Source organism: Pyrus communis, chromosome 10 (genome assembly GCF_963583255.1).
Source record: "Pyrus communis chromosome 10, drPyrComm1.1, whole genome shotgun sequence".
Lineage (NCBI taxonomy): Eukaryota > Viridiplantae > Streptophyta > Magnoliopsida > Rosales > Rosaceae > Pyrus > Pyrus communis.
Window position 1 is genome coordinate 13,779,976 of NC_084812.1, and position 71,315 is coordinate 13,851,290.

General features: G+C 36.6%; 4 protein-coding genes and 3 long non-coding RNA genes across 10 annotated transcripts; 3 read left to right on the forward strand and 4 right to left on the reverse strand.

Moving 5' to 3' along the window:
• The first annotated feature begins 10,193 nt into the window (after positions 1–10,193).
• Positions 10,194–17,293, forward strand: LOC137747554 (lysophospholipid acyltransferase LPEAT2-like). Its single transcript, XM_068487684.1, has 14 exons — positions 10,194–10,737; positions 11,266–11,446; positions 11,560–11,619; positions 12,479–12,642; positions 12,756–12,819; positions 12,920–12,988; positions 13,122–13,223; positions 13,434–13,478; positions 14,323–14,393; positions 15,118–15,184; positions 15,896–15,946; positions 16,238–16,348; positions 16,465–16,512; positions 16,633–17,293. The coding sequence occupies exons 1-14, from the start codon at positions 10,277–10,279 to the stop codon at positions 16,801–16,803; spliced, it is 1,665 nt and encodes a 554-aa protein (XP_068343785.1). The 5' UTR covers positions 10,194–10,276; the 3' UTR covers positions 16,804–17,293.
• A 994-nt stretch (positions 17,294–18,287) lies between these two features.
• LOC137746713 (uncharacterized) lies at positions 18,288–19,225 on the forward strand. The gene is made up of 3 exons (XR_011069900.1): positions 18,288–18,601; positions 18,691–18,751; positions 18,865–19,225. It is a non-coding gene; the product is annotated as an uncharacterized lncRNA (long non-coding RNA).
• A 5,212-nt stretch (positions 19,226–24,437) lies between these two features.
• Positions 24,438–32,496, forward strand: LOC137746463 (MADS-box protein SOC1-like). Of its 4 annotated transcripts, none has more exons than XM_068486479.1 (9): positions 24,438–24,810; positions 24,990–25,072; positions 25,249–25,467; positions 30,776–30,863; positions 30,992–31,074; positions 31,182–31,281; positions 31,402–31,443; positions 31,641–31,682; positions 32,042–32,496. In XM_068486479.1, the coding sequence occupies exons 3-9, from the start codon at positions 25,286–25,288 to the stop codon at positions 32,165–32,167; spliced, it is 663 nt and encodes a 220-aa protein (XP_068342580.1). In that variant the 5' UTR covers positions 24,438–24,810; positions 24,990–25,072; positions 25,249–25,285; the 3' UTR covers positions 32,168–32,496. The 4 variants fall into 4 exon arrangements, with proteins under 4 accessions (XP_068342580.1, XP_068342581.1, XP_068342582.1 ...); XM_068486480.1 differs by having other exon boundaries at positions 31,001–31,074; positions 32,042–32,495; XM_068486481.1 differs by having other exon boundaries at positions 30,992–31,062; positions 32,042–32,491.
• Positions 32,497–32,665: 169 nt separating this feature from the next.
• On the reverse strand, positions 32,666–35,694 carry LOC137748817 (probable fructokinase-7). Its single transcript, XM_068489007.1, has 7 exons — positions 35,482–35,694; positions 34,706–34,926; positions 34,187–34,399; positions 33,901–34,098; positions 33,674–33,814; positions 33,468–33,584; positions 32,666–33,219 (listed from the first exon to the last, which is right to left on the reverse strand). Exons 1-7 carry the CDS (start codon positions 35,573–35,575, stop codon positions 33,085–33,087), a joined length of 1,119 nt encoding a protein of 372 aa, XP_068345108.1. The 5' UTR covers positions 35,576–35,694; the 3' UTR covers positions 32,666–33,084.
• Positions 35,695–36,107: 413 nt separating this feature from the next.
• Positions 36,108–37,117, reverse strand: LOC137748796 (uncharacterized). The gene is made up of 3 exons (XR_011070120.1): positions 37,017–37,117; positions 36,611–36,777; positions 36,108–36,501 (listed from the first exon to the last, which is right to left on the reverse strand). It is a non-coding gene; the product is annotated as an uncharacterized lncRNA (long non-coding RNA).
• Positions 37,118–37,227: 110 nt separating this feature from the next.
• Positions 37,228–38,886, reverse strand: LOC137748795 (uncharacterized). The gene is made up of 4 exons (XR_011070119.1): positions 38,601–38,886; positions 38,198–38,389; positions 37,758–37,807; positions 37,228–37,667 (listed from the first exon to the last, which is right to left on the reverse strand). It is a non-coding gene; the product is annotated as an uncharacterized lncRNA (long non-coding RNA).
• Positions 38,887–40,711: 1,825 nt separating this feature from the next.
• On the reverse strand, positions 40,712–46,102 carry LOC137746945 (agamous-like MADS-box protein MADS3). The gene is made up of 8 exons (XM_068486951.1): positions 45,786–46,102; positions 43,375–43,450; positions 43,139–43,200; positions 42,938–43,037; positions 42,417–42,458; positions 41,682–41,723; positions 41,424–41,563; positions 40,712–40,994 (listed from the first exon to the last, which is right to left on the reverse strand). The coding sequence occupies exons 1-8, from the start codon at positions 45,965–45,967 to the stop codon at positions 40,907–40,909; spliced, it is 732 nt and encodes a 243-aa protein (XP_068343052.1). The 5' UTR covers positions 45,968–46,102; the 3' UTR covers positions 40,712–40,906.
• Positions 46,103–71,315: the final 25,213 nt, after the last annotated feature.

Here is a 71,315-nt window from a genome sequence, read left to right on the forward strand (position 1 = left end):
TAGAATAGCTAAGGGGTTCATCTTCATATATGTTACACTTGCATAATAAAATGATTTCCAATTGCATTTCAATAAACCATGACTTCTCAACGCTCCAAGTTAATTAGGTCCGCTTAAATTAACTTTCAGATTTCCCTAGATTCATTGGATTGAATGGAATACGCATTACAACCAAATTATTCCTAATCAAAGTCCCTAACTATGGAATATGCATGATAGAGACATTCAACAAAGATCATTAAGTTCAACGGAAATCATAAACATTGACGAGGCATTCGTTACTATGGAATACGCATGAAACTTATGCCAAGAATTCATTTAACGCGATTGTTTATAAGCAACCTCCACTACTTGTGAATATAAGTTCGTAACTATTAGGTGAAACTCACTTATATTCTAGCGTCATATTCATGCATGAAAATTAAGTGCGCATTCTCAATAAACATACATAAATAAGTTATCAATCAAACGGTTAAACAAATTGAATCCACAACTTATGAAACGCAATTAGAAGTAATCAAATCAAAATGCAAGCATAAACATATATTTCGAATTCCCCCCTAGCCAAGGGGGGTTTAGTTGAATTTAAACATTGGAATCAAAGAAACACCTAAACATTCCAACAACTCAAACTTGAATTGTATGAACGTTTAGGCCCTCTTCTCTTCCATTCCTCATTCGTACAAAACAAAGAGTATTGAAATTAAACATTGAAATCAAAGAAACACCTAAACATTCCAACAACTCAAACTTGAACTGTATGAACGTTTAGGCCCTCTTATCTTCCTCTTCGTTGTAGCACAAGGTCTAAGGATAGTTTGATGGTGTGAATGGTTTGGGGAGTGGTTGGAGTGGCTGCAATGGAGGAGAAAAGTGTTTTGGTGGCTGCTGCAAGGGTGTGGAGAGGTTTTGACGAATTTCTAGAATATGGAAGAGTGTATGAATGGGTGAATTTCTGGCACAAGGGCCTTATTTCTGTGGTGAATGGATCCCCCCTTGTGGCTGCAATGAAGGGTTATTTATAGGTGAAATGGGGGGAACATGACAGCTAGGAGGGTGGTGGAAATCTGGAATGGTGATGGGAGATGCATGTGGCTGATTTATGCATGTGATTAAAGGGTGGAAATGCATGTGTTTTGAATAAGTGGCTGCATGTGCAAGGGGACAATCTGGAAATGCATGTGAAAATGATGGAAATCTGATGGGAACTCATGGCAAGGATGATTTCTGGTGGTGAATGGGTGTATGTTTGAATGATTAAAGGGACATGTGGGTTGGAAATGATGAAGGAAATGCATGTGAGTGACAACTAGATATGTTGATGAATGCATGTGGAATGTTTGTGGTGAGTGAATGATTATGGAATGCAATCTGAAATGGGAGATGGAATGGGATGTTTTGCATGTGAATTAAAGAGTAAATGCATGTGAATTAAAGAGTGAATGCATGTGCAATGACAGCTAAGTTGAATATGCATGTGGAATGGCTGATTTATTTGAAGATGCATGTGCAATGAAGTGGAATGACAGCTAGGTTATGATGATGAATGCATGTGGCTGATTTAATTGAATAGGAAAGCATGTGGATTTAATGGTTTAAAGGGTGAATGCATGTGGATGCATGTGTTGATGAATGGGATTAGGACAGGTTTAAATGTCCTAAAACTAAAGGGAACAAGGTTCCAACACTTTGGTCTTCAATTAGGTCTTCAATTTCGTCCAACACTTTGGCTCCAAGCATAAGCTATCCATCCTTAGCCCAAAAGTGCTCCAAAAGTCTCCAAAATACATCTTTTTGCTCCTTTAGCCCTTTGGACCTACAAACACACGAAAATAGCTTAAAATACTAAAATAACTAAAGAAACATAACGTAAATGCACGAGAACAAGCCATTTAAGTCGCATGAATATGCTCCTATCAAATACCCCCACACTTATCTTTTGCTAGTCCTCGAGCAAAACAAAACAACAAAAGAACACGAAACTAGACAAAACGAACAAAACACAACCTACACCTTCCAACAATCGTCTCAGGGATTTCCAATGCACATGACAAGTTAAAAAAATCATCATTCCCATAGATTTTAGCCATCTTTACACTTAAGTACATTCTTAATCATAGTCACCACATACTAGTTCACAATTAAGCATTTAAAACACATTTCGAATGTAGTAACATGCCTTGGAGAATTTCCTCAATTCCTTACTAGAATGCACTCTATTTTCACATAGATTTTCTGACTACACACCCTACACTAGTTATATGTGAGAGATTGATGTAAACATGAAAGACTAGTATCTCACATATGTTATAACAAAGAAAGCATTTTCTGGATTTACGATAATGACATGAATATGATCTCATGAATGGAATGCTACTACTTAGAATGAGAACCAGTGATTCCATAAGCTCATATCAATTCCAAACTCCACATATTGAACACATAACGATCAAGATAGAAGCATAAGGGTTGAAACGGGGCTAAAGGTGTTTGGCTAACAAAGAAAGGATAGGGAAAACAAACGTTCTTTAAGCAATAGTGAGCAAAGTATTGAATTAGGCACTTAGAATTCCCTTTAGAACGCAGAAGTCAACTTTGAACACCCAAGGGGAAGTCACACAAAACTTAGGGCCATATTCAAACTTTTTGGGCCCTTTCTTCAATAATCACACTTGTGAGTCCATTCTCACTTATTTTCACTCTTTTTCTTTCTTTTCTTCTTCTTTTTCTCACATTTTTTTTTTCTTTTTCCCGTGCCTCCTTTAAGACTTAGGCACATACATACACACAAAAATCCCTTCCCCCACACTTATTTTCTGCAACATATTAATCAAAAGGAATTCATTATCCGTCATGCTTACTATGCTTCAAGAACAAGGGTACAAATGGTCCTAATCTAGGCTAGGTAAGGGGTGATGTGGTTAGCAAAGAAAATAGGCTAAACGAGGCTCAACGGGGTTAAAACTAATATATACGAAATATGGGAAGTAAGGCTATTTGGCTATGGTGGCAACTACACAACTTCATCTTGATATATGTTATGCAATTCAATGTCATGCTTTGAATGAAACGGATATAAGTTCTAGCATTTAATTCTATCATGATACAATTGCATTCTAAGTAGCAACCAAGCAAGGAATAATGAGATCATGCAACAACTTTAGAAAACAAAGAATCACAGAAAATAACTCTCCAAAGAAAGTAATGGCTCGAGTCTCACAGGGATGTAGCGTTATTATGAGTTTCTTCCTTCAAGCATGTTACAAAAACGAATTTTTCTTTTATGATTGCATGTGAAGTCATATATTATAACCATATCCAAGCATATACCAAGAGTAAATCAAACTTTTCTCTATGTTTATAACTCTTTTTAACAGTCATGCAATTACAAACCAAATCCTTATCATTGTGTTAGAAGGTACCCTAAGACACAAACACACAAAAACGACTCAAAACACTCTTTTTAGGCTTTTTAAAACATGTTTTTCAAATTTTTATGTGATTTTCGGAGTTATAAAAAAAAACATACTAAAACACTCTAAAACAACTTAAAAACACCTTAAAACAGCAAGGAACAACATTTGAAGTTATGGGTGATAAAATCCCACGAATTTGCATCAAATATACTTAGTTACCCCCCCACACTTAAATCAAACATTGTCCTCAATGTTTTAAGCATAGATTCACACAAAACATTAGTAAACACACAAAAAGCATTTAAACATACTAAACATGGCAGAATGTAATTAACAAAGAGAAGAGTTTAGGGACGCAAATCTGGTTATGGAGTGTAAATTCCCTCTTCTCCTTGGTGATTGCATTGAGGCTTTGATCTTTGTGATTCCACAGGCTTACTCTTGAACTGGTTTCCGCCCATCGTTGATTTTCCTTTGTGCTACTCTTGAACTGGGCAGCAGGATTCTTTTGGTCTCCCCCGAAGGTCTGAGCTTACTTCTTTGGTCTGTTTCTTTGTTCAATCTTTCCAATTCGTATTGAAAAGGGTTGGAGGATAACTCAGCCTATGTTTGTCTCCACATGCTTCAATGTATCATTTTCACTTGCCTTACTCGCTCCCCTTTGCAGAAGTGGTCCCTTCTCCGGAAGTGTATCAACCGTTGAAGATGACTACTCGAGAGCAACGCTAGGTAAGCAATCAGGAATAGATTCCAGGCAGTTGGCTCCAGATCGGAAGACTGACTCCAAGTGCCGGCTGATTGCTTCTTTTACTTTGCCATGCGAGTAAGAACAAGGACAAAGAAAAAGACAGGGAAAGAGCATGATATGAGATACTTTTGCTTTTGACCTTGATGATATGAGATACCTTTGCTTTTGAAGAAGCGGTGAATGAATCAGCATACTTCAATCCGCCGTTTCCTCCTGGGTCATCTATACTCCAGGCATCTGGTATCATCTTTGGGGGAGAAGAGAGAATTGAGTATTTCGAAAGGCTTTGCTGGGAGTGCGCCCTCAGAGCTGAGGGAGAGTTGGGCATTTTCTTCAGGTTTGCCTTGCCATAAAAGACGAAGGTCGACATATATAGAGATAATATCAAGTGGTGGTACTGTTCTTTTACCCTTGTCGACAAATGTTTCTTCGATATCTGAACGACGCCTCTTCGATTTCTGAGTAGGCGCCCCTTCGATTTCTGAACGACGCCCCTTTGCTTTCTGAACGACACGTAGTAGTGCGGATGCGGCTCCTTTTGACAAAGCTGCACGCGTTTTCTGAAAAGCAGAGAAAGCGTCGCCGAACTTTGCGCTTGTCGGCTAAAGATGTGTAGTTACGGTGATGGCCTCCACGTGTTGTCTGAAAAGAAGAAATCTTTTGACAAAGTTGAACGCGTCTTCTGAAAAGCCGAGAAAGCGTTGCCTAAATTACGCCGGAAATTCCGGCTTTTTGAATCGGTGGACGCGTCGCCTTGGCTTTTTATAGAGGTATCGATCACCGCCAACAAACACACTCTGAAGATTTCCCATTCTTGAAAATCGACTCCGGCCCTTTGAAATTTAACTCCATCCCTTCTCTTTGAACACTTTTGAAAAATGGCAAACTCATCGAACCTTAGCTTAGAATTGAGTCTCAGCAGTGATACGGGCGCGCCGCGTCAAGGTAACGTATGGCGCCCTTCTTTCTTATCTTCTAACGGTCCTCTCACAGGTGAAGACTCCGTGATGCAGGACGCCACAACAGCTACAATAGTAGCTAGGAACCTCCTCACTCCAAAAGATAGTAGGCTGCTGTCAGGACGGTCCGATGAGTTGGCCGTTCAAGAGTCCCTCGCACTTAGTGTTCAGTGTGCGAGTTCTGTGTCCAACATAGGCCAACGCCTGCTTGCCCGCTCCCGTCAGGTGGAATCATTGATGGCAGAGGTGGAAAGTCTTAAGCAAGAGATCCAGCAGCTTAAGTACGAGAATAGAAGTTTGCATGTGCTTGCAAATAACTATTCGTCGGGCATGAAGAGGAAGCTTGATGAACTGCAAGAGTCTGAAGGTCGGATTCAAAGTGACCGTCAAAGGTTTTCGTCTTTCCTCCAGAGGCACCTTTTTCCTGGGTCATCGAGCGCTTGGCCAAGTATTGAGGCCTGGAATGCTCCCGCTCCGATGCCTTCCGCTCCGATGCCTCCCGCTTCTATGCCTTCTGCTTCGACGCCTCGTAGTGGGGCTTCACGCAAACATCCTTTGTGAATGCTCCATCTTTCTCCATGTTTAGTATCTTTTTTTTTTTTTTTTTTTTTTTTTTTTTTTTTCAACATGCTTTGTTTTATTCAGTGCATTGGGTTGCCTCCCAAGTAGCGCTTTCTTTTACGTCTTGCAGCCGGACGAAGAACCCAATCACTCGAGGATATGTTCACGAATTGGATGAGAACTCCGAGTCATAAACTAGTACCTAAAACAAGAAACAAAACAAGATTAAGAATCTGGAATAAAAAAAACAAAAATAAAACAATCCAAGGGATTAGCAAATTTTCTAATCCCCGGCAACGGCGCCAAAATTTGATGCGAAAATAATTAAGCACACAAATTAAACCCTCTTTTCGTCAAATTGTAGTATATGTATAAGTAGGGATCGTTCTGGACCGGGGATTAGGAGGGATTGTTAATCACTTGGATTTGACTCAAAAACGTAAAAACACAATATAAAACACTATACTAGACTCAAAGAATGCAAAACTAAACTTTAAAACACTAAAACAAACCAAAAGACTCAAACATCACCCAAAACACTCAAAACTGCCTTAAAAACACTTTCTGGGCAGTTTTGAGCACTTTGGTGAATTTGGACGAATTTGTGCAACAAATTGAATCAAAACACTTATAAACACAAACTAAGACACTTTCTAACTAATTTGGACAATAAAGTAAAGGGGGATTGAATTTTGGACGAAATTAAAACTAAAACAGAAACTTGGAATTAAAACAGATTGTAAATATGAAATTGATGAAATGGAATGAATGGATGATAGAATAGCTAAGGGGTTCATCTCCATATATGTTACACTTGCATAATAAAATGATTTCCAATTGCATTTCAATAAACCATGACTTCTCAACGCTCCAAGTTAATTAGGTCCGCTTAAATTAACTTTCAGATTTCCCTAGATTCATTGGATTGAATGGAATACGCATTACAACCAAATTATTCCTAATCAAAGTCCCTAACTATGGAATACGCATGATAGAGACATTCAACAAAGATCATTAAGTTCAACGGAAATCATAAACATTGACGAGGCATTCGTTACTATGGAATACGCATGAAACTTATGCCAAGAATTCATTTAACGCGATTGTTTATAAGCAACCTCCACTACTTGTGAATATAAGTTCGTAACTATTAGGTGAAACTCACTTATATTCTAGCGTCATATTCATGCATGAAAATTAAGCGCGCATTCTCAATAAACATACATAAATAAGTTATCAATCAAACGGTTAAACAAATTGAATCCACAACTTATGAAACGCAATTAGAAGTAATCAAATCAAAATGCAAGCATAAACATATATTTCGAATTCCCCCCTAGCCAAGGGGGGTTTAGTTGAATTTAAACATTGGAATCAAAGAAACACCTAAACATTCCAACAACTCAAACTTGAATTGTATGAACGTTTAGGCCCTCTTCTCTTCCATTCCTCATTCGTACAAAACAAAGAGTATTGAAATTAAACATTGAAATCAAAGAAACACCTAAACATTCCAACAACTCAAACTTGAATTGTATGAACGTTTAGGCCCTCTTATCTTCCTCTTCGTTGTAGCACAAGGTCTAAGGATAGTTTGATGGTGTGAATGGTTTGGGGAGTGGTTGGAGTGGCTGCAATGGAGGAGAAAAGTGTTTTGGTGGCTGCTGCAAGGGTGTGGAGAGGTTTTGACGAATTTCTGGAATATGGAAGAGTGTATGAATGGGTGAATTTCTGGCACAAGGGCCTTATTTCTGTGGTGAATGGATCCCCCCCCCTTGTGGCTGCAATGAAGGGTTATTTATAGGTGAAATGGAGGGAACATGACAGCTAGGAGGGTGGTGGAAATCTGGAATGGTGATGGGAGATGCATGTGGCTGATTTATGCATGTGATTAAAGGGTGGAAATGCATGTGTTTTGAATAAGTGGCTGCATGTGCAAGGGGACAATCTGGAAATGCATGTGAAAATGATGGAAATCTGATGGGAACTCATGGCAAGGATGATTTCTGGTGGTGAATGGGTGTATGTTTGAATGATTAAAGGGACATGTGGGTTGGAAATGATGAAGGAAATGCATGTGAGTGACAACTAGATATGTTGATGAATGCATGTGGAATGTTTGTGGTGAGTGAATGATTATGGAATGCAATCTGAAATGGGAGATGGAATGGGATGTTTTGCATGTGAATTAAAGAGTAAATGCATGTGAATTAAATAGTGAATGCATGTGCAATGACAGCTAAGTTGAATATGCATGTGGAATGGCTGATTTATTTGAAGATGCATGTGCAATGAAGTGGAATGACAGCTAGGTTATGATGATGAATGCATGTGGCTGATTTAATTGAATAGGAAAGCATGTGGATTTAATGGTTTAAAGGGTGAATGCATGTGGATGCATGTGTTGATGAATGGGATTAGGAAAGGTTTAAATGTCCTAAAACTAAAGGGAACAAGGTTCCAACACTTTGGTCTTCAATTAGGTCTTCAATTTCGTCCAACACTTTGGCTCCAAGCATAAGCTATCCATCCTTAGCCCAAAAGTGCTCCAAAAGTCTCCAAAATACATCTTTTTGCTCCTTTAGCCCTTTGGACCTACAAACACACGAAAATAGCTTAAAGTACTAAAATAACTAAAGAAACATAACGTAAATGCACGAGAACAAGCCATTTAAGTCGCATGAATATGCTCCTATCAGCCCCCGGTGCTGACTTGCTAGTCTAAGTTGCTTTTAAGCATGTCCTACTCATCTGTGTCACGGTCGAGGTGCACGTGGTTCGTTCTGTGCTGCTCGCCATCGCGCTTGGCAGGGGCTGCCAGTTGAACTTGAGCTGGAATGCTCTTGTGCTCTCCTTTGTCCGTCATGCAGCTGCCTACTCCGGTGCCTTAAATGAGGATCTCCTTGTGGGCCTAGCCTCCTGTGGACGCTTCACATAGAATGTCCTGAGTGCTCGCTGGAGTGTAGACCCATCCTCGAATTCACATTGACTCGTGAGCCAAGTCAGGAATGAACGTTTCTCTGCGCATTTAGGCGGGAATAGATGTTTCCCCGAGGCCCAAACAAGAGTGCACACTACCAGAACGTACGGTTCGTGGCAGGCTGAGCGACTCTTTGTCGGGATGCCGTTGGAATGAGTCACGTTATTCCGCCCTTGTCCTGTTTCTAGAAACCTCGTCGGGGGCGTGCTGCATCTCGATGCGCTCAATGAGTTAGTTCACCAAGGTGGTCTGCTACACGAGGGCGTTTGTCAAATTGGTGACCTGCTGGGGCAGGTGGTGCTCGCCATTTAGATTGGAAGAGTCTGGATAATGGGCGTCTCCATATGTGGTGGAAGTATAATGAACTGCAGGTACAAAACTTGAGCCCAAAGCGAGCATTCCTGCAGAAAAGTGGATCGCTGGAGATGGCCTCATATTGGATAGGGATAGGGGCGACCATAGTGTTAGGGTTTTACCCGACACGTGGCGGCATCCTATTGGGCAAGTGTTTTATGGAGAAATATTCTCAAGATATTAAATAAGAAACATTATCTTGAGATAATGGAGTAATTATCCCTAATTTATTTAAATTGGGATTACTTACTTGATTAGAGTCAATCTTTAATTAGGAATGTATTAAAGATAGGATTTGGGTAATTAATCTTTATCTTTAATGCTTTGACTTTTCCTTGCCAAGGGCAGGTAAGCTATAAGCAATCGTATTTAGCTGTTAGGACATTCAGGGTGTAAGCTGCGCATAGGAGCATCTGAAAGGTCTGCCCATTTGTTGAGGGCAATCTTGTCTTTCTTGAGGAAAAGTCCACATATTGCCTCTAGAATTTTTGGAATTATTTTAGGCTCCACAGTAATTTGCTATCAACTGTTCTTATTTTTAAAAGAGAAATAAAAAAATAAAAAAAAGTCACACCATATGATGTAACAAATCACATTAGCTCACATTATCATCTCATTTTTTCAAATCAACTCATTTAATCAAATTATTCCAGACTAATCCAATTTATTAAACCTTGTCGTGTTTAATTTGAAAATAAATTGAAATAGTATAAACAATGAAAAATAAATATCATTTTGTAGTTGGATATGAAAAACGAGTTTCAAACAGTTTTTCATTTGCTTTTTCTTTTTGTCGAAATAAAAAAAATGCATGCACATATGTTTAATCTACTTGTTCACTTACTTATGATCAATGTATATTTACCATACAAATATTATAATAGAAACCCTCCGTTCTCTCTACTATTAACTAAAAATAATCTCTACAAAAAATTATTTAATTTAAAAAATATTTATTATGTGTCAAATAAATTGATAATTTTGAAAACAAGTAACATAGGAGTATTAAAAAATTGATTTTGTCCTCTCTCATCTTATCTCTTCTTTTTAATTTAGACGGTTTAAAATTATTTTGAAGGTTTAAAGTTATCCCACATATTTTATGAGCTTATTTTATTAAATAAACAAATAAATAAAACTTACAAACAACTCCAACCCACCAGATCTCACTCTCTCTCTCTCACATACACAGAAGCTTAGCGTGTAGCTTCATCTGCCGTACTGCTACTGTGCTCCCCCCAAGAAAACATAGAGAGTAATGGCAGACCACGGTATCACCTCCCCCCTCCTCTCTCCTCCACCTTCCGATCACCCCCACTTGATCCTCACCGTCCAAGACGAGACCGAGACCGATACCGATAGCCACCACAACGGCACCCACACTCATCAGAGCACCAGCGCCCACCACCACCACTCTCGCAACCCTTTTGCGTTTCTCGGGTCCGATGGGTTCACCGTGCCCGTTTCCACCACCGCCGACCCGTTTCGGAACCACACCCTGGAGATTACGGGTGTTTACGAGTCGTTAAAGATCGGAATTTGCCTGCCCGTCGCCCTGGCTCGGCTGGTGCTGTTTGGGGTGTCGTTGGTGATTGGGTTTTTGGCGACGAAATTGGCTCTTCAGGGGTGGAGGGATAAGAAGAACCCTATGCCGAGGTGGAGGTGCAGGATTATGTGGATCACTAGGGTCTGTACTCGATGCATTCTCTTCGCTTTTGGGTAAGTTTGATCTGAATTTTTGTTGGGTTTTTGTTTTTGTTTTTGTTTGTTATTCTGTTCTGGGTTGGTTAAGCTGTGTTTGGTTGCTGGGAAAGTGGAGGAATGGACTCGAAACTGGAATTTGGAATTTTTATTTTAATTGAGGTGAGGTAGTTAGTTTGAATGGAAATGGTCAGATGGAAGCTTAGGATTGTGAAATGTTTCTTGGGACCTGTTTCTGTTTGGATGCTGAAAAGTGAAAACTTGAGCAAGTAATGAACTTTGAGTTTTGGATATTTAATTGCTGCAATCAAAGTGAAGAGAATGGTTTTATTAGATTCAATTGAAAGGAAGGATAAGAAGTGTTGGAGTAAACTATTAGATTGTTTTGGAAAATTGAAAATACAAACTGGAGCGAAATGGTATCGGGTGTAATAAGTAATCGTTTGGCAGTTTATCTCTTTCATGTTATTGTTGATTTTCATTTTAATCTCTGTTTCCTCGGAGTTTTAAAATTTTGATTTTTCCCTTTTGCACCTCTTGTTGCAGCTACCACTGGATAAGACGGAAAGGAAAACCAGCTCCTAGAGACATTGCTCCAATAGTCGTTTCAAACCATGTATCTTTTATTGAACCTATCTTCTATTTCTATGAATTATTCCCTACAATTGTGGCATCCGAATCCCATGATTCCATACCTTTTGTAGGGACGATCATCAGAGCAATGCAGGTAATTTCACAGTAATTGTGCACTTCATTTGCTAACAAACTTGTTTCAGTCTCTTTAGTTGATGGAATTTATATTCGGTTTTCTTAGTTTGTCTTATCGTTTTACGTTATCAGGTGATATATGTTAATAGGTTTTCAGCATCATCAAGGAAGCAAGCTGTTAGTGAAATCAAGGTAGAAAGTTTCTGTTAGTTCTTGGTTATCCTTATTTGATTAGTAAGTTATAAACCCGTTTAGAATCATAGGTTGGCGACCATTGTCACTGCCAGTCGTTTGTTATAAAAGTAAGCGCATATATGCTTCTGCTTTCCTTCTTATAATTATTAAGTTTATCTTTTTAATTATTTGGGTGCCCTTACCTTGAAACATCTCTCTTTCAACTGTAAATTGTTGCTTCCTTAAAACTATAATTGTATTTCTTGTGATGTGGTCTCTTGACTTGGACACTGTATTCTTGTGAGATTTTAGCCCGAATCACCATGTTAATATAAATAATAGATTAATTTAAACCAAATTAAACTTGCAAGCCCACAAATCAATTGTAGTAATATATGCAAATATGAGGTCGATCCCACAGAGATTGCTTTAACACCAATTTAACCGATTAATCACTCTGAACTTAATTAAACAAACAAAGGATAGATTGAGTTGAAAAATTGAGTAATTGATCAAGACTATAATTGATGAGAAAAAGAAAATACAATTAATTAAAATAAACACATGGCACAAGAAAGTCTAAGGTTATGAATTCGCCAATAAAAATCCCATTTACTTTTCCTAGAGCCAACTATTATCCAATTACCATGCCAATTACTCAATTTTTCATAGATTGTAATATTTACATGCCCTTTTAGTCCAACTGCAGCTGGAATACACTTTACATCCCTTTTAGGTATTTATCTTCATTTAATTAGTTGCATGTTGGATGTAACTGTGTGAACCCATACTACTTTAGGAGATAAAAAGTTAAGTGTTTTTTTCAATTTTATAAGCTATTTGATACAGAAATGTGCTTTCAAGGATCTGAATACAGAGAAAAGCTTCGTGTGGTAGATTTCCTCGAGTTCTTTTATTTCCCGAGGGAACCACAACCAACGGGAGATATCTCATTTCATTTGAACTTGGTGCATTCATCCCTGGTTTCGCTATCCAACCAGTAGTTGTACGATATCCCCATGTACACTTTGACCAATCCTGGTAGGACACTTTTCCAATTTGAAACTTTCATTTGGTGCTGTCTTCAGTGGTATCTAATAATGTTTCATGTCTTTAGTGGTATCTAATAATGTTTCATGTGGAATGCTGTTCAGGGGGCACATTTCTTTGGCAAGGCTCATGTTTAGAATGTTCACACAGTTTCACAATTTCATGGAGGTAATCTCTTTCTCCTATTTGATTTTGGTCGATGCACTGTGTGGTGTTATAAGATTTTTGTATTGCATGGGCATTGATTTAGATAAATTGAATTGAGCAGGTAGAGTACCTTCCTGTTGTTTCACCCCTTGAGAACAAGAAAGAAAGTGCTATCTGTTTTTCGGAGAGGGTGAGAATTTTTGTTAAATTGATTTGCTGTCTGTTTTTCTTGAGCCATGAGTGTAGTTTTGCACTGCACATTTTCTGTTCTGCCTTTGTTTTGTAGATTGTTAATAGAAGTTGACACGTATGAATATATGCAGACTAGTCATGCTATTGCAACTGCACTCAACGTTGTACAGACATCTCATTCTTATGGAGACTTAATGCTTCTCACGAAAGCATCTCAGTCAAAATTGAAACCGGTAAGCATCTTGGTTAATACTTCTTTAGAATTTGTTTTTGTTTGAAACCAACCTATCAACCTGAGACCAGCCGACCACATTCGTTTACCCTAGCCAAAGCCCAACAATTTAGCATTACAAGAGCTTCTATGTCTTAGATTTTGTTTAAAAAATTTTAAGAGCTATTCACAACCTATTTATATTGCACTAAATGTTTCTATATGTTCACAGGAGCGACCTTCGGTGTATATGGTTGAAATGGCAAGTGTAAAATCAGTAAGTCATTGCATATAATTGCTCTCTCTCTCTCTCTCTCTCTCTCTCTCTCTCTCTCTCTATATATATATATATATATATATGTATGTATGTATGTATGTATATGTGTGTGTGTGTGTATATATAATATTATGAACTGCAAGAGAATTTATAGTTGTGCATCCTGGTGTGTAGATTAACATATATAGTTTTAGATACTATAACTAATTTTTTATTTGTCCATAGGAGTGACATTCAGCTTATATGGTTGAAATAACTTCTATCTTCTTCTTAGAAAAAGTTACATTTGGAAATTAGTTTAATATTTTTCTTGCGCCTCATTTATTTCCTCTGAATACTCTATTCTAAAGTTGTGGATGATTTGCAAAATCAGCCATTAGTACTTATAGATCTGATCGAATATGCCCAATAAAAGCATTCAGTAAACAAGGGCAAGGCTGTTGAAATGGTTTAAGATGACTATTTTATTCCTTGGTCATGACCGTGTTGCTTGTGTGCCTGTATTCTCAAGGCGCTTGTCCTTTATTTACATACTGTAACATAATGATGCGGCTCGCGCTTGAAAACAGAATAATTTCATGAGTATACCAGAGTAGACAAGGACGAAAATGCCAATATTATCCTACTTATTTCATTGATTCAATGCATTGACAAGTTATAGTGCTAACGTCTACCAGAGTGGCTATAGCTTCTTGAATACAGTCTAATGCGTCTACTTTTTGCATGGTATATGGTATTTCTATCTGCTGCCATTACAAGAGTGTCAAAGTTTTATATCCTTTATAACTTATTGCACCCTTTGCTTTGGTTAACAATGTATTTGAATTTATGTCTTGTTTTTCAGTTACTCCATATAAGCAGCATGGAAGCTGTGGACTTTCTGGATAAGTTTCTTTCTATGAATCCAGACCCAAGGTATTCTTGAAACTATCATTACATTGAAGTTATCACCAAGTCTTATTTTTGGCAAGTGATGTTTGTCAACCATTATTATTATTGTCAATGCCGCAGTTGGTTATTTAAATTTAGTATCTGTCGTCTGAATTATGATTCATATATAATTCTGATGCCTCCACCTTGTTTCTTGTAAATATCTTCCCTCGTGCCATATGCTCTTAAGTTCTCAACATTTATGGTGGAAATTCTTGTTACTAGATAAATGTAATTAGTTGTGTTAAGATTGCTTGTTCAAGATGATACATTAAATGCTCTTAGAATGTCATGTTTTAATGGCAAATATCAGTCCTGCCAACCCAGAAAACCAAAAGGGTGCAGGCTTTCTCTTATTGTCTTCGACTCTTTGTCAGTCATACTAACACTAACTATTATGTGTATACTATTTGTGTTCATCCTGCTTCTAAATTGTATGCATTTTGACAATTTTTTTTTATTTTCATTTTCATGTTTGTACAATGTCGTTCCTGAAGCTTGTCTTATCTTTGCAACTTCTATAGTTCACTTAGCAATGCTTAACGCCTTGGACAATTTATTTAACATCATTTAGTGATTAGATTCTAGCTAATAATTTAGTTAAATACAGTGGCATTTGAAATGCTTAACGTACTAGTGCTTTGAATATATGCAAAACTTATGGCAATGCAAGACCTGTAGGATTCTTATTGTTGTATCCTGCTTGCAGAGGTCATGTTCACTACCATGATTTCTTAAGGGTGCTAAGACTCAAGACTTGTAGCTTTTCCGAACAGGTCAGTTACCATTATCTTTTGCCAAACAATTTCTGTCGTCTCTTGGTTTGCAGCTTTTGTGAACTCAATGCTAAGATTTAGAGTTTAGACAGTTTATAAGATATGTACTTGCTTTTCTGATATGAACTTTGGTACATAAGAGATTCACATCAGAATCGTGTGTGTACATGTATGGGAGTTAGAATAGTGAGTTGGTAAACGTAACATGAATTGATGCTTCAAAGCACCCCAATTCGGAGACGGTTGCATGGCTTTTGATACCATTCTGTTGGTCACCTGGACCTGGTGAAGTTACTTTTTTTTGTCTATATCCCGGAATCCGGATGATTGTTTGCTCCAAGTGTTTGTCCTCTTGTGGACTTCAGTAGCGTACATTACAACTAGCTTAGTGGTTATGTGTGTTTGCATGGCGTCTACATCTTTAAGGACATGGGAACGCGTATCCTTTTGCAGGGTTACACAAGGTCTTAATTATGGGCAGGGTACACAGTTTTAAATATGCGGAGAATGCATGATAACCATTCTGGTCTTTTTACTTTTTTGACCGTTGTCTTTTCCTTATATTAACTATCATGATTGTGTTCTGTTTCTGAATGTGTAAAGTATACTATATTACATATGATTGAGCATTACAGCATGTCAATTGGTTTCTTGAATGTATTTAACTTTCAATTTTCCATGTCATTCTCATGGAAATATTTTGGATCACAGATATGTGCATTTATGGATGTGGAGAAAAGTGGAGTAATAACGTTTAAGCAGGTAATCGAACACTCCCAACCTCTCTGTCTAGAAATCCACGAAGTTGCATTAGATGGATCAATGCATGTTGACAGGCAGATTCAACTATCATAATAGCTTTGCATATTTCATATTTGGTTAGATACCAAATAATTTAGTTTCACAACTGGAATAACTTTTTGCTCATGCAAATATGGGAATTGGGCATAGATGAAATTGTTTGTGCATCTGAGTTGGTTTTGGTTTATCTTTTGTACATGCTAATGTCATGATACCATGTAGCACATAATTGTATTACTCTGTCGCTTTCAGTTCTTATTTGGATCAGCGCATATCGTGAAGCAGCCATTGTTCCGTAGAGCCTGTGAATTCGCCTTTTCAGAATGCGTTTCTGGGGAGAGTGACCATGTTTCAGAACAAAAGGTATGCTGCTTGCACTGATCTTCCTGCTTTTGCTCTTTTCAAGTCCCCACATATCATTTTTATGATGAATTGACTCGTGATTCCTTGTTTCTTAATTGCTTCTGTTTCTGAATCAGTTTGGAGAGTCCATCAGACCTGCAATCCCGGATTTGAACGAGGATGAGGTGATGGCATACCCTTTTAGGCTAGGATTTTTCAACGTTGCCTGCACATAATGGAGCATGAAAGCATAGCAAAGATATTACCAATTGCAAGATGACTAATGTGTAATAAATTGCTTGCAGGTCCGTGAACTGTTCAATCTATTTGATTCTGATAACGATGGAAGAATCAGCAAGGAAGATTTTTTGACGTGCCTAAGAAAAAACCCACTACTGATTGCGCTTTTCTCGCCTTGTTTGCATAACAAAGACATTTCAGAAGATGGTAATAGGTTGGTTGAGGAGATTGTGTAGTGGATGGGTTTCTCTTTAGGGTTTGTGGAGATTTTATGCAGCATTTGTAACCTCTGATAGTCTGGTATTATTTTGGGTGGATAAGGGAGCGGAGAGAGGCCGAGCTTCGGGTTTTGCTGAAGTACAGTGGATGGAGGGAGGAGGGGTGGGGGGGCCTTAATATTTTTGCCTTGCTCCCTAAAACTGGTCATGTCATACCAGAGTTTTGATGTAATTGCTTTTTCTTCTGTAAGTTTATGTAATCATCGTTTTTATCTTAGTACTCGCTTTATAACTTCATGTCTGTTGGATGGAACATATGAAAAGAAAAGAAAAGTACCAGGATTGATTTTTTGATGTAAAAATATGGCCACTCGAATATAGATATATGGTAGCTAATTTATGCGATTTCTTCTCTCAATTCCGGAATATCCTCCTTTCGCCAAACCCTCAAACCCAATGTCACTCCTACTTCCGTCAAACCCTCAGACAATTTAAAAAATCAAGAAATTGGAAATCACGAGAGAATCAATTTTACCCCTGATTATTCTCTATGGCCTCTTTGAGATCGATCTCTCCTCTCAGTCTATAAAAACCTTATGATTTCATTGTTGTTCTCTACGCCGCTGCATCCCAAAACCCTAATATCTCAGTTGCTTTTAGGTGATGATTTTAGTTGTTCGGTCAAATTCTAACACGATTGTCTCTTTTTGGTGCACTTTTCTGGGGCTTTGTATTCCCGGGTGGATAAGCTTTGGGAACTTGTGGTGAGAGCTGCTGCTTAACTTTTGGTGAGTTTTAATTTGAGTATTGATAATAAATTAATTGGAATATTAGACTGTGCCTTTCTGTGTCGCTATCTATTTAAGTGGTTAAGATTGTAAATTTTCTTAGTCAACAAAAAGAAAAAGGCAACTCAAGCTCTTTATGTCCTCCCAATTTGTGCTTTTGAAATCTTTTTCATATAGGAAGCAGTATTGGCTGCTTCTCTTCGTGTTCTTATCATGCATATTTCAAAACGGAAAGAAGGCTTTGTTTTTCTTCTTTTTGTTGATTTTATCTAATTATAATGATGCTTTGATAAATTTAAATTAACAATATACTGATTACTATTGAATGAAATTTCAATTGTGAAATTTACAGAATGTTTCTAAGTGTAAATTCATGTATTATATATCGCTTTTGGTAATTTCCAGAATATTTTGATATCTAATAGACTAATACTAATGTATTGAATCAATACTACACATTCAAATTATATGCATGTTAGAATGTTTTTTTTCCTTTGTTTTTTTTCATTTGTTTTCTTTTATTTATTTGACATTCATATTGTATTTTCTTTTGTTAGATTGAGTGAGCGTTTTGGAATACAATGGCTGCGAGAGATATGTTTGTTGAAGCTACTAAAAAAGTAAGTTCTCAAATTTGGACCAACGCTAATGCTTCGTAAGTGCCACCTCCTTCACTTGTGGATAGTGTTAAGAAGAAAAAAGTGTGGTGAATCTTTTAATCCCATTGACCCTAGAGCTACTTGCAACTACTGTAAGAAGAGTTATGCTTGTGATACGAAGAAGTGTGGGACCTCTAGTTTGTGGAACCATTTGTCTAATCAGGTAAAAGGTATCCTCATAGGGTTGAGGACAAAAAACAAAATATCCTTAGCTTTGGGGAGAAAGATGGTAATGGATAAGTTCCTTGACTCCTAAGATGGTAGAGGCATTGATTTGCACACAAAACTGGTTAAGGTCATCTTGTATCTCTTCAGAAGTTGAATCATCATCCATTGATGAGATGGAACTCCATGAGCAGATCATTTCAGGTAATAAACTATTTGAAGTGTATTTGGTTTTCATTTTTCAAGTAAATACTTTCTGACTTGTTTTCTTTTCATTTGTATATGTTTTGTAGAGCTTTCAGTTGCTTCCACATCTGAAATGGATATCGTTGATTAATACATGGTTGAGTTAAGGTACTTTGCAATTTCTATGAACTAATCAAATCTAATCTTCTATTTAAATTCTAATGCTTTTGTGTTATCAGCAATGGTTTACTGATTTAATGAATGTTTTGAATCCATTGCAGGCTTGCAACTCCTCTTGAATGCTTTGGACCTTGACTTTGGGAATAAATTAGTAGATGTCATCTCATGTTGCGGAGGGTCATCAACATTTGTTGATCAAAGCGCATGGACACTACTACTATCTAAAGTTTTGAATTTTATTATAATTTTGGGCTTGATAAGTTAGTTCATGTTTAACTTTTGAATTTTATCAGTATGGAATTGTTAAGTTGAATTCTTGTTACGGTTGAAGTTTGGAACGTGGATTTTAAATATGATATTTAAGTATTTGAGATTTCAAGTTTCAAGTTCATTTTTTGTTGAGGAAATTTGGATTCAAGAGTTCTGGTTACTAGGTTGAGTCCTTTTAATGATTGTCTACGAAGAATAATAAAATTGTTATTAAAAAAATAGTACGAAGCACAAATTGAAAAACCTGTCCAACCCAACCCACAAAATAATGGGTTGGGTGGATTGGATTACATGTTTGAGCGGCTGGAAATAGATTCTAAGAATCGCTACTCGAGCGTGTTAGGTCGGCCATCTGGTTTGGGCCCAACTTGAACCGACTCACCCATTGCCCACCCTTACTCTCAACTTTAATCTAATTGGAGTAATGGTCCTACAATTAAAAATTTTGATCAATGGTCCCTTAACTCTTCAATATATGTAACTATGATCATTTTCTTCAACTTTGTTAGAACTTCTGTTAAAATGAGTTAAGTGCGACGCACATGAGGCTGAATCGAGGTGCAAATATGGAAAACCAAATGAGAAAAATTGTAATAATGGTCCCTAAACTTTAACCCAACTAAAGAAATGATCCCTCAACTTTTAACCCGATTAGAGCAATAGTCCTCAACTTTAACCCAATTGTAGCAATAGTCATTCCAACATAAATTATTTTGATGAAATTATGATACAGTTAATGAAAAGGACAATAGTTGCACGTTTTGATGAGTTAAGTGACTAATGATCATGAATTTTTAGTTGAAAGACCATTACTAAAATTGGATTAAAGTTGATAAACTATTGCTAAGATTTTCTCCGTTTCTTTTGAATTTTACAATTGATCTGAGCGAGTCATTACGCGGTAGAGTTTGCTTATGTACCCACCATCCGACTTCACCATTGTCGTCTTCTAGTATATGCTTCTTTCCGGTCGATTGCTTATACCAGTTGAGGTTCTATATCTGCTTTGAACTGTGGTAAGAAACTGATTTACTTGCATATATCTATTAAACAATATAAATAACACAAAATTTGCTCTTGATTTTCCGTGTATCTTTTTGTTAAACCAGCACATTTTTATTCGGTTTCCATTTTTTTTTATTCCATTTTTTTTTGTTACAAAGGAACCCAAAGTTCAAGCAGAACCGCTAAACAAGGAAGAATATTATCCTAAGAGACTTACACAAATAGCCCGAGTTCTAGCAACCCAGGTTTCATTATTTTGTTTCTCTGCAACACATGCAAGTTTTCATTTAAAGAGATCTTATTAAATAGATTGAGTTTTCAATTGCAAAATGACACTAACTCTGTTCGACCTTGTCTAGATTGATTGAATTGATTTGGACCCTTCACAAATTCCTTTTTCTGTTTTGAGAAAAAATAGGACAATTGATGGCAAACGACGGTTATCCGCCATTTCCAGGTCCGAAGAGATTATAAGGAATTTCACTTTGCTAGTAGCCACAGTCAAGTAGACTCACTAACTCGGAGCATCGAACCTGGGACCTCTCACATTTTTTGTTTATTGGAAAGCCGCAATCCGCGCCCTTTAATACCGAACCACTTGATGTGATTACCATTTTCTTTTTCTCGGTTTGCATCTTTTGCGCAAATATTTATAGGAGTTTTAATGAAAAGTCTATGGTACTGTTCACTTTAACAAAAAACCATATTTTTACACTAAAAAGTCAATCCTAGTACTATTCACTTTATCCTTTATTTTATCCTTATCATTAAAACCTAAAGTTTTCAAATCTTTTTCATTCATTTTCCTGATATTTATCCCTCATTTGTATATATTTATGATCATACACCGCATTTTATTAGTCTATTCACTTGACTTTTAGTACTTATCGAAGCCCACATGTTACACCTGTTTAATATCATATGTAAGATGTTTCGTGTGCATACTGTTTTTTTTTATATTGGATATTAGATTTATTAATACGTTTCATTCTATTGCATCATACAAGAGACCAAGACTTTGAAGTTTCTTAATACTCTTCGGGCATTAGTCTGTTGATCCTTAATTCTCATCCAACGATGAGTGGGAGGCTTACAACGCTCAATTATTATGAATTTAAAGTTCAAATTTAAGCGATACCAAATTAAGCTTCTATTGTATGGTTTTGTCGAACTTTATCTTCTTTTAATGTAAAAATATCGATGTACTTAAAAGAAAAAGTTCAAATTAAGCAATGGAGAACATGTCGCTCATTGCATCTATAATCCAAATGAGTATATTAACGTTGAACTTGGTCAATATTAACACTCTGCTTTTAGTAATTTTTTTTCCCAATATTAATGAGATAATATTTTGTTTCATGACTAGGAAAGAAATTACACATTCTAGATGACAAATAATTAGATTAGAACCCGATGTTTCTTGATCGAATCAGAACTTGGTGATCTTTGATTCTAAATTGAGGGCCTGAAATTCCTCGTTATTAATTGTATAGCCAACCCAAACTATATTTGGTGGATTTCTATACGTTTATTCTAGGCATTGAATATGGCTCTGTCCTTGCAACAAAACATTTGGTATATTTTTAGAGTAAATTAGAGAAATGGTCTCTTAACTTTGATTGAATTGTAGCTTTGGTCTCTAAACTAAAATTCTATTAGATTTAGTCCTTCAACTTGACAAAACGTGGAGCATTAGTCCTTTGGTACTAATACCATGAGATTTTCTATTACTATGATAATGTGGTCTTTGTGGACTCCATATTTTTGTTGACGTGGATGCCATGTGGGCTAAAAAAATTATAAAAAAATACAAACATAGAGAAAGGAAAAAGAAAATACATAAAATAAAAATGGTTTAATTTTCTCTCTTCCATCTTCCTGCCGCCCACCTCCTTCTCTGAACCCAGCCGTCATTGTAGCACTCTCCCAACAAACAAATAATAGAAAAGTTCAAATCTAAATTTGTAACACAATCTTCCTTTCCAAACAACTTCACACAATGACCTCCATCCTTGCAGCACCTTAGTCCACGCTGCCTTGACAACTCAATCTCTAGTTCCCCACCACCTACAATCGAAACCCTCACAGCACATCGGTCGGAACTGTGCGTCAGCCACATGGGCTGTTTGACAACAAAATAGTCATTGGCCTTTCTGCAAGTGACCGACAATGTCAGCAATTGGATCCTAGCGCTAGGTTCCACCCACTGACCTTGGCTCAATTTTTGGGTTAAATTTGGCAAAAAAGAAGTTTTAACCCAAGACTTTCTTTTAGCCTAATGATTGGAGAAGTTTTGGACGAGTTTAAAACTAAATTTTGAGTTTTAATCCAACCGTTAGAGTTGGTTAAGTTTTGAAGATGATATGGACTCAAAATTTGAGTTTTTTTTTTTTTTTTTTTTTTGTTTTGGGCCTTAGAGATGATTTGGACCCAAAATGTGAGTTTTTTTCCCACCCCAGTTGAAGACGGCCTTAGAGATGATTTGGACCCAAAAATGTGATTTTTTTTCCACCCCTTGTTTGAGACAGCCTAAGCCAACCTATCATGCTCTTTTATCTTTACTTGTGGTATTGGTATTTGCTAACTTAAATATTAAAAGATAAATTAGTACAATATAATAAGACATAAGGAGTGAGAAAAAAGAATTATCTATTGCCACGATCACATTACATTATCCCCTCGATTCGACCACACAAAAAGGAGATGATCCTTTTGAGGCTTTGACAAACACAAGCCCTACTCTCGCTCGTTGCTCCCCAAGTTGTCATGCTTGCCTTTTTACATAAACCTATTAAATTTATAGGAAAAATTTGTAAACTAAATAATTTGTCACTAATAGAAATGAACACGATTATTAATACTTAAGTAATAACATAATAATTAACTTCCATATAATTTAATTTATAAAAATTTGTCTACAAATTTAGTCTCCGTAACATTACCCATTTTTATAAGGGTAATGTTAGGTTGACTAAATTTTAGATAAAATTTACAAATTAAATAATGTGTCACTAATAAGAATGAGCACGTTAATCAACATGTAAGTAATAATCAAATCATCAACTTCTATATCGTTTAATTTACAAAATTTTGTTTACATATTTAATTATTTAGCATTATCCCTTCTATAATTTAATCACAAACTTTTAATTATTTAATTATATAAAGAAACATCTACTATATATATATATTTTGGCATTAAAAAAGTAAAGTAAACAAAACTGGGGAAAAGGACAAAATGTGATGTGCCAGACAAGGTGGGGGCCCGTGGGGACTACACCCCTATTTTTGATACGCAAATTAATGATATAGGCTTGTTGCGTTTTCGACTTCTGATTGGCTGGAGGTCTGCGTAGTCGTACGGACGATGTTGATGTATTGCTACCATTGTACCATCTTCGCCGGTTTTAACTCTGTCCCTCCCATATTTTATGCTTTTTTTTTTGTTTTTTTTTTTTTTTTTGCCCTTTTTCTTTGCTTTCTGTTATGGGTGCCATTTTGTAGTTTAACGTCCATCACAAGAAACAAAATAAAAATCAATGCATTAGTAACAAACAATGATAAAATTAATATAAAAATATAATGTGCAGGTGATGAATAATGTTCAGAATAAATCTATATTGACGAGAAAAATGATCTTGCATTTGTTTATAAATAATTAACATATTTTTTATATTGTTAATTGATTTTACGACGAAATCTTAATTTTCTTCGATGATTAGTATCTGCTATAATCCATTACATCTTAAGGTCAAATTATTCCTCTCCTCCCACTGCAGGAACAATACATAATAAACAATGATAACATTAATATAAAAAGCGTACCAACCCAGAAACTCAGTACACTCTCATATACATCTCTCTCTTTGGTTTTTCTTTTGAGAACTTTCATCAAACAGGTAGTTTTAAGTTCCTTGCTTTCTCATAGTACTTGCCTTTTGTGTCCAGAATTTCTTTTTCTTGTGTGTTTTGTAGGTTTACCAAAACAAGCAAAGGACGAGGCATTTTTGCATACAACCTTTGATTTTTATATTACTATAGTATATTTTTCGTTTCTTTTTCAAGGTGGGGTTTTAAGAAGAGAAGGATAGAAAAAAACAAGGAGTTTTAACTAAAAACTCGTGATACTGTTCATTTTAACGAAAAATCACATTTTTATACTAAAAAATCAATCATAGTACTATTTATTTTACCTATTATTTTATCATTATCATTAAAACTCAAAATTTTCAAATCTTTTTCATTAATTTTTCTAAAAAACAAGGCAAGAAAAAAAAAAGAGAAAAAAAGGTAGGTGTGTTGGTTGCCTCTGCTTACCCCAGGTTAAGGGTCAATCATCAATCTCCACCCTCCCTGTTTCTCTATAATTTCCTTCCTTTCTGGGTTTTTTAGTCTCCCCCCATCACTCTCCCTCTCTCCTCTCTTTTTTTTTCTTTCTTTGGCATCTTGTTCTTCCCATATTTGTCCCTAGCTTCTTCTGGGTTAGTTTGCATATTTGGTAAATTCGCTGAGTACCCTCTCCCACTGCTCTGAAGAGGATCTTCTCTTTTTCTTTGAATCAATCATTCACAATACACCCACCTCCTCGACCTTCTCCTCCTCCTCTCTCTCTCTCTCTCTCTCTCTCTCTCTCTCTCTCTCTCTCTCTATATATATATATATATATATGCGCTAATATATGTGCTTTTTTGGGGTTTAGTCCAAGTCCTTGCTCAAAAACTTGAGAGAAAAGAGCTCTCACTTTCCACTTTTGGCTATTTGGTGATAATTTCGTAAGACTTACTTATTCCCTTAGACTCTCTCTCTCTCTCTCTCTCTCTCTCTCATCCACTTTTTCTTTGTTTGATTTTGTTTACTCTTCATTTTAATTTTTGCACTCCTCGTTTGCTTACACAAATTATATCTATATGTATATATATTGATTGCTTGCCAACCGTTTTGAACTGAACAGGATCTACTGCCTTCCACCTGATCTATACCCTCATTCCAACTCACAAAAAGAAATAAGCTTTTTGGGTTAATTTTGCTTATTTGGTAAGATTTAATTATCTTCTTCTTCTTTTCGTTATTTTCATAGACGTATATATCTCTTTTGTACAAATTTGGGATTTTTTCAAGTTTTTGTCTGATGATTTCTGCAGAGACCAAAAAAAAAAAAAAAATAATAATAATGAACTGATCTCAGAGCTTTCATTTTCTTGTGTCAAAAGGGTGGAAGGAAATTAATTAAAAATTAAATCATCAAAAATGGTGAGAGGAAAAACTCAGATGAGGCGCATCGAGAACACGACGAGTCGTCAGGTGACATTCTCAAAGAGGAGAAGTGGTCTGCTAAAGAAGGCCTTTGAGCTCTCAGTTCTTTGCGATGCTGAGGTTTCCCTCATCATCTTCTCTCCCAGAGGAAAACTCTACGAATTTGCAAGTTCCAGGTATTTTTTATTTTATTTAATTTAATTTTTATAAAACCCCACATAGTTTTTATTTTCTATTTACATGAAAAAAATGCATAAAAAATGTTCGTTTAATTTGCCAGAGAATTTGAATGTAATACTAGATCCACTATTAAAATGAATCTGGCATGCATATGATTGCCCGTACGAGCTTTCTTTGCACACAGTACCGTACTGTTGTATATATGGTTATATTGAGTAAGTCCATTTTTACTTTTCATTCAGATTCTTTTTAAAACAAGTTGCATATTTATTTGTCTGAATAATTTATTCCAATTACAATTAATTATCTGAATTTTTTTTTTCTTTTTGTAAAAGTAACCTAGTGAACTATTTGAAATTTTCCGATCAATCACTCACCATCATATTTGATTAAATTTCATCTACTTTGTCGTAAAATACTAACACATGAGTAGGTAAAGTTGTGCCATTATTTGACCTCAAAGTGAATGAAATTTCATCAAAATTGACACTAAGAGATTAATTGATTGATTTCAAATAGTTAAGAGGCTTAATTGACAAAAGAATAATAATAATAATTTAGGAAGTAAATTTCAACTAGAGTAATAATTCAGAGATCAAAAGATAATTTACCCTATTTATATTTGGGGAGCAGTCCTTGCATTACTATTTATAGTAAACTTTAATATATGGTCTGTAGCAGTTGCTCATTTGATCTGGCTACTTCCACTGAGTTTGGCTACCTACTGTTCATAAGACCTTTTGAATTGTTTTGTTCTTTTGCATCTTCGGTAATCGAAGGCAGGAAAATATTAAAAAGAATTAAGTCATTTAGGGCTAGTTCAAGAGTGAGGGTGAGTCGAGTGAAGAGCAAGAGTAAACTAGAAATTCGGAGTTTGAAACTCTCTTTGTGAAAAAAAAAAAAAGTAAAATAAAATAAAGGAGGTTCAAAAGAATTAATATTCATGGGTTAATCACAAGATCTGGGTTACTAAAGATTAATACTTAATAATTCATGGGTTAATTACAAAGTTTGGGTTAACTTCTATGACTTTTTAAATTATTTAGAGCATCTCTATGGGCTTTTTCAATGAGTTCCTAACTATATAATTTAGGGAAGATCTCTAAAAAAAAAAAAAAAAAAAAAAAAATCTACTTCAAACATACTCTCTATTCACCTCCTAAGATACGGATCCATCTAGCAGCTCCTAAATATAAGGAATGAGAAATGAGCTATTACATATAGGGAATGAGAAATGAGCTCTTAATGGAGAAATTTTTCAGTGTGCCATGAGCATGGCTCGATACACCAAGTCTCATGATACAAACGGTTGAATTTTTTTTTTAAGTATCCAACCACTTTTACCCACCACATCCCGAGCTCGACTCCACCGTATCATGGTATTATCCGCTTTGGGCCCCGACCACGCCCTCACGGTTTTGTTTCTGGGAACTCACACGAGAACTTCCCAGTGGGTCATCCATCCTGGGATTGCTTTAGCCCTTTCTCACTTAACTTCGGAGTTCATGGGAACTTTGAAGCTAGTGAGCTCCCAAAAGACCTTGTACTAGGTAGAGATAAGAATATACATATAAGGCTTACATGATCCTCACCCCTGGGCGATGTGGGATCTTACAATTGTGACACTTTACATATTTTTATTATTATTTTTTTTTAAATTTTAATGAAAGAAAGACAATTTTTGGGTATTATAAAAGTTTGACCATTTTTGCCTTCTCCCTTTACATATGTAGATTATTGACTCATAATTATTATGTCAATAGAAAATATATTTGGAGTTCAACTCTTTTAAAGAGTTCTTATAATAATATTTTGATAGTTTTAATTAAAATTTTGTTATAACTAAAACGCATGATTAGAGATGCTCTTGAGATCTTCTTGGCAAAAGAGAATTTAAGGGATTTAAACTATAGTCCTATTGCTTGAGAGGAACTTGTGCGGCAGAAATAACAAAAAAGGGACACTGCTTTACAAAATTTAATTTTTTTTCTTTTTATGGGGATTTTACCAAACCTGATTGACATAATCTCGTAGAAGAGGAGTGGATAAGGCTTTGTCCCACGTTTCTTTTCCTTTTAATGGACATATTAGTATTTCGCATCAAGAAATGTACTTTCAAGACAAATGTGTTACGAGAGATTATATTCAATTCCTAAATTATTTCCTTCACACTTTTTTATTTTTTTATTATTTTATGATATTTTACAGATCACTAACGTAATTTCGGATGTGTGAATATAATCTCTCATGCGATATCTCCACTTTTCTCTCGATATAATTTTATATTCATTCATTTGGGTGTTGTTTAAACCGATGAATGCATTTTCACAATATTAGAAAGAAAAAAAACCCATAAAAATTACAAAAAAATAGGAATATGTGTTTAGTAATCAAACAAGATTTGTACGAATATACATCAAATTGTCAAATTTTAACAGTACATCTCTTTTTTAATTGAAGAAGTCCTAAGTTTGAATACCTTTCCCATAAAAGAAAGAAGAATATATATGAAACTACGTAGAAAAAAATAAAACAATCTACTTTTGGCATAATGCATTACATAACCTAATAATGCATAACCTAATACCATATGATTCAATTTTCACAATGGTATACATTATCTGGATGACACATGATGCAAAGTAGTTAACAGTTTGTTTTTATCTTTTTACCGATATATATGATGTCTTACTCCTATGTACTATTTACTATCTATAAGACGCAACCTTTTCCTGATTGTCATCTTGAGGTTTTGGATAGCTTTATTATGATGTCCTATGTACTATTAGTGCATGTTTGAACAAAATATATTTTTCAACTTAAAAAATATACAACCATATATTCACACTAAAAGATGGGGAATTTGGACAAAGGCACAATAATTTGGTATCTAACTTGTCATTCACATAACTCAAACTTAAGACCTTTCATTTATAAAGTAGAGATAAATATTACTAGACCGTAGTGCTAAATAAAAATTAGTCAAACTAGTTAACTTATGAACTTTATGCAAACATTTTCGGATATTATTGAAACTAGGGTTTCTATCAGTGTTCTAAAAATCGACCTAGGCGACCGCCTAGGTGCTAGGCAGTGAAGGCCCACTGCGATTTAGGGAAAATCGTTTTGAAAAATCGGTATGGAACTAGGCGGAGGGCTAGGTGGCACCTAGGCAGTCCTAGGCGGCTCCTAGGCGATTTTTATTTTTTGTTATTTTTTATTGATTGTGTGCTTTTTACTTTTTTGGTTTCATGGTGTTATATTAAGGAAATTGTGTACCTAATTTGCAAATGATGGACTTACTACAAGTTCAACCAATAGTGAAACGAATTGGAGCACTTTTGAGGGAATACATACAAAGAAAAGAAATAAACTAGATACAACAAGATTAAATAATTTAGTCTATGTCCAATCCAATGCAAGGACCATGAACAAGAAGAATTTAGTCTATCATCCAAGAATCCTCCTCATTATGATTATATGCTTATTGTTTTTTAAATATTGAACTTTTTGGATGTATGTACTTTGTATAGTCTTCTACTTCTATTTTTGCATTTTATCATTCTTTTATTATCCATACAAGTATAGTTTATTTTTAGATGTAAATAGACACTTATTTACAAGATATATAATAAATTTATATAATCTCACCTAGCTGCCTAAGTGCTAGGTTCCTGCCTGCCGCCTGACTAGCGCCTATCATTTTTTAGAACCTTGGTTTCTATGTTAGCCGATATAGAGGCATATTATTTATAGTGTAGCTCATGAGAAGTAATATAGTTCTCACCAACCTTTTTTAATGAGAATATTCAATATGTAGGTCTTTTTTGAGAAATAACCATGGGTTTCTTTTATTGCTTTACTAAGAGGCAACGGCAAGACAAGGGAAAGGGCATATAAATTGTCCTATGAAAAGTGATTACTTGGTGCAATTCCGCCCGTTGGGTTTGGGCTTGTGCAAAGGCGATTAGTATTTACAAATTTTAATTTTAATTTTTTTTTTGCCTTGTAAGTGTTTAAGTGTGAACTTTGTAAGTTTGTCCTTTGAAAATAAAACTCATTGTTTAACTCCAATAGTTTAATTTCAAATACAAAGCAAAGCATAACTTTACAACAAACATAATTAATTAAAAATATAAGGCAAATGAAGAAGATGGTTAGATATTTACAAATTTTATTTTTACTTTTTTTATGCCTTGTAAGTGTGTTTAAGTGTGAACTTTGTAAGTATATCCTTTGAAAATAAAACTTATTGTTTAACTCCCATAGTTTAATTTCAAACACAAAGCAAAACATAACTTTACAACAAACATAATTAATTAAAAATATAAGGCAAATGAAGAAGATGGTTAGATATTTATAGAATAAAAATAGGGAAACATTGGATGTGGTCTCTATTTATCAATGTTCTTTGGTTGAAATTTTGTTGGTTTTCAATTTTTCATTGAAATCCCTGAAAATAATGTAATAATGTAATTCTATGTACGTTATTATAATTTTTAAATTAAAAATTATAATTTGTAGTTGTTTATATTAATGAGATTTTAAATAAAACCCATGATTTGTGAGAACGAAAATATTAAAAGATAAATTATACTCTCCAATATATTATACATATATATAAATATGGGTACACTTATAAAAAATAACCAAAAATGGGTACATTCTTCAAAACCAAAATAATATATACTAGGTTCAATAACATTAGTAAAATTCTTTGATTAAACTTGACATAGATACATTCTCAAATCAAAGAAAAAGAATGTACCCATATAAGTTTAAAAGTTGGATTAGAAAAAAATAGAATGGATTTTGTATATTTAAGAATGGGTACATTTAAGACTAAAAAATTGAAATATTATATGAACGAGTACGTTTAAAATAAAAAGGTTGAAAAATATGTTTATAAAAAAGTAATGAGTACCATAACTTTTTTAATTTGGAAATGTTTTGAATTAAAAAATAATTAGGAGCTTAGTAAAGGTATGAGTATTAAAATCCTAAATCAATAACTAATTTTTATTTTTAAAAATCATGCAACTGAATCATTAATATATTAATGATATGGACTCCGATCAAAATCAACCGATGGAAGTGGTAATTCCAAAGTTCTTGCCCAGCCTATTGGGTCATGAGTGGACTTGCTCTAAAAGACATGTAGAATTGAATTGTGTAAGAGGAAAAGGTTTATGAAGAATTAAAAGTGGAACATGCATGCTGGAGCATTCAATTTGCATATATTAATATATTATATGCTTATATAAAGGGAAGATTTATCATATTTAGCATTGGTTATAAACTCAGCATGCAGGGAACCATAGAGCGTTATCTGAAGCATGCGAAAGACAATCAAACCAACAACAAATCCAGTTCTAGTGAACAAAATATGCAGGTACGTACCGTGCCTCGTTTTTGTACTTAAGTTCATCCCAGAAAGTGTTCACAGTTGCGTGGACGAACTTATTGGAGTACTGTTTAGATCCATATCTTGGTCTTGTGATGAGTTTTTGTTTAAATCAGAACATGCAGCATCTGAAGCAAGAAGCAACTAGCATGCTGAAGCAGATAGAGCTTCTTGAAGTATCAAAACGGTTCATGCCCTTGTCTGAAACTTTTCTTTTATCTGAACTTGTCGTCGAAATATTCAGTTTTTTAATCCTTTTCAAAAGGCTTCTTTTTTTAAACGTGGAATTTGCAAATTATGCCTCAGGCAACTCTTGGGAGAGAGTCTAGGATCATGCACTCTTGCAGAATTACAAGAAATAGAGCACCAGTTGGAGAAGAGCGTCTACAACGTCCGAGCCCGAAAGGTTTATCTGAGAAACTAAAATTATTTAAGCACCTGTAGATTCTGGCACTAGCAGTTTCTCATCTTTGATTAATTTGATATTTAATAAACTTTTTTTCTCTTTTTCTAATTAATTCTACAGAACCAGGTTTTCAAGGAACAGATTGAGCAACTGAGAGAAAAGGTAAAATTGCTGCAACATAAAGTTCAAAAATAAAGAATTGCATGTCTGCTGTGCTACTGCTAGCTGACTAAATATTACAAAATGTGTAGCTGCAAAATAAGAAATCTACAAACAGTGCAGAACAGTTAATTCCGACAAGAGGTAATGATTATGGTAGTTAACTATGTAAGGCTTTTATTTTTTTGGATAAATTTCAGGGAAAACTCCTCACAGCTGAAAATACAAGACTGGTTGAGAAGGTAAACCCACCTTATTAAGTTATCATAATCTTCTTTTATATTAAATGTATATTTTAAATTTAGCAGTCACTGGTATTTTCTTATGTTGTACGGATACGGACACAGGGACACGACATCTGGGAAAGTGGAAAGAAACTCATGTTTCTTGAAAGAAATTGAGTGATTGTTCCTACTCGATTTTACTTACAAATTTAGAAAACCTAGCATTTATATATCATGTTAACATTATTCCAATGCCACAAGCCAGCGTTATTTTATATATTTGGTTGTCACTTGAGAGACTTAAATGGTAGTTTCCATCGACAAAACTTGATGTCAATGGTTGAACAAAAAATGACAGTTTCACTTATTCTTTGTAGTATGGTAGTTTCAAGAAAACATTGGACGAGCGAAGAGAAAAGACGCCCTACAATGAAAGTAGTACAAGCTCGGATGTTGAGACTGAATTGTTCATTGGACTGCCGGAAAGTAGGGCGAGGCGCTAGCTTCTACTCCTAGAGAGCCGACATTAATATAACCTAAAATCCATGAATGAGCAGTTATATTCTTTCTGTAGTTTCAGATTGTTTTTTGGCCCTGCATTAGATTGTTGCTCCACTAAATTAACATTTCAGTGGAGCTCTGGAAGTAATCACAACTGTATTGGTGGAGGGATCATATTGTCTTCTTGGAAATGATTATGATGCATATATATGGACTATTTGATTTTTGTTAGATATATCTTTATGTTCTATTGAAATTCTCCAATGTTCCTTTTACGTGGTCCTTTTACTTCGTGTTCTTTCATCAAATGCAAAGCATCTATCATCAATTAGCTACTCAGTCTCGTCTCTACTTTGTTAGAGAAGGTTTTGAGTTCAAATCTCATGAACGACACTTGTTGAATAATAGATAGAAAGAGTAATAAATATGTTGGCTGTCATCACAGATTCATCTCTATTTTTTAGTTTTAAGCAAACAAATAGAAAACATTTTTAATGGTGGATAACAATGGAAGGTGTTGTATATAAAACACATTGCAGCGTTGATACATGGATGTGAATACAAGAAAGTACAGTGTTAGGGAGATACAACCAATTACTACTAGCAGAGGCAAATATGGAAAGCCAAAAACCCATGAGTCACCCAAGGCATGAGATAGGGTGGGGTGAAGGGTAAAAAACTCATGAGCCACCCTATTTTACCTGCCCCTCCTAATCTGAACCACAAATCAAACCCCAACTTCGATATGATGATTTCGAATCATCTCCAAAATGTTCAGCACCACCAGAAGTTTTAGCACCTGTAGATTCCACCTCCAAGGACATCCATCCTCAAACCCGGTGTCTCTATCACGCAATTCTCTGTGTTTTTAAAGAATATTAAGTTTTTATGATGTATTGGTTAATCCTTTATAGTTTTATCAAGCAGTGGTTTGTTGAAGAAGTTCGTTCACAGCTTCTTTTGTAGGCAGTGCAGGAATAGCTCCTTTCTTTTTCACTGTCAGAGCACCACAACCATTGGCAAACAAGAGAGCTTCTCTAAGTTTTTGTTCATCCTGGATCAGTAAAAGAATTCAGATTTTCATTACCATTTAAGGTGACATGTGTTTAGAAATCGAGTGAAAAGAGTTGGGCTCATTTAAAAGCGGCATAGCCCAACAAGTTTATAGAAAGTCCGACACAACTCTTGATCATAAAATGGGCTGTTGTGATGCGGTAAGCATGACACTGAAGCCTATTTTGTTGTGCCAGCTCGGCCCATCTATTTTGTTTAGAGGTTAAAAAGAATCTTGCAAATGTATACCTTGTACAGATTAATGTCTGAACCCAAGCCGTTGAGTATCGCAGCAACAAAAGAATCACCGGCACCGGTAGTATCAACAGCATCAGTTTTGATACCTGCAACCTTACCCTTAAATTCCTGCACCACGGCAAAAAAAGGGATCAACAAAACCAAACTAAACTGCAGGTAAAAACCAATTAACTATTTACATCATGATGGATGTTAACCTTTGTGTAGTATCTGCAGCCTGCTGGCCCTTCAGTTACAAGCAGAAGCTTCAGATTGGGGTGGTAAAGCTTTTTCAAGACCACCTCATCATCATAAGGATCATCACCTCCGGTTAAGAATTCAATTTCTTCCTCGCTTATCTGCAATTTCAAGAATGCATTACAACATGTGGATTAGTAACACTAGGTAACAGGGTGTGGCCGTTACACTAAACAGCGTAATGCACCTTAATAAAGTCAGCTTGGTTCCATATGCTCATAATGCCTTTCTGAGCAGCCTCTGCAGATGGCCACAGTGGCAATCTCAGATTCGGGTCGTAAGAGAGGATACAACCGGCCTTTTTGGCAATGTCCATTGCAGCAAGATGAGCTGATCTGCCCGGTTCCTCAATCAAACTAATTGATCCATAGTGAAATATGCCGGCCTACATCAGTGAATTAGAATATTGTCAGTAACTTGAGGAATTAAAGGTGACTACTGATTACATTTGGATTTGGGGTTTAATGTTTTACCTTTTTAATCAGATTTACATCAAGTTCTTTTTCCTGAAGAAGCATATCAGCACTTGGGTTGCGGTAGAACATGAATTCTCGCTCCCCGTCACTTCTTAGTGTAACGAATGCCAATGCAGTCCGCGCATGCGGATCAAAACGCATCCCGGAATTGTCCACGTTGTTTTCTTTCAGAATGTCAGCCAACATGTATCCAAATTCATCTTTACCAACCTGAGATACAAACGGTAGGGACTTTAGTTTATCTAAAACAGAATGGCAACAAAGATCTTAAAGCTATATGGTAATGTCAATGTAGATGCTTAGCACAGTCAATTTGTTGACCCGAAATTGACAACCACATTGATTGCATATCAAATTCAGTAAGGTTGAAGTATCAAAAATATCAATAGTATCTGTCAGATATCCATATTTTGGAATAGCACGTTTGACCAAAGAAAATAACAGAATGTTGATAAAGCTAGTTGTAATACAAGGAAGCAGGAAACTAAAAGTGATTTTGGATGATTAGAAAAGCACCTTGCCCATAAAAGCTGCTGAGCCTCCCAATCTTGAAATTCCAACTGCAACATTGGCTGGAGCTCCACCAGCAGCTTTCTTGAAACCATCTGCATCTGCAAGGGAAACTCCGGCACTAGTCGGGACGAAGTCGATCAACATCTCCCCAAAGCAAACAATCAGCTCTGAGTTCTTCCCTTGGATACTACTCTTTTTCTTTAAAGATAACGATTTAGATGAACCTACAAAGAACCAATTGGTTAAGAACTTAAGATCCGTTCAGAAAGCCAAATTTTTCTATCTCAATAATCCAGTGTAAAAGGAGATTATGACTCGAACATTCTTGTGTTAAACAAAATTTCAACTCATTGAATTTGACATGATTCACGTAGAAGTCCTAGATATTACATAACCAATAATTTAATTACGATCATATTTTGTAGCTTAGGGAAAATGTTCTGGATCAAATTTTGCCAACACCAATTCTCGATATTGTTAAACAATCAATTGGCTCTAAAAGCTTAAGCTGTCAGGAAATAGGTCAACAATGTATATCAAGCTAACTTCTCTCTCTCTCTCTCGCATGCAGCTTCATCCTGCACGTGAAACATGATCACAAGATCCCAAAACCTTAGCTTTCAAGAAAATCGGCCAACAATGTATATCGAGTATCCTATCATTTACCTCGAGAAGTCATTTGGGTACAAATGAAATCCAAGATTTACCACAGTAACACAATTTTTCACAAGAATCAAAAGGGGCATCAAAGAAATTAAAGAAAATGGAAATATTAATACCAGAAAGAGAGGAAGAATTCCTAACAAACTTGAAGCTGCCCTTTTTGGATCGCTCAAGTGTGACAGGGAAGCAGCTGCATCCTGTTGGAGCCATTTAATTAAATTAATCAAGAGCTGTGTTAATTTTGCTTTCAGACCAAACGTTGATTAAAAAGTTGAAAACTTGAAACGCAGATCAACGTTGGTCCTTTTTTACAAAATTTCACAACTCAACTCTGCATATTCATACAATTAGAATTTTGATTAATTAAATAATCGAGAGTTTATATATATAACACTTTTGTGGGATCATTAGTTTTGCTTTTATTAGAATGTCTCAATATCTCCAACGGAATTCTCTATTTTTGAGCTAATTTTTTGCTTAAATATCTCCAAAATCATCTTTGGCTAACCATTTTACAGTGACCACTTCAACCATAGAGTCCCTATTTTAGTTGGTGACAGTTTTTTTTGGTTATCTTTTGATACCAAAATGTGGGTTGGCTCAACTTTTTAATCTTTTAATATTGTGTTCTTGGCTGTTAATTTTGTTTTTCGTTTTGTTTTGTTAACAAATAGAAATTTGGCTAGAGGACACCCTTTTCATTGGTGTCTATTGTCAAAAGTGGACACTCGCATTGGTGGCAAACCTCAACTGCCACTACATAGCCACTAAATAAGAGAACATGGCCTATGTAGAGGACTCTATTGTAACCATGGAGACCCTTATTACATTGGTGTCATCTGCAAACAGTGCCACTCTAATTCACATTGGTGTCAAAGTTGCAAATTGTGTTTTAAAAAAAAGGAGGATGCCCTCTGTGGGTACCCAAATTGGAGTATCATATTTCTTTTTCTGTTTGTGGTGAGAAAACAGATTGTAATATCATTAAAATATAAGAATACAACTATAAATTTGCATAACTGATATTTTATACAATTTTGTACAAATGTTGGAACCAAACTTTAAAAAGTCTTCCAACCCTTTGTTTCCAAGAGCTTAATCATCTCAATAACTTGAATCTGATCATCAACTGTAGCCTGCACCCAAAATCAAACCCACAAATTTCGTAATAATAACGTTAACTTAAGTCCAACTGTTAAAGTGATTAGAGTTGAGGACAACACTGAGATATGATCATATAAATACCTGGGAAAAGTAGATTTTCAAGGGGTTTGCAGTCATAATTTACCATACAAAAATCTCCACAAATTCACTTCAACCATTATGCAACTTCAACTAAAAACATATTAAATTGACAAGTTCATGAATATGCAGACCACCTTCAACCTTGAAACAACAAATGATCTCCCACTCTGCGTGGGTATTCAAGAATAAGATAAAGAAAGTATAGATACTATATTTATGACCAATGGGCAGAGGACAAGATACAAACAAAGCATTTACATATGAATGAGGGAGAACCGAAATGAGAATGGAATATCAGTGAAGAGCGCGCGCATACTCACACATATAAATGCATTAATATTTTCTCTTTTTTCAGAAACTCAAAAACCAGGAAATTCCAAAACAAGAGTTTAGGAAAGAAACATACAGTTCTTCCGAGAAGGAAAGCAGCCCCTGCACCTAAAGTGGCTCCAATTGAATCAGCAACAAAGCTAACAGGTAGCCCAAAAAAGATAACCACCACCGAGCTGAACCATTAAAATGAGGAATCACATAAGGGTGCAAACTTGCAATTAAATAAAGATACAAAATTTCTTTTTTGAAAATCTTTCCTCTCTATTTCGCCCTATACCATGAATTGATATTGTAGAATATAACAGTAAAAGAAAACTATAAGTGAAGTATGCAAAGCATATGCTAGATCATTAATCCACAAGAATTAAAGTGCAGTAACAACAATTGCTAAGGCATCGGACAAATGCTTACAGTAAGTACTGAATGTTATATATTTAACACTTGCAGGATTAGACTGAACGTAAAACATATAATATAAAGACACTTCGTACACAAGAAAGTCACTTCATACACAAGTAGCTGTACAACTAGTAAGTAGACCCAAATGCTTACAGTAAGTACTGAATATAACAGGATTAGACTGAATGTAAGTGGTATTAGGATCCCACCTTAAACAGAAATTTTTCTCCGGCCACAAGATAGTCTGTTTCACCTGCCTTGTCAAGAGAAATCCCAAGCTTTTCTTTAAAAAGATCTACGTACTTAATGCCCCACCAACTGTGGCCTGCTCACCATTGTCACAAGTCAATAAATTAGCTTGTATACGTGCCAGAAAACAGTGATACAATGGCCAAACCAAACAGTTAGTTTTTACCTTAATAACGCACTTCGCACTCCCAGAAGCTCCTCCGTGTTGTTGGGAGCCTGAAATCATCTACAACCATAAGCAATGACCCAAAACCAGAAAATGATAACTACAACTACTGAACAAGCAGCTATATTCAGGGCATATATGATCTTCTTTCGTATTTCATTTTCAGAAGTTTAAATCTTCTGAAACTACAAAATTTTTGCAGTCGAAAATATGGGCACTAATTACTTAAGCTGAAGTAGTTCATTTACCAATAAAAATGGTAGTTTGAACTTTCAATCCAAGATTTCAACATCAACACTTAGTTTAACAAAACAAGGTTAAAAAGTCTCAATTAGTGAAAAAATGAATCTTCCCATATCCCAAGTTGATTGAAACGAAAAATGATACAAATGAATCAGGAGATGGAAAGCAATCAAATACTTGTTAAGCATTAAGCATACCAGTAAGGCGAAGTTGCTTGGATCGAATGAAGTCTATACAGTAATTGATTTTCTGAGTTTCCAACTTTGCAAAATGGAGCTTCCCTTCAAGAACAGGACGCCCTCTATAGCCATTAGAAGCTGCTAAACTCTCATTCGAAGAAGACAAATCGTCACTGTTCGTTGAGAAATACACCAATTTTATCAGAGAACCTGCCAACAGACAAAACAAACACAAAAACAATCGAAAATCATGAGAATTTGAGCAATTGGACTCCAAAAATTAAATAAAAAGCCAGGGTTTTGAAATCTCTGCAATTCTAACGTTCCCAATTTCCATTTCGGGTCGGCTTCCTCTTGATTTGAGCTTTTATTTTGGAAAAATACACTGGAGGACAGCCCGCGAGGAGAGGATCATCTTTACCTCTTGGGTCGAGGTCCAATTCCGGCAAGCTTGGCGTAAATTGGCCGGAAAACCAGCGGTTACCGTTTCTTTGATCTGAAATTGAAAAAAATTCTGCTTCGAATTTGATGAAACTAACTTGGGAGTTGGAAAGAGGACGGGAAGAGGATTTTGGAGGTACAAGTTGACGGTCGTTGGTGTTCTCATCGCCGTCGTTTGTCTTCAACTCCCGTTGTCGGCGCTGTTGCGTGAAGAGAAGAGGAAGAGGAAGATGAGAGATAGAACGAAGTGAAGGAGGTGTTGGACGTTTGTGAAGGGGAGAGAGAGTATTTAGCGACCAAGTCTTTTGTTATATGTTACAAACATGGCCATCACCCAACCTGTTGTAGGGCTGATATATTCTCTGTACCAAGATAATAATCAAGCAAATAAATAATTAACTTTTTTGCCACTTAGTATTATAGTCTAATAATTCTTGTTCATTTGCAAGTAGGAGTTGTTAATGTTGACTTCCGTAAATGGCAACTTCGATGTCAAATTATTATGACATGTCCATTGTTTTACTTAATACAAATCTTTTACCCATCAATGTAAAAGAATAGATAGATCAATTTTATATAAAATTTGCAAATCATGTGATGTGTCACTAGTACTAAATAAGCACGTTAATCAATATTTAAGTAACAATTTAATCATCAACAACCAAATTATATGGTTTACAAAATATTGTTTAAATAGGTAATTCCTAGCATTACACTAGGTAAAATATATCCTTGCATGTAAAAATGTATAACAAACTGCCTTAGTTGAACTTGGTTAAGTGTAAGAATAGTCTAGACTATTGAGTAGTCCGACTTTATGTCCATTAGATTGGCAAGTAAGCAAAAATAATTTTTCCTCAACTCAATCTTTAACCGTTCATTTCACTACTGATTAGTCCAGATTATTGAAGAAAAATTGACTGAACTTGTAGAAAAGTTGAACTAATATTTTAATTAGATGTACTTGCAAAAAAGTTGGGTGCCAATATAGGAATGAGGATCCTCGTTGGATTCTCAAATCACATCCATTCATTGTACATCGTGCGGTCAGAAATCATTATAATTTTTTTTATTTAAAATTAAATATAAACAGTACCTGGCGAAAACTGGTTGTACGATGTACGATGAACGGATGTGATTGGAGGACTCTTTCCCAACATAGCACTCAAAGTAATTTGACCTATAGTTTCAAGACATGAGTTGGATTCCCGTTACCTCCTAAATTAGATCGTCGAACAAATTTTAGTTCGTTATAGAGGCAAGGTCTCTAGTCAAGTTTACACGAAATACATACCAAATTAATTGGTAAATATTCTTGATCAAATGTTAAAAAACCTTCCTATGACACAATGATACCTCGAATCTCACATGTGATGGGGAGTTCTTCGGTACCTACGTAACGATTAGAAGTCTAATAGTCAACTTTAACTAGCAATCATGGATGAACTCTTAGATCGTAAGTTCATAACTAAAGGTACTTGAGAAAAACCTAGCCAAATGACAACATACTCCTGAGGACAATGCAATATCCTCTTTGTTACAGAATAACGTTGATTTTTAGATAACCAAACACGATCAAGAACTTGTACTCTTTTGTGAAACAAGTACTAAAAGAACCAGACCCTCTGTTGTCAATTTTGTTAATTAGGTACATGAATAGCATTCATTTTTTGATTAGTTACATAGGATCGAGACATAAGATTTTCTTATCGTATAATCACCAAAGAAGGAAAAACTTTTGCATAATCATGCTCAATAAAGCGGTTTACTACAAATCAATTCCTCTTACGCCCACATTAGCCAGCCAGCACACCCCCAATCGTATTCCTAAACCACCCATTAAATAGTTAATGTAAGTCGAGTGATGGATTCTCTCTTTCCTATATCGTTTGTATAAAGGAAACTAACAAAAGAAAAAGAACTTTGATTGGATTCGATTTGTCAAACTCCAAACCTCCAAAGCCCACCTTTAATGTAAACCAAGGCTCAATTGAATGGTCATTGACAATCCAACCGTCAAGGCCCAAAAATACAGCAATTATCAATAAATAAAAGTAAAAAGAAAACCAAATAACAACAATGAAACACAGGAATCTAGAAGTATAATTTCAAATTTACAAACATCTCTTGTCAGTCATACTTAAGTAAATATATGTTGGCAGTATTACAATTCTTAAAGTCATATATTCTTGCAAAGTATAGATATTAGAAAATATAATTTATGCAGCTGCAATAATATATAAAATATGAAATATATATATCCTTCATTTTTGGTATTGAAGGGTTTCAGAGAACCCATCCTTGGATGAAGTTGGTCTCACCAGTCAAGCTCTTTGGAATAGATGATCCCTCAGCAGGATGATACTGATGGTACCTGTTCAAAGTTCAAACAAACAACTATTTTCAGTTTCATATCAAATATTTCTACCATTACTTTTTCATACTAGTAAATTAATCAACAATTTTTTTAGAACTAAGGCGAAAGGATGATTGAAATGAAAACTACATGGATGAAAAAATAACTCGTTGCGCTGCTTAAGCTCGGAAACAAGCATTTTCGCATAAGAATACTGTTGTACCCTTTTTGCATGGGTCGAAACAGGTAAAAAGGTGGTTTGAGCTTAGTCAAGATGAGGATGAAATGGTCTTTAATTCTTCAAAAGATAAATATGGGATGAAGGGATAAGATATATTTTTTTTTTTTTAACTCTAATTGCCAGTACTTTTGTAGTTGATGTTGTTCCAGAAAAACAATGATCTGATCAGTGAGTTTAGCTGAAAACACAAAAGAGAATTGAAATACCCCATTTGCATGACAGGTTCAGGTGTACAGTCCATGGGGTTGGTTTGTGAAGAATGCAAAGAAAAGTTGCTACTTCCAGCCGCTGCATCTGAGCTCCACATGTTTTGAATGACATTCAGATTCTGCCCTTCTTCCTCAAGCTGATCAAATTAAAGCACATTAACAAAATACTAATTATGATTAATTAGATTAATGCCACAAATATGGAGGAATATTGCTGTATAATTAAATAGAGAGGAATATGAGGATCGTATATACCTTGACCCTCAGCTGCTTGTTGAGGTCTCCAAGGTGACGCTCCTGCCATATTTGAATATTACAAAACAATTGGATGCTAATGACAAACTTTGAACACAAAACTTTGCAAGAAAAACATAACAAATTATAGGTCAATAACTATTTGGGTTTGTGAAGGTTATACAGCTAATTTAATCATGAAAATGGTGTGTTATTTTAGTCGAAATGTTTGTCTGTTTACATTGCAGGAAATCTAAGCATGGACCAATCATAATCCTAACTCATCCGTCACCATATACCTATGCAATGACATGACAATAGAGGGACGCTGAAGAGCACTTTATGCCCTAGTTTGGTACTAAAGTGATTTTGAAAAAAGTGGCTATCAAGAAAAGTTGGGAGCTTTTTTATGTTTGGTAAACATTCAGCTTCAGCTCTTTTTTTTCACAGTTTTTGGTGAAAAAAAAATGCTAAAAATACAAAGCTGCAAAACCCAGCTTTGAATAATCAGCTTTTTTTCAAATCTATTTTACATTAAAGTTTATCAAACACTATAATACTGCTTTTTTTTTCTTTTCAAAAGCACTTCTACAAAAAAAGTTTACCAAACACTCTGTTGCTTTATTTCACAGATGCTTATTCTCATAGCACAATGGAAGTAGTTTTTTTTCAAAGTACAGCAATACCAAACCAGCCCTATATGTAGAAGATGGTTAATTAACTGTATATAATTAAATTCAGAATTCTCTTACGTACCTTTTTGCGCAGGTCCTCCATTTGTTCAATCATAATCTGTGTCTACAATCAAGAACAATCCAAATGTATTATGCGATTTAAATGCTAGTTAATTAATTTAACATTGTGAACTTTATATATATATATATATAATGTGAAAAGGAAGAGAACAAAATGAATGAAATCTGTATCATGGGTTGGTTGCCAATCTACATTTGATTTCAAAATTTAATTAGGCATTAATTTATTTTACAATATTTAGAACATATATAATTTGTATAGAACACACACACACACACACACACACACACACATATATATATATATATATATATATTATATTTATAATATATATTTATAATATATATTGTGATACCTGAGTGTCACTAGATGATGATAGCTATAGAAATAGGATACTCTAGTTGTGTTTTTATATTTGTGATCGGCGTACAACCAAAATTAGAAGAAGGATTAGCTTTCAGTGCCATAAATTAACAATTTAATTCCCTAACCATCGCAAGTAATTACGTATTAATCGTTACCTTCCTTTGTCTGGTTTGTGCAAGAGCTCCTTCAAGTTGTTTTTCAAGATTTTGCAACTCCTTCACACTCAGTGGTCCAAGATCTTCACCAAGCAAATGCCTTAATCAAAATGCATGATCACAAGAATAAACCAAGGTTAGCAAATAATTTATGGATATAAAGCTATTGATTTGTTAATTTCTAATTAGTTACAGCATAACCTTTGAGTTCGCTGAAGGGATTCATAATTAGCTTTCAGTTTTGTGACTTCTTGGTACCAGCTCTGCATGATTGTTAGCCATAAACAAAAACAAAACATAGTTAAGATCATTCACGAAATTAAGCTTGAACTAATTAAACTATTAAACCCATGAAATTACTTGCTGATTTGAGTGCATTACAAGTTTAACCTAAAGGAAATTTCTTCTGATACACAGTAGAAATTAGCTAGAATAACCTGTGTTTCACGTTCAATGCTATTCTCATGTGGAGTGAAGGAGCAACGTTGGTATCGTTCAAGGGTTTTGCTCATACTGCCAATAGAAAGTATAAATTAATTTTTTTTTTTGTTTGTGATAAATGGTAGGTGATAAAATTAAGAAATTATTCCCACAGCAAATTCATCAGATCAGCATATAATTTTTTATACCAAGAAATTCACTAAAGTACCATCTAAAGTACACTAAGATGTATAAATTCTTTTGAGCAAAAGTTACATAGTATTATTTGAATAAATGTTCTGGGCTGATTATGTAAAATGAACATATATTTTAGTGTAAAATGCACATATATATGAAACTATAAACTTAAAAACTTGGCAGGAAATGAACTTTAAAATCAATGAAACAATAAACTCTCTAACTTCTTTACACACACATACATTAATGAGTTAATGACTCAGATTCTTGTTGAGGTTAAAGATCTTTAGTTAAGATCACCATAACATAAAAAGTAAAATATATAGATGTTGATTACATATGCAATGTGATATGGATCTGTACCTATTTATGCAAGTGTTGCCGCTTTATAGATATGCTTGAATCTGTTTTCCTTTTATTTTAATGAAAATTTTTAGAACCCAGCTTCAAAATCTATTTCCAGAATGTAAAAACTGAAAAATAAACCTTTAAAACCAATAATGGATTTTTTTTTCTTTCTATTTAATATATGGTCTGTGACATTACTTGTACAGAAGAGAAGGGAAATACTAAACAGGTAAGGCAAATCTATAAACTACTGGACTGATGATATCATCAGATGATTCACAATTGCAGGCAAAACTTGACACATGAAAGGCATTTAGAGAGAGAGAGAGAGATTTTCACCAAAGTAGCAAAACAAAACAAAAATCTACTGGGGAACCTGGGGGGTAATTGATTAACATGGAAATATCTATCATCAGCTATATATATATATATATATATATATATATATATATATATATCCAGTTGAACATGCACCATTTAATGTACCATTCACGAATATGGATCATACAATTTTAAAGTTGGGACTGAGATCCAGTTTGTCAAACCAAATCCTTGACTACCAGTTCTTGTTAAACAAAACCTGGGATTCTCTTTCCAGGAAAAGGCAAACTTAGGTAACATCTTTTCTGAAAAATCTTCTGATTCAAATACAGATCTTTTTCTTGGCCAAAAACCATGACTTTACCTAAGAATGAGCAATAACCCTAGCTGGGTTCTTTAAAAAAAAAAAAAAAAAAAAACACTAAAATAATATAAATTACCACAGATCTGAAGGACGAAAGATCTGAAAAACAAGGTTTCATCTCTCTTGAGCTTAACAATGGTTGACTTGCCACACAGCTTCACTGCAAGCTTATATATATATATATATATATATATATATATATATAGAGAGAGAGAGAGAGAGAGAGAGAGAGAGAGAGAGAATCCCAATAAACCTAGGGATCAAAATATGAAACAAAGAGACCAACATAATATATCTGGGCAGAAGGGTAGGCTTGATTTTGCTCCCACCGTAGAGGCCATCATACAGAGAGAGAGAGAGAGAGAGAGAGAGAGAGAGAGAGAGAGAGAGAGAGAGAGAACAGACAGTACTGGTAAAACCAAAGGACCATAGGCTTTAAAGAAATGAGGACAAGTTTCTATGAACCTTGGATACCGTGTGAGAGAGCGAGAGAGCCTAGTTCTTGCACAGAGGTAAAAGAGGAGTTTCCTAGTTAGGTGATTGCTGCAGGTGCCGGTTGTTAACTGAACCTCTCCCCCACATGGTATGAGGTAAGAAGTTGTTCTCACATGTATGAAAGAAAAAAAACAGGAGCCACATCCATATACCCAGAAGAGCTTAGCTAACTAGAGAGCTTGAGAGAGAGGGGGGATGAAACGTGTCGATCTGTGATTGGGGAAGCTGGGTACTGATCCCTCTTACATAGAGAGACGCAGAAAACCTGCCTTTGTTTGATCCAAAAATCGTTTAGAGCACAAGGAGTACCAGAAAAGAAAAGATTGCGAGAGATGTCAGAGACAGGTGTTGGAGAAAGAAAGTATTTTTCATACATACAATAGACAGCACAGAAATATATCAGCTAAAGAAACAAAAACAAAGGAAAGGGGGAGGGGGGAAGAACAACTAAAGTCATAATCCTTGAAGAAGTAAAAACAACAAATCTGAAACCAAAATTCCAGAAGAAAAATTATTTTTATGCAACAACAAAGAAATGAACTTTCTGAGAGAAACAAATTCAGCAAAAAGTATAGGAAAAAAAGAAAAAGGAAATCTAAGAACTACGTACCCATTACCACACAACCCAAAAAATTAGCAAAAAATCTCTTCTTTTTTAAAAAAAAAAAAAAAAAAAAAATTAGTTAGAGAGAGAGAGAGTACCCAGCACTGGCAAACTCATAGAGCTTGCCACGGCTAGAGAAGATGATAAGGCCAACCTCAGCATCACAAAGCACAGAGAGTTCATAGGCTTTCTTCAACAAACCATTTCTCCTCTTTGAGAAAGTCACCTGCCTGTTAATCTTGTTCTCTATTCTCTTCAGCTCCACTCTCCCCCTCCCCATATTCTCACCTCTTCAATTTCCCCTTCTTTTTGAAAATTAAATATGAAATATATATTGTGCTTTTTGTCTCTGTATTTGTTATCCCATATGCATAGAGAGAGAGAGAGAGAGAGAGAGAGAGAGAGAGAGAGAGAATATATATATTCCTCTTCTCTAGGATTTGGGGTTACACAAAAATGGGTGGTTTGTTGAACTGTCTGTGAGGAGTGGGAGTTCAGAAGGGGGCTAGCTAGCTTTGTTTATATAGAGATGGGATGTTTTAGCAGAGAGAATTCAAGTGGCGCATGATACATCTTCTAATTCTATTACAACAAAATACGGAAATCCCAGTAAACATCTTCCTTTTTGCTCCCCCTTTTTTTTCGTATTTTAATAATTTTAAGCAATTTTACATAATTATTGATGAGTTTGTTGACAGAGCATATTTGTGCCCTAGGGAAATGAATATTATTATCCAAACCCACGCGCCCAATTTGATGTGGAGGAGGAGGAGCTATACAGTTATGTGTACATGGATGATATGTATCACATTCACTAGGGCCAACTCCATTACATGAAAGATACCGGAACAAGAAAATTGCACTTAGGTGTTAGATTCTCTAACCCCTAACCCTAAATAATGTAAATTGGAAAAGTTGTTTAGTGGCAGGAAGAAAGTACTTTGGTGCCTATCAACAAGAATAAAGACGACATACAAAATTGCATGAGTTGGAGGAATATTAAGTTAATGAGTCATACAATGAAGTTCTAGGAGAGGGTAATTGAGCATAGATTGTGATAAGAGGCAAGGGTCTCATAGAATCAATTTGGATTCATGTCATTGCACTTGACTATAGAGGCAATCTATCTCTTACGAAAATCGAAGCAGGTTTCAATATCCAACTCTTCCTTCAATAGCTTGATTCTTGCAAAACTCTATCACCAATACCCCCAATCTTTGAATCAATGTGATTTCGGGAGGAGGATAAGATGTGTAGCTAAATACCATCTCTCCACAGTAGCCCTAACCTATCGGATTGACCATTAGTTGATACTTTAAAACAAAAATCAAACCCTAACTACCTCAAAACCATTTTCAATTTTTCAACCTTGCATTTTGTATCACAAAGGATGACAATTTGAGAGACTTGTTGCCTAACTAACAATGTTAGTGTTTGAACTATCCAGAGGTTCCTAAGCCCCTAACAGTTTTAAAATAGACAATTCATGGCTTTTGGAGAGGCTGATTCTTCTCAGCAACCGCCAGTCGAACTATTGCACTTACTCCCATCCTTAGATAGCCACACCTCTCGATTTCCTACAAACTATTAGAAAGACTGATCACCACCTTACACCAGCTTTCCTTATCATAGCCATTTTGGTCCACCATCGTAGCTCTATGTTGGCCCCTTCCTGTATTTGATTATTTATTCCTTCTCTTTGAATCCCTCCAAGTACCATTGGAGAAATGTAAGGGATGACTTTGGATGGGGTTATATTCTTATGTCACATTGCCACACTTCCGTGCATGTGTACTAAATTAGTCCACAACACAACACCTATGGTTCATTCGGGAGTCCATAGAAACCACCATTCATTGGCCATTTTCTTCTTCGATGGTTTTCATTAGACCTTGAGACTTTGTTTGGGTGAGGACACTAAGGAAATAGGAGAGTGGATGCTTGATATATCGGTTAAGCTCTTAGATTTTTGTTATACTTATTCTCTACTCTGAAACGCGGTGAATTTCTCCATTTATAGCATATTGGGTGCCTCAAACGCCCATAATGAAAACATAAATTGCACTACTAGTTGTAGTATAATCAAATCTCCGTCAATCCTCTAGTCAAGCATGTTGTTGGAATCAAAATTGATACATCCACGGACGGATATGATATTCAATCAAAATTACCCATGAACTCCAGCAATGAGAGAGAGGTTGATTGAGGGCTATGATTGAATCCAGATCGATGGATTGTTGATTGTCGTTTACTGCATTTCGTATTTGCTTATCGTTTCATGTTGGAACTAATTTATGTTCCACTTTGGAATTATGCTTAGGCAAATCCATAGTTATGGACACACTCTTTATGTCTTCCAAATTAGCTATTCTTTCAAAGTTGCTAACAAATTTTTCATGTCTTAGAAAGAAAGAAAAACTAATACTTGCACTTTAGCTTGTAGATGATGACATGTTGTCTAAAGCTTAATTACCCCTCTCGTTCATTCGTGATGAAGCATTCGGGATTTGCAGGATCAACCTGAATATTAATATTACTAGGATTACTTGCGGCGCATGCTAATTCCTAGATTGTAGGAATATCTAAGGATAGAGGAAACCTGTTCAACAAAGTGTGGTGGCACCATGGGTCCGTTTGTTCAGCTCGTCACGGTCAAAATTGTTTAGTCCATAACCAGATATATATGCATTAATAAGAGCAATAATGGCATTTGGAATTTCTTTATGCGTGAGAATTTAGGTCCATAACCACTATATGGTGTAGGAGTCATTTCGTATTCACATGTTGGAACATGAAAAGTTATTCTGATGTATGTATGTCTTATAAATTTTTCTTCTTACTCTACATAGTATGCCCCATGTCGTTTTCCATTACGATGCATTGGTTTGAACCCTTAGTTAAGCATCAACTTAGTCATTATAGTGTGTAACCTAAACTTATAGGTTGTTGCAGTACGTTGTGTGTCGTTTGATAAGAGTTTGGAGGAAGGACTTGAGGAATTTTGCAAAGAATTCCAACCTGCACTACAAATGGTAAAACTGATAACGTTTTTCGTGTAGCTCGAAATTGTGTTACACAAAATTACACAGAAAATTGACACCCTTATCTTTGTGATGGTATATGGCACGAAACCCCATTCATGCCGAGATGTTACATTTTAATTTGCAAGTTGACAGTGTTGTTGTGACATGCTAGTTGGGCTAGCTTGCTATTCAACTTCTTTGCATGCCAGATTTGAGTCTGTTATGTCTTTTGAAAAATCTGTAAAAGTAATAGCATTGTAGCTCTACATCTTAGCTTTCTAGATGTATATGGCACATCACTTGGAAAAGTTGAGAAAACTTTAAAATCTTTGTTCTCCCATAGTTGTTTAGTTCTAATGGGAATATGATTCTTCTCTCAATGAAAGCATCAATTGTTGAAACAAAAATCTCGCACATCTGCGGACGGAGGCGATATTCATTCATAATTACCTAGGAACTCTAATGAGGGGAAAATGGGGTTGAATGAGGGGTGATTGAATTTGGATCGAACTGCTACATATCTCTAGTGTTGGAGAATCAAATCACTGGTGTAGCTCTAAGAAAGGAGTATGTATGATGTGTGCTCATCAAATACATCTTTCACGAAGGTGTCTTGGCTTAGGCACGTAAAAGATGTTTCTCCATGTTTATGAGTAGACGAACGACGTGTACATAATATATGTGAGACTTTGTTGAGCTTAGAAAATATGAGATCATTGAAGATCAAAGAGATGTAAGAAGGAGTCCCAGATAAATACCTAAGCTAGGGTACCTATAAAGATCTTGAGAGAGCAGTTCTTATTAAATTGGGAGATTGTCTAAGAGAGAACCTAGGATAAGATATCCACTCTCCTAGGATTATGATTACGTTGTGTAATCCCCAAGATATCCTAATTTGATATGAATTAGGGTTTCCTTACTTGGGAGACAAGTAATATATTTAATGGGCTTAGAGCTAATAAAGTCGTGCTAGACTACCTTGGCATGTGGCAATTCGATCTAGAATACCCATGTAACTTCGATCTCTCTCTGAGGGATAGTCAATCATTCTAATCACCCTGAGTGTTAATTGTTGTGGGCCCAAAAAATCAGGATCCCACATACACCATCTTAAAAGTAGTCATTAGCGGTTTCGTATCATCTAAATCTACTATAGATCTCAAAAACCCTCTGAATCCCATTTCCAATGAATCCTCCAATTCAATCACAACCTTGATTTAGGTTTTAGGAATCCCATAAGCCTGGACCTAATAGATGACTCTATCCAGCAAGATATCATCCAATAAGTGGTATAAAGGTTATAGCTTTACAATAACGGTGTAACCCTTCCTAAACCAAAGGGTTGCCCTCCAGGAGCCTCTTCGCCACCTTTTATTCACCAGTGGTGATGGAATATATGTTCGCCTTAGCCTTAACAACCATGACCACCCTTAATTCATGCTAGTGAATGCATGATTTCCTTTACGATGGACTTAGGTGGTTCTTGATCTGCAATTAACTGGCCATCGAGTTTAATGGAGTTTTTGAAATGCTCATCTAAGTCCAAAGTATCCTTAACAAATAGAGATAAATTCAAATTCCTCCTTATCTGGGTAAGAACAGTTGTTCGTCATTTGTACCAAAATCACCACAAATAAGGCACCTTAGCCACACCAGAAGGCATGAAGGCCACACACAAATCACACAAGGCTACTAAGCCGTTGAAGGCCACCTAAGTAGTATTTTGTATGAAACCATACTACTCACTCTACCAGGAATGGTTCTCATTGGAAAACTAGACCAAATCTGTAAATTTCAGGCAAAGAGAAACGAGAAAGAGAGACGACGGAGGGAGAAATGACACTTATCTCTCTTTTCTAAAATACAATCATATTTGAGTTTGTTGGGCCGAATTGTTCACCAACATTGTGTTTAAATGCGTAAATTTAAGATTACACATAAAATCCAAAATAATAGAAATTTTATCTTCTAGAATTTGTGAATTTTATTGTTTGATTAACCTAAAATAAAAATGAAGGTCAAAATATGGAATTTAATATGTGTATAGAGTCATTAATATATAAATGGCAAATTGTAGTGGTGATTGTGGTAGCAAAAATCTGTTATCTTTAGTCTTGACGAATTTGTACCTACAAAACAATTAAACACCCTTGATCAATGGATTTTCGATACCTAAGTAAGTTTCTTTAAAAAGACAGAGAGTTTAGGACTTAATTGCGTAAAAAAGTCTACTAGAATTTGGTGGAGAATGGGGTATTTATAGAGCATAAGGTCACCAGATGTGAATGGTTTACCATGCCATGCATCATCTAGTTGGGTAAGGTGTGTCATTCATTGGTTGGAGTAGGAAAGACTTATCCCAAAGATACTATTGAATAAATAATATCTTGGAATTATCTTGTGGGATCCCTGATTGGGTTTGATTGTGATTCTTTGCTTAATTGAATTAACCTTCAATTAGGAATGGATAAAGACATGATTTAGTTATTAATCATATCTTAATAACTTTGAGTTTTCACGTTATCGTGGGCATGAGAGTTTTATGAGATTATGTTCAGTAGCTCATGTCTTCAAGAGGGTTGAATTGTGCTGATAGGAGCATATTTATGATACTTAGTTATGTTGTTTTCTTGCATTTAGATAGTTAATTACTACTTATTTTAGTCTTTTAAGCTATTTTCGTATGTTTGTAGGTCCTAATGGCAAAAGGAGCAAGAAAGTGCATTTTAGAGCCATTTGGAGCAGTTTTGGGCATGAATTGGATAGCTTAACTATAGGGCAAGGAGAATGGACGAAATTGAAGTCAAGAGAGGCTAGGAAAGGCTACAAATCTCGAGAAAGAAGTTCAAATACAAAGAAGATAAGGAAGGAGCAAGAAATAAGGAACATTATCCACCCTTATCTTATCATATCCTAACTAACCTTATCCTTTCCTAAATCTAGCATTATCCTATCTTATCTTATCCAAATCAGTTTGTGCCTTAATTTTAGCTATTTAGAAGGGATTAGATATACATTTAAACACATAACTCATATTCTAGAAGCCCTATCTTCCTCCTAAAAAGGTGCCGCACCTATCCTTTCTAGAAGCCCCAAATCCTTGCAGTGTATTCCCTATCCCTTTCCCCCTTGGTTTCTGCCAAACCTTAATCCTTTTCCCATTGGATTGTGCAATCCTTTTTCTTCAGAAATTATGCAAAACCTAGCCTATAAATACAAGTGTTTGCCGTACCATTCAACCATCTATTCACTCATTCATTCATTCATACATGCAACCATCAAACACCATAATTCACACCACATCACCCTAGTGCCACAAGCAAGGAAGGAAGGAGAAGATGACTTGTGCAATCTGTCATCCAAGGGAGTGTCGTGCATGCCATTGGAGTGTTGAGCGTTTCTTGGTTCTTTCTATCCTTAGTTTTAGTTCAATGTTTATGCCAATTTGGTTTTCAATTATGATGAACATGTGGAACTAAGTTCTTTCTAGTTAGAGGTGAATTCGAAGCCATGATTATATGTTTTATATGAATTGATTACATCCAGTTATTGTTTCTTAAGTCTTGAATGTGATTTGCTTATCTGAGTTATTAAAACTTGTTTATGTATGTTGATTAGGGGTCGACACTTAATTTGCATGCATGAATTTGATGCTAGAGTATAAGGGAGTTTCACCTAATCGTTATGAACTTATATTCACAAGTAGTGGAAGTCACTAGTCATGATTGTGTTAAGTAAATCCTTGGTATGAATATCATGCTTTTCATAGTTACGAATGCCTAGTCAATGCTTATGGTTTTCAAAGAACTTAATGACCTTTGATATGATTTTCTATCATGCTTTTCATAGTTAGGGAACTTGATAAGGATAATTTGGTTGTGATGCGTATCCCATCCAATTCAATGAATTAAGGAAAATCTGAAAGTTAACTTATGCTTTTCATGGTTAATTTGGGGCATTGTCATTCATAGTCTAAATGAATAATAACTAGAAATTGGGTTGTATGCATATATCATGAGTGGAGAAGGACCCTCTAACTAGCCTTTCACCCATTTAATTCACCCAAATTCGCTTTTACAAAGTGTTTTATGCAAAGTTTCTGTTTTAAGTTTTAATTTCGTCAAAAACAATCCCCCTTTCATTTAGTCTTGTTATTTGAGTCAAAATTTGTTTTCTTTTAGTCTTTTGAGTCAAGTTAAGTTTTATTTTCGTCAAAATCACTTGTTAGGTCTAGAATTGAGTCTTTTTTATTGTTTGTTGCTGTTTTAAGTGTTTTAAGTTAGTTTTGAGTCTATAGAGTCTAGTTTAGTGTTTTTGAGTCTTAATTGTGTTGATTAGCATCCCTAGTTAATCACCGGTCTAGAACGATCCCTACTTGCATATATACTACAATTGTCACAAATAGGGTTTAATTTGTGTGTCAAGTTAATTTTCACATCATGTGCATGGAATAAATGTGGACCTTGCTAATTGAATGAGGGCATCTTCATCACTTGCAAGTAAAAGTACATGGGCAGCTACAAGATTTATCGAATTACTTTTGGCTCCATAGTAACACCCCAAAAAAATATTTGGACATGTGAGTTGAAATGATAACTTATCTGAATTTATTTGGAAGCTAAACATGGTGGTAGGACAAAACAAAGCCATGGTTAATCACAACTCTATCAACCACAATGAATTTCCTTATTTGACACTTACTTATAGAATTTATTTCGGCTGGATATAACTTTAGAGTTAGATTGCCTATTTACCCTATGAAGATCAAGCCAATCATAGTTCAGAATCATATTCAAACCGTTCATCACAATACATGAAACACTTAAATCTCAAAATAATTTCCTTGACATAATCTATGCTGACAATAGAGTATACCTGTTTGACAAGAAATTTGAATAATTAGAAGAAATTAGGGATTTACCTCAAAGGATTTCAATTACATACTTAATCATCAAATTCAATCAACAATCCTTTCAATTCACTCAACGAACTCAAGTGTAGGTAGAAAGCTCGTGAGGAGAGGATCAACTTTCTCTCTTGGACCGAGACCAAATTTCGACGAAATTGTCAGAATTGGCGAAAATCCGCCAAAAAACCGTCACTCTTCTAGGCTCCAACAATTGTTTTGTCTTTCAACTTCCTCCACATAATCATAAAAATGAATAACTAAATTATATATCTAAAAATACAAGGGATATTACAATAATGATGACGATGGTGATTGCAGTGATGATGTGGCTGCTGGTGATGATGATAATGAATGTGGTAGCGACAATGCTTATGGTTACTATGGTGGGTGGTAGGTGATGGGTGGTGACGTGGTGATAATAGTGCGTGGTGGTGGCAGCAGTGCCAGTGATAATGGTAGGTGGTGGTGATGGCTATTCATGGTTTAGATTTTGTTTTTTAATCTCACTCTTAAAAATTTGGAAATGAAAACTATTTGTATGAAATTTAAACTTGGGAATAGGACATTCAAATTCCAAGTTTTTTTCCATATGAAATTCTAAATTTATATGTTTATAAATCGAAACAAGGGAATTTGTGCATGTCAATTTATAAATTCTGACTTTTTCCAAATTTCAAATTTATTTCCCTCATACCATCTCCAATCCTTGGCTTAAAATCTAGAATTTTTAGCTCAAAAAAAAAAAAAAAAAAAAAGGTTTTAACCCAAAAACAGTTTTTCTCCTCCAACCCTTTTGGATTAAATTTTTAGCCTGAGAGTATTAAATAATAAATTAGGATAATTTTCCTTAAAATAATTTAAAAATAAATAAATATTGTAGGCTGTCCTAATTTAATTTTATGAACATTTTAACCAAAAATATATATAGATTCCGATATATATTGAAAAATATCTAAACAGGCACCATGAAACTTGTGGAATACTATGAAAGAATATAAAACACATAAAATAATTTTTTTAATTACTTTAGCCGTTAGATTTAAATTTGGATCGTTAGATCATTTTTTTTACCGTTAGATTTGATCATATTAGATCTTAGTCGTTAGATTCAATAAATTTATAAATATAAAACTGAAAAAAAAAAAAAAGGAAAAAAAAGTACACATATGGTGGCTAGCTCCACTAACCTAAGGGGAATTTTGGGCTAAATTTGTCCTAGAAATGAGTTTTAGGTTAAAATTCATATTTGCCCCATGAGTTGGAGCAAGTTGGAGTAAATTTAGAACCTAAAATTTGAATTTTACTCCAAGAATTTAAGTAAGTCTCATCCAAGTAAACATATTACTAGGGGTGGTTCGGTATGGGATACCATACCGAAACTAGTATCCCGAATCCCAAACCAAAATTTTTCGGGACGGGAATTTGAAGACCAATCCCTAACCAAATTTTTGGGAATCCCAAATTTCGGGAATCCCGAAATATTTTCGGGATTTTGGGACAAATCGGGAATCCCAAATTGAAATATGAAATTATGAATTGTTCTTCAAATATATAATTCAAGAACACATTCATGAACTAGGAATTTCATTTCATTCACACTACTATTTAATTGAACACTGGCATGCCTGACTGTTTTTATCATAGTCAAAATTCAAATTAATTAAACCTTTTTTTCAATATGTTGAGAGACAAACTAATCAAGCCTTCTAAAATCATCAGCCATGGCAGCAGCAATAATAAAATCCACATGAATATCAAACAAAACATGAAAAATATGCAAGGTGTAGGGCATTCCAGGTTGCAGAGCATAAATTAGAAATTACTAGCATCAATTATAAAAGAATAATATATATAATAATTAATATTATATATTTTCGGTTTGGTATGGGATTCCCGAAATATCGAGAAGCCAATCCCGAATCCCATACCGAAATTTTGGGATCAGTTCGGGATAGCATCCCAAAAATTCCTGGAATTTCGGTTTGGGAAATTTTTGGTTTGGGATCGGGATTTTTTTGGTTTGGTTCGGGATTTTTGGGAATTTTTTCCACCCCTACATATTACAAAAGAAAATCCAAACATGTAGGACACTCAACATGTTCATTTATCTGATAATTTGTCCTCTTGAATAAAACAAGATTGCATCAAACATGAAACGTCTGCTCAAATGATATTTTTAATTTCTTCGGGATAAATTTCACAAATTGCCTTTTATTGGGTAAATTCCAGGAATAAATATGTATGATTGGTCATATATATTCGGGAAATTAAGGAGTTAGCTCCTAAATTTACAAAATTTCGATTGCCTTTCTCTCTTTCATAGGTTGATGAATTGTCAGTGTCACTGTCAATTTCTTGCTTGGAAGGTATGATAAAATTAGACCTAAACCCTAATGGTCTTACAGGAACAATAATAGAAACAGTTATGCATAGTCGGCTAAAATATTTTGACCTGCAAATTTTGATTCTTGTTGCAGTCCTATTAGATTATGAATATGATTGTGTAAATTCTAGTGTGTCTAGGGATATCTTAAAATATTCCCTTTAGTAGATATTATCCTATTAGAGTTGTAATCCTATTAACTATCCTACTACTATAAATAAAGGCACAATGGGATGATACAACACACACCTCAGAATTACATCTCTCTCTTTTGTCACTAGCCCTCTCCCTCTCTAGTCCTAAATACAATTAAGTAAATTAGGCCTACAACAGGTTATCAACACGCTCTTGCCAGAAGCTAAGGAACTAAAGAATTGTAGGAGGATGCACTTTTCTACACAATCAAAGGCTTAATCGGTTTTCTGCCCTTCATGGTTCTTTTAAAATAAATTAAGATATTTGAAGCGACCTTGAAGCATGAAAATATTCCCCATGAGGCATGAACCTCCTATATTTATATTTTCCTTTCAATTATATATATTGCATATGTGTTCATATTTTTGTCAATATATATTTGTTCATGCAATACGCAATTATGCTATGTGGAATTTGTGAGTCAAAGCATCGAAATTAATTTAGAAGCAATTAGGGTTTTTAACCCTATAATTTGAAAGAAACTAAAAAAATTGAGCCGCGGCTCCACGCTGCACCATCGAGCCGACATGGATGCCCTGTAACCACGTCATCACTAGGACGTCATCGTTTCGACGCCATGAACCACCATGCTGCATCCCGTGGGCTTGCTGCCCCTGTACAAACAACTAGGCGTTGGCCTAAGTTAGGTTCTACGCAGGCCTGAAGCCCCGAGCTCACCAGCAGGCATGTAACCTTACTGGGCCGTTCCTTGCAACCTGGCCCAACCTGCCTGCAAGCTCGCGATGCTTGCTAGGTTTTGTCCTAGCTTCGGCCTGCCTACAAAAAGCCTCGGCTTGCTGGCCTTCACCCCCTGTCAAGGCCCGTGATCACCAAAGCCAACCCAGATGGCTGGGCTTGTTTCCCTCGACCCAAAATCGAAGCAAGCTCGTGGCTGGGCTTTGTGCACACACCCTAGGCCAGCACATGTGATATTGGGCTATGATTTTTCGAATCCAATGATCTTTTTTTAGCATTCCCACTAATATTAACTCAAATGTTATTATTTTACTTCTACGATCAAATCTAGATGGTTACGATCTATGGAATTAATTAAAGTGGCCAGCAGTCTATTAGTCTGACAATTAATTCAAAATTATTGGCCTGAAGCTCACTTTTTGGCAATTAATCATTCAATAAATTATTTCTTTTCTTTGAACTGTTGACTATCTTTCATAGTCCTAATGCACTCACACTTGGGTTCCTGAAGCAATCCACAAATTCACCACACTTTGTTGTATATTGTATTATGTGTTCTTGCATGTATCCTTATATATGAACTAGACGTTCATAACTAAAATGATCCAATAGTTTCAAATTTAGTGCATTTGAAACCCGAAGTTTTCATTCAAAACTTACCACATGAAACCCGTAGCTTTCATGCTTAAATTAAACTAATACTGTTTACAGAACCCGAATGTTCTACAATTTATGTCTATGGTTTTCTATATGACTAACCACGTTTTTTTGTACCCTCTGTTTTAGGGACATGTCGAACTTGAACAAGCTCGATTTCATCGCTTTAGAAGTATCTAGCAGAAACTACCTAAAATGGGTTCAAGACGTGAAGCTGCATCTTATTGCAAAGAGTCTTCGAGCCACTATTGAGAAACCTACCGATAACCCAGTTGACGAAGCTCAGAAAGCTACTGCTATGATCTTCATCTGAAGACACATCCATGATACACTACAGACCGAGTATCTCACTGAGGAAGACCCTCGCACCCTCTGGGTTGCTTTGGTCGATTCCTTTGATCACTAGAAAAACATTTACTTGCTTGAAGCAAGACATGACTAGCAACATTTACGCTTCTAAGACTTTAAGTTTATGAATGAATACAACTCCGAAGTTTGTAGAATCCGATCACTGCTTAGGTTTTGTGAAGAAGACTCAACCGAAGAGGATTTCCTGGAAAAGACCTATTTAACCTTCAATGCCACCAATATTGTCCTATAGAAACAATATAGGGCACAGAAGTTCACCTAATTTTTGAATTTGCTCTCTGTTTTACTTCTCACTGAAAAGTTGAACCAACTTTTGATGAAGAATCATCAAGCTCGACCTACTGGCTCGAACGCTCTGCTTGAAACGCATGCAACGAATTATAGCAGCCACAACCGACGGAACCCCGATATGGCAGTGGAAATGGGAGGCAAGCCCTACCATAGGCCCAATGTCAACAAAGCAGAGGCCCAGCCAAGGAAGGAAATTTGACTAGAAGTGCCAACCCCTTGCCCCTAAAGCCCCAAACTTTAAGAACTAGGGAAAAGCTACCATTCAATTGACTTCCACTGAACTGGACATGTACTACCGACGTGGATTAAAGGATCATTGGGCACGCGTATACCGAGCTACCCCTAAGGCTATTCTCAAGTATCATTCCTGTCGTGAGACTAACTTTGTGCATGTGGAACATCCCAAAATGCTGCTACAACTATGGAGGTTTCATATTTTCAGGAGGCATCCATTCCCATGGAAGAATAAAGTTTTATTTTCCTAAGACATGTTATTTATACCCCTAGTGGCCGAACCCACTAGGTGTGGCCGAACCCCCCCTATTTTCCTAGGTTTATAGTTTAATTTTTGAACAATTTTTATAAGTCTTTGGAATTATTTGTTTGGTTTTGGTTTGTTTTGAAGTATGGATATTATTTCTTGATTGATTAATTAAATGAATGGAATTATATTTATGCATGTGACCGATTCAATTAATTTTATTTCTAGGTATGACTAGTGGGAAAGGTAGTTATCAGGCTAATAGTGCTAGAACACACATCATCTTACGTGAGCAACCCTATTTTACTAACTTCGTACCTAAAAATGCACCTTTGACAAACCTCTCAAGCCCATCCAACCTAATAGAAGGATACAAAAAGGCTCGTATAAGTTTAATGGCACTGAATTAACCATTAAAAAAGCCTTCTATTCTCCACGTCCGGAAAGAATGTTGCTGAGCTTTAAAGATATTTGAGATAATCAAGATCATGTTGAAACAACTGAAGAGAATGGTTCTAAATTTCTTTGTATCACTTCTTACGAATATGGCCATGAGTATATTCACGAGGAGCTGGAACGTCTCCCGAGTAGGTTGTACATAACAACCATTCGATCCGTTAAGACCCATCACGTGGCCGGCCCTATGGCTGGGTTCCAGAGCACTCTACTGCTTTGGTATGACCAAATGGGACATCCTGGCAGAAGCTTTCATAAAGCGCCTTCCAACGATAGCTTGAACTTTTGTTATGCGAACCAGATTACCGGTATATGCCTGGGGCCATGCAATATTACACCCAACTATGTTGGTCCGTCTGAGGCCCACCGCTACCCAATTTCATTCACCGTTACAATTGGTTACCGGATATGAGCCTGACGTCTCACATTTACGTGTGTTTGGATGCGCAGTCTATGTGCCAATAGTCTCACCACTACGTACCAAAATGGATCCTTATAGAAGAATGGGAATCTATGTCGGTTATGATTCACCATCAATCATTCACTACTTAAAGCCCTTGACATGAGATCTCTTTACCGCACGTTTTGCATATTATCACTTTGATGAGATGATCTTCTCATTGTTAGGGGAGATAAGATCACTCACGTTCCTGCAGAACACTACGTGTTGATGCACAAAATCCATGAGGACTTTGGTACAACAGAAAGTGTCAAGTTTGTGATCTTCGCTAGGTTGCTCTGGTCATTAGTATGGATAAGTATGTAAATGAATAGAGACAGGGAAGCAAACAACACAAGATGCATGTGGTTCACCCAGATTGGCTACATCCACGGAGTAAAGGAGTTCTCATTAGTTGTGAAGGGTTTACACAAATACATAGATTCAAGCTCTCTTTTAGTGAGTTATAGTGAATAGTTTAGTACAAATGACATTAGGGATTATTGTGGGAGAATGATCCTCTTTTATAGAAGAGAGTTTCTAGTTTTGTTGTGACATTAACACGTGTCGTGTTGTGATTGGCCTCTGATATCGACACGTGTTGCGCTGTGATTGGCCTATGATACCGACATGTGTCGCGTTGTGATTGGCCTCTTAGTTAGAGGAAAAGTCTTATGGGTCCTTGACAGTATGCTATTGACCGATGCTTATTAGTTTCGGGATTGGTCAAGTATGGTACAAACAGTGCTCCCCTAAGTTCCCGAGTGAGGAAAGCTCCTCGGTTGGGGACTTGCAAGATCTAAGCCATTAAGTAATCACGAAACTTCCAAGTATCGAAGTGTGGTGTCGCCTTCACTTGCCTTCTCTGTCCTGTAAGTAGATGTGGCATCTTCTCTTGGAAGTACTTTTCCTTCATCCAGGAGTGGTATCTTTGGTTGGCGTTGACGTACAAGGTAATGTATCATTTTCATTTGAAGCTTACTTGTAGTTTCAGGTTTGGTCAAGTGCAATACAAACCATATAGTAGGAGTCCCTTAAGTCTCTAAGCGAGGAAATCTGCAGAAGGAGATGATAGACAAGGTAAGCAATCAAGGTTCCAAGCAATCAGTCTCAGATCGGTAGGTTGATCTTGGGTTTCGGCTGATTGTAATCATTCTCCCTGTCTCTCATTCAGCAATAAGGATAAAGAGAAGAAACAGGGAGAAGAGATGATATGAGGTACTCTTGTTTTTGGAGAAGACGGACGAATCGGCACGTGCTTTATTGTACTTAACTTTCCACAGGTGTATTCTTGAATTGGGCTGGAGGGTTTTCTGGTTTCCTCCAAAGGAGCGAGCCGACTCCAGAATTTGAGGGTCAAAACAAGTTCGTCAGACCTAGAGTTTGTTCGATCCTAATGATATAGGATATTTTTGTTGTTTGATAAAGTAGTAGATGTGGTATGGCGAAGTTTTGTTCTTCGACAACGGTGCTAGCAAAAGGCTGTTGAGACTTCTCGATCTCTTCAATTAGAGCAATGATGCCGAGCTTGGATTTGACTTAGACTTTTCCGTCTGGATTGTGCGGTTCCACAAGAAAGGGCGTCGTGCTGTAGTGATCTTTTCTAGCTCGCCGTTGAACCTTCTGTTTCAATCTTCTGTATAGCAAAAATGGTGTGCAACCTTTGCATTTAAATGGTCCTTCAGAGCACTACTTCTCAGTGACTCATCCATGCTTGGCAGCTTCAGTGTAAAGAGTCAATATCGTACTAACTGTTCTGAGGTATTTACCGAAGGAATTCATGACCTTGACGACAGTTGAGGATGAGTACTCGAGAGCAATGCTAGGCAAGCGACCAGGCAAAGGTTCCGAGCAATCAGTTCTAGATCGGAAGTTTGATTTCAGGTTCCGATTGATTGCATTATTTCTCCTTGTACTGCAGGTAAGAGCAAGGGCAAAGAAAAAGACAGGGAAAAAGCATCATATGGGATACTCTTGCTTTCAACCCTGATGATATGAGATATTCTTGCTCTGATGTGGCTGGTTGGCATGAGTATTATCGAAGGAGAAGAAAACAGAGTATTTCGAGAGGCTAGATTGGGAGTGCCATTTCGGATATGGGGAAGGGTTGAGCATTTTTTTTTTTGTTTGGCAGGTCTGCCTGGTTGTGAAGGATGAAGGTCGACATATATAGGAATTGTCCCAATAGCGAGTGGTAATGATGTTCTATTACTTTTTTCAGTCAAAGCAATGTAGTGGTTGCTACAAGGTTCACCTGTTTTAACTTTGTTAGAGTACTTTGAAAAAGTGGTCTGTGGTATCCAGGAAGCTGATGTTGTGTGTGAGAATTGTGGACAAATTTTATCCAATGAAATCTGACTTCTCGAAGTTCGGGGAGCGGTACCTCTTTGATTTTTGAGCAGGCAATCTTGTTAGGGATATGGTTCTCGAGATTCGAAGAGCGGTGCCTCTTCGATTTCTGGGCAAGCAATCCTATTGGGAGTGTTGTCTCAGATGTGAAGAAAGGTTGGGCATTTTTGCAAGTCTGCTTTGCCATGGAGCATAGAGGTTGACACACATAAGGATTTTCCAATAATCAAGCAGTGGTGCTCTTCTTTTATCCTTGTGGGTAATAGTAGGGTAACTAGGCCTTCAACATTTACCTGTCTTAACTTTGTCAGAGTTCTTTGGCAAAGTTGTCCTTGGTATTCGAGGAACTGATGTTGCGTGTGGAGATTGCTAATAAATTTTAACCCAAGAAATCCGCTTCTCGAAATTTGGAGAGTGGTGCCTCTTCGATTTTTGAACAAGCAGCCCTATTAAAGATCTGGCTCTTTCTTTTATAGGAGCACCAATTAAGTTCAAGGAGTCTGTTCTGAAAGTTATTGCTTGTCGGAATTTTTCCCTTATCTTCGTACTTCTGAGACTTACTGTACTTCATTTTTTTCTTCATCTTTTCTGAGAATGTATGACCCTTCCGACCGTCATTTGGACTTGAATGTTGTAGAAGAGGTAGCCATGTCTCCTCAAGATAACATATGACACCCATCATTCTTATCTCCTACTAGTCCCTTACTATTGGGGATTCTGTGATAAAGAATGATATGACCGCTGCGGTGGTGGCCAAGAATCTTCTTACTCCCAAAGACAACAGACTACTTTCCAAATGGTCCGATGAGTTGGATGTTAAGGATTCTCTGGCTTTCAGTGTTCAATGTGCAGGTTCTGTGTCTAATATGGCCCAACGCCCATTTGCTCGAACCCGCCAAGTTGAATCGTTGGCGGTTGAAGTGATAAGTCTCAAACAAGAGATCAAGGGGCTTAAGCACGAGAATAGACAGTTGCACATGCTCGCACATAGCTATGCTACAACCATGAAGAGAAAGCTTGACCAATTATAGGAATCCGAGGGTCAAATTTTAAATGATCATCAAAGGTTTGTGAGTTTGTTCGAAAGGCATTTGTTGCCTTCGTCCTCTGGGGCTGTACCACATACTGAAGCTCCAAATGATCAACCTCTGGTGCCTCCTCTTTCTAGGGTTCTACCTAGTACTGAGGCTCCAAATAATCACCCTCCGGTGCCTCCTATTTCTGGGACTTTGCCAAGTGTTAAGACTTCTCCTGAGCAGCCTTTGTGAAGGCGCCCTCCTGTTTGTTTGTTTTGATTCATGTGTATGCACGTATTTGTAATTTATCGAAGATATAAATAAATAAGCTTTACTTCATTCAAAGTGTTGTGTTAAATACACTAAGGTATCCTTCATTAAGTTCTTTGAATTTTTTATTTTGTTGAAGTTTACATGTTGAAACTTCGTGGGTTGAAGTAGTGCTCCCTTAATTTCTTGAGTGAGGAAAATTTCTCAGTTAGGGACTTAAAAAATCCAAGGCAATGAGTAGTCGTGAAATTTCTGAGTACCAAGGTGTCGTGGCATATGGTAGGAGTCCCCCAAATCTCCGGTCGAGGGAGTTGACGAGGGAGGTGTCTTGCTAGTAAGCAATTTTCCAAACAAAACTTCACCATTTTCCTTTCTAAGTGGTTGCCTAAAACTCCTCATTCATATATATATTTGGTATGAAAGTTGTTAGGCCCAAAGAAGGGGAGGCCTAGGCTCTTTCTTTTTTTTTGAATTTTCGAAATTTTTTATTTTTTATTTTTTGAATTTTAGAATTTTTTTTAATTAATTAATTTTTTTTTTAATGGGTGAATCTTTGATGTTGAAGTTTTGTAGGTGAAGTTTTGGTGTTAAAGCTTTTGTGTTGAAGCTTTGGTGAAGCTTTGATGTTGAAGTTTTGTAGGTGAAGTTTTGGTGTTGAAGCTTTTGTATTAAAGCTTTGTAGGTGAAGCTTTTGTGTTGAAGCTTTGTAGGTGAAGCTTTTGTGTTGAAGCTTTGTAGTTGAGAGTTGAACCTTTGTAGGTGAAACTTTGGTATTGAAGCTTTTGTGTTGAAGCTTTGTAGTTAAGAGTTGAACCTTTGTAGTGAAACTTTGGTGTTGAAGTTTTGTAGGTGAAGTTTTGGTGTTGAAGCTTTTGTGTTGAAGCTTTGTAGTTGAGAGTTGAACCTTTGTCGGTGAAACTTTGGTGTTGAAGCTTTTGTGTTGAAGCTTTGTAGTTGAAGCTTTTGTATTGAAACTTTGTAGGTGAAACTTTTGTGTTGAAGCTTTGTTGGGCACCATAAATTGATTTTGCTTCACACTATCTTGATCAAGAATGTGTGAAGCTTTTGAGAATTGTAGTTGCTCTCCATTGATGAGGCTTTGTTTGATGTTGAAATTTTGTAGGTGAAGCTTTTGTGTTGAAGCTTTGTTGGGCACCATAAATTGATTTTGCTTCACAATATCTTGATCAAGAGTGTGTGAAGCTTTTGAGAATTATAGTTGCCCTTCACTTGTTGAAGCTTTTGCTGGCACCATATATTGATTTTGCTTTACATTATCTTGATCAAGAGTGTGTGAAGCTTTTTGAGAATTGTTGTTGCCCTTCACTTGTTGAAGCTTTTGTTGGCACCATAAATTGATTTTGCTTCATACTATCTTGATCAAGAGTGTGTGAGGCTTTTGATATTTGTTGAAGTTGTTGAATTTCCCAATTTTTTTTTTTTTTTTTTTTTTGCGGGAAAATTAGAATTTGAAAATGTGGGAGAGACAACATATACCAATTTTGCTTCTACACTGTTGAGCAAGAGATTGTGATGCAAGCCACACCTTGTAGTAATCGAAGGTTTGGATGAACCATATAAATTGAATTTGCTTCGAACAGTCTTGATCAAGAGTGTGTGAAGCTTTCTACGAGTTGTAGTGTTTGCATTGTTACAGAGGAGAAATGTCTGAAACAGATGTAAGAGGGCTGAAGAGCTTGATCTTCGTATACCATGCATTGAAGCCATTGTTGGCTTGCAATAAGACTTTGTTGGTGACTATAACTCTTGTTAGGCATAAATGCTCCCCTAGTTGAGTTGTAAAGCTTGAGTGTTTTTGATTATTTGTGAATACTAGGAGTTCACATGTACAAGTTGTACCACTCGTCTTCTGGTTGGTGTAATGAATGGTGAGTTGCTTTCATCACTTAGTTAGTGAGTTCCTTTATCACATTTCATCACCTGGTTGGTGGCACAAAGATGAGTTCCTTCTTCACTTGGTTGGTGGCATGAGTGGCAAGTTGCCAAATGGTATTAGAGTACAGGTTGTACATTTTATCACCTGGTTGGTGGCATGAAGGAGAGTACAGGTTGTACATTTCATCATCTCGTTGGTGGCATGAAAATGAGTTCTTTCTTCACATTTCATCACTTGGTTGGTAAGAATAAGGGCAAGGTGTCGAGGCACATTGTAGCAAGTGTCGAATGACACAAAGTGTGTTGAACCCTTTCGAAGCACAATTGGCTTATGTATGGATGTGTTGGAATGTATGATGTTTATGTATGAATGTGTTGGAATGTATGAAGTTTATGTTGATTGACATAAGTGATGCTTATGAATGTTTTGCTATGCATAAAGAGATCCCTTGTTTGGATATAAGTCATATTGACATATACTTAGACTTTATTTCATGTTGTAAGCATTCATGTTTAAGCTTTGAACCTGAGCGTTTTGGTGATAGGGATGTAAAGGAGTTAGGACCAAGTTGTCTAAATCTCCTCTTTATTGAATTGATGCCAAATGGCCTTAATTACATAGGATGCCAAATGGTCGTAGCTCAACACTTGTACAGTGTGAGTCTACTTGTAATAACACTTCAAGTGATCAGCGTTCCATGGATGGCCAAGGGTCTTGCCATCGAAGCTCTTGAGCTTGTAAAAACCAGGGCGACTGATGCCAATAACTTCAAACGGTCCATCCCAATTTGGGCTAAGCGTGCCTTCACTCGGGACTCTGTCGCATAGTAGTCTTTTCTTCAATACCCAATCCCCCACTTTGAAATAGCGAGGTTTGACTCTTGAGTCATAATAGTTGGAGATGCGCTGCTTGTAGGCGACATTCCTCAAGTGAGCCTAGTTTTTGTGTTCCTCGACTAGATCCAAGTTGAGGGTGAGTTGTTTGTCATTTTCACTTTGCATGTAGTTCTAGACTCGGAACGTTGCTTGCTCAAGCTCAACTGGGACAACAGCCTCTATACCAAAGGCAAGTGAGAATGAAGTTTCTCCTGTTGAAGTCCAATATGAATTGCGGTATGACCAAAGAACTTGGGGTACAAATTCTGGCTAACAACATTTAGCCTTGTCCAAGCTGGTTTTCAAAGTGTGCTTGATTATTTTGTTGATGGCTTTAACTTGTCCGTTAGACTGGGGATGAGCTGGGGAGGCAAAACATAAGTTGATGTTGAACTTAGAACAGAACATCCTGAACTTCTTGTTGTCAAACTGTCGCCCATTGTCCGTGATTATCGCATTAGGAATGCCAAATCTGCAAAGGATGTTCTTCCATACGAAGTCTTCTATTTTTGCCTCAGTAATGGTTGCCAAGGGTTCTACTTCGGCCCACTTTGTGAAGTAGTCAACTGCAACAATTGCATAGCGGACCTTGCCCTTTCCTGCAGGCATTGGGCCGATCAAATCAAGTCCCCATTGGGCGAAGGGCTAAGGGCTGATCATAGGAGTAAGAGGCTCGGGAGGGGAGTGATGAATAGTTGCGTAGCGTTGACACTTATCACATGAGCGGGATATTCTGATGGCATCTTGGTGGAGTGTTGGCCTGTAATATCCTTGGCGAAAAGCCTTGTGTGCTAGGTATCGAAATCCAGCATGATCTCCGCAGACTCCTTCATGTATTTCTCGAAGGACAATTTCCGCTTCCGCATGTGTGAGGCACCGTAAGTATGGTAGGTTGAAACCTCGCTTGTAGAGTTGGTCATTAATGATCAGGTAGTGGGTAGACTTGTATCGAATCTATTTAGCTTAGATTTTATCATTTGGGAGAGTGCCATAAACAAGGAATTTATAAATTGGGATGATCCAGCTATCCCCCTGTTGCAAGTTGCACACTTCTGTGACCATGGTGCTTGGTGTTGTCAACAATTTGACATGAATTTTTCTCCCAATCTTGTCTTCCACTGCTGAGGCGAGGCGAGCCAAAGCGTCTGCATGACTGTTTGTCGCTCGAGGGACTTGGGTTATCTGGTAGTGGAAGTGCTTGAGCAAAAGTTGCGTTTGCATAAGATACACTGCCATGGAGTTATCCTTAGCATCAAAGTTGTTCGTAACCTGGTTAACCACCAATTAGGAGTCACTGAAGATATTAATTTGTTTAACTTCAAGGTGTTTGGCCAAACATAAGCCTGCTAAAAGGGCCTCATACTCGGCTTCATTGTTTGAAATATGCAACTGCTTGGCTCTTTTCAGCTAGCTTTGGGTGGTAGGAGATGTCAAACTCTCCCAGTGCTATGGCCCATTTGATCATTCGCCCCAAAGTGTCAGGACTCTGAAGTATTTGTCGGAGGGGGTGATTGGTAAGCACGATGATGGAGTGTGCTTGGAAGTAGGGGCGAAGTTTCCGAGCAGACATGACTAATGCTAGAGCTAATTTCTCAATGTTGGAGTATCGTGTCTCCGCATCTTGTAGAACCTTGCTAGCGTAGTAGATAGGTCGTTCGATACTACCATCCCTACAAATGAGGACTGAACTGACTGCTGAAGTTGAGACAAATAGATAGACAATTAGGGTGTCACCAACTTTAGGTTTGGAGAGCAGAGAGGCTTTACTCATGTACTCTTTGAGGTTCTTAAATGTTTCAGCACATTCATCGGTCCACGTAATATACTTCTTACTTCCCTTAAGTGCTTTGAAAAAAGGAGCGCATTTGTTTGTGGCCTTAGAGATGAACCTGGTCAAGGCTGCCACCTTGCCAGTAAGGCTCTGGATGTCTTTTGAGGTTACTGGTTCTTTCATGTCCATGATTGCTTTGATCTTCTCGGGGTTAGCTTTAATGCTTCGTTGGCTAATCATGAAGCCCAAGAATTTTCCAGACCCCACACCGAAAGCGCATTTGTTGGGGTTCAACCTCATTCGATACTTCTTCAGGATGGAGAAGGTTTCAAACAAGTTGGCAATGTGTTGGTCAGCATGTTTGCTTTTGACTAACATATCATCAACATAAACTTCCATGCTTTTCCCAATCTGTTCAGCGAACATTGAATTGACTAATCTTTGATAAGTCGCCCCTGCATTCTTTAGGCCGAATGGCATGACTTTATAGCAATATAGTCCTCTATCAGTGGTGAAGGCCGTGTGTTCTTGGTCTGAAGGGTTCATGAGGATTTGATTGTACCCTGAGTAAGCATCTATGAAGCTCAAGAGTTCACACCCTGCTGTAAAGTCTACAAATCTATCAATGAGAGAAAGGGGAAAGTTATCCTTCGGGTATCCTTTATTTAAGTCGGTGTAGTCGATACACATTCTCCACAAGATCTTTTGAAGCAAGAGACTTTCCTTGGTCGGATTTTTCTTAACAAGGACCACATTTGCTACCCACATTGGATAATTGACTTCACAGATGAAGCCTATGCTTTTAAGTTTTTCAACTTCTGCCTTCATTGCTTTATATCGTTCAGCATCATAAGATCTTCGCTTCTGTCTCATCGGCTTAGTCTTGGGATCAATACTCAAGCGATGACAGATGATATCGGGAGAGATGCCTGGCATGTCCTCGTATGACTAGGCGAAGACTTCAGTGTTCTCTTACAAAAAAGAGATCAATGCTAACCAAATGGGTGGTGACAAAGTGGTGCCAATCTTCACTATGCGATCTGGATAATCTTTTGAGATAGAGACCTTCTCCAACTCTTCAGCAGGTTGTGCTTGCTGGGTGAAAGAGTCATCTCGAAGATCATCGGGTTGATTGTTACCACCGTGAATATTCAAGTTGGCTCACTGATCTTGATAACTTGGTCATGTATAGAAAGTGTTTCTTTGGGTACATTCAAGTGTTGTTGCTTGACTGAAGTGTTGTAACATGATCGTACACTAAGTTGATCTCCTCTAATGTAACCATTACCATAAGGGGTTGGAAATTTCATCAACAACATATGCGTGGATACCATGACCTTGAGATCATTAATGCATGTGCGCCCAAAGATGACATTGTATGTCGTTGGGCAGTCGACCACCAAGAAGTTAGTGGTGATGGTGGCTGTGTACGGGCCTGTACCGATGGTGAAGGTAAATGTACGCTCCCTAAAGGTTGCACGACATCACCAGAGAAGCTTATCAGAGGAGAAACCGAGTGATCGAGCAAGTGTTCAGCTACATTAAGTGTTTTGAAAGCTTCAGCAAACATGATATTGACCGATGCCCCCGTGTCTACTAGGATTCGTCGTACATCAAAGTTGGCTATGTGAGCCTCCACAATTAGTGGGTCGTTGTGAGGATAGATGATACCTCTTTCTTCCTCAGGGTAGAAACATATTGGATCCCAGTTAGGCTTTTGATACTTGCCTCCCCTGATGTCTTCCATGTGAAATACTTGGTGGCCAGGCTTCAACGTTTGTTCATTGTTTTTCATGGCCCTGTTGGAAGATTCAGATATGGGTGTGCCACCACTTATGGAATATATCACATTCACTTGGCGTTGGTTGCGGTTATCCCTTGAAGGGTGAAGGAGGAACTGGTCAATTTTTCTTTCACGTGCCAAAGCTTCAATATGATCACGGAGGGTGATACATTTCTCGCCGTCATGGCCATTATACTCGTGGTAACCACAAAACATGCATGTGTTCTTTGTGGACTTGAAATCTGGCTCCTTTGGCCTTGGCTTTGGTATCAAGTGAGCTATACTGGGGTAAATGGCCGTGCATGTGGCGTTCAAAGGTGTGTATGTCTCATACCTCGGGGTAGGACCATTCTTGACACGTGTTTGGCCCACTGCATTGACCGCCTAGGGGCGGGTATTATCATGGTGATACCTTTGGTTATCGCAAAAGTGCCCCTTACTCTTTTTATTAAAGTGAGACTGGTGAGGATGGAAGTCTTTCCTTTTGCCCTGAGAATGATACGTCTGTTGACTTAGCGAGGTATTAGGTAGGGCAGAGGGAAGCGTCCCTGTTGTTTGGAAGGTTGAGGTCTTCTCATTCGGTTGGATTTGGCTTCCACTCCCCATTTTCTGATAAGGGATGGCTGTAGGGGGTTTTCCTTGATATGTCCTTACCTCGGTGGAGGCATGGTTATAAGTCTGTGCCATTACCTCAGAGTAAGTCTTCCAAGTGTTAGCATTGATCATGTACTTGAAGAAACAGTTGCGTAGGCCTGCCGTGAAGGCTTTAAGGGTAGTCTTGTCATCTGCCTCAGCGCAGCGAGAATACTTATGGATGAAGCGGCCTACATACTTTCGTAGTGACTCATCTGGCTTCTAGCGAATAGTGTACAAGTCATCTGCGGAATGCAAACGATCTGTCTAGAAGATGTGTTGAGAGACAAATAGTTTCCTCAATTCCTCAAATGAGTCTACAGTCTTAGGTGGAAGACGACAATACCAATTCAGAGCTCCGCCAGAAAAGGTAAAGAGGAAGAGAAGACATCGTTCTTCGTCAATGTGCATCCGGTATGCAATGGTGGACTCAAAGAGGTTAAGGTGTTCAATCGGGTCCTCCCTTCCAGCGTAGAGTTATAAGCCAAGCTTCTGCTTTGTCTTTGCTTGGAAGGGGAGTCGAGGATCCTCCTTGTAAGAGGGTCAGGCCTAGGTTGGTTCCAGTCAGGTATTTCGGCCTGACGTTCGGCCTTCAACTTGTTTACTTCCTCAAGAAGTTGTAGGACAAGGGGGTCCTGAGTGGAGTCACGTACTGCTGGATCCTTCTTTCGTAAGTCTCCATCTCCTCTTGGAAATAGGAAAGCTTGGTCAAGGGCATGAGATTTTTCTTTGGACTCACCGTACTGACTTCCAGGGCGAGCCTGTCGAAACGCCCCCGAGTCCCCCATACCTTCATTTTCCTCTAGGACATGTCGCTTATTCCCTAGATTGGCAATTGGCTTGGGGCATGGGAGAGGAACCTTTCAAAAATCCTTGGATCATTGACTTTCGAGCTTATATGGATGGGGTTCTCTCGACGTTGCCTCAGGAAGTCCCGACAGTCGCGATAAACGGCTTTTGATCCTTTCACTCCTTCTGCAAGAAGGTGCCTTCCTCCACTTCTCTTGCTTCAGGTCGAAGCAGCTGGGTCGAGAGAGGTCTCATGTTGATCAACACCTTGATGAGTAACTCGCTCCCCATTAGGGATATCCATGTTGAAGGCAGGTGATCCCCCGTGTTGGGGGGCACCAAGGTG

Coding starts and splice junctions, on each gene's coding strand:
- LOC137747554 (XM_068487684.1), top strand. CDS start 10,277: ATGGCAGACCACGGTATCACCTCCCCCCTCCTCTCTCCTCCACCTTCC. Junction 13,224..13,433: donor CTCAGTCAAAATTGAAACCG/GTAAGCATCTTG, acceptor ATATGTTCACAG/GAGCGACCTTCGGTGTATAT. Junction 13,479..14,322: donor AAATGGCAAGTGTAAAATCA/GTAAGTCATTGC, acceptor CTTGTTTTTCAG/TTACTCCATATAAGCAGCAT.
- LOC137746463 (XM_068486479.1), top strand. CDS start 25,286: ATGGTGAGAGGAAAAACTCAGATGAGGCGCATCGAGAACACGACGAGT. Junction 31,282..31,401: donor ACAACGTCCGAGCCCGAAAG/GTTTATCTGAGA, acceptor TTAATTCTACAG/AACCAGGTTTTCAAGGAACA. Junction 31,683..32,041: donor ATACAAGACTGGTTGAGAAG/GTAAACCCACCT, acceptor TATTCTTTGTAG/TATGGTAGTTTCAAGAAAAC.
- LOC137748817 (XM_068489007.1), bottom strand. CDS start 35,575: ATGGCTCCAACAGGATGCAGCTGCTTCCCTGTCACACTTGAGCGATCC. Junction 34,400..34,705: donor CAGCAGCTTTTATGGGCAAG/GTGCTTTTCTAA, acceptor TTTGTATCTCAG/GTTGGTAAAGATGAATTTGG. Junction 33,815..33,900: donor ACCAAGCTGACTTTATTAAG/GTGCATTACGCT, acceptor TTGAAATTGCAG/ATAAGCGAGGAAGAAATTGA.
- LOC137746945 (XM_068486951.1), bottom strand. CDS start 45,967: ATGGGGAGGGGGAGAGTGGAGCTGAAGAGAATAGAGAACAAGATTAAC. Junction 43,201..43,374: donor GCATTGAACGTGAAACACAG/GTTATTCTAGCT, acceptor ACAATCATGCAG/AGCTGGTACCAAGAAGTCAC. Junction 41,724..42,416: donor TGGAGGACCTGCGCAAAAAG/GTACGTAAGAGA, acceptor CAAATATGGCAG/GAGCGTCACCTTGGAGACCT.